Here is a 72089-nt window from a genome sequence, read left to right on the forward strand (position 1 = left end):
CCGACGATCTTTTTGTAGTCAGGACCTTTCTTATTGCCTAAAAATTTCTCTACAACCTCTTTAAATGCAATCCACCTTTCTTTTTGAGAATCCGTCATGGTATTGACAAACTCTTGATCAGCTATAAGCCTTCTACTGTTTGGTCTGAAAAAACACACCTTCCTTCAATTTTGCCTCCAAGAGGCCTGGAAACTTGGTGACCAAATATTTGAAGCATTCTCCATCTCTTGGAAGTGATTTCACGAATTGCTTCATCAATCCCAATTTTATATGGAGAGGTGGTAGAAAAACTTTATGTGGAGGTACCAAAGTTCCTCGGAGGACATTTTTTTGACCGACTGTGAGCACCCTCGACTGCAAACTATTCTTGGTCCACTGATTTTGTCAGTCTCGACTGTCCCATAGACACAGAAAACAAGGTTATTTGGTATATCCAGCTTGTTGCCTGAGCAGCATGCACAAGACCTTTAAATCCCCACACACTTGCCAACCGTGGTCTTCATATTTAAGTTTACAAAGAACGAATTCCAAGTTCTTGTAGGTTTCCTTCAAGTGTATGGAATGAACTACAGGGATATAAGCATAAAAACTGCTGCTGTGGAGACAAAACTGCTTTGAGACTTCTTTTTGAAGAATCTATGAAATTATGCCATTGAGTTGCATCATATTGGATTTTGAATTGAACCTTCGACATCGATGCAATAAACCAACTTGTCTTTCTGGGCAAAGTGAGGAACAAACTCTTTTTCACGATGTCTGAACCATGAAAAACACACTCCTGGCAATAATAAATTCCTGCTTTTGAGCCTTGAACCAAGTAACTCAGCAGCATCTTTGGGAAGATTCAACTCTCTTACCAAATCATTCATCTCCTCATGGAAAAAAAAATTTGGTCTTGTATCATCTTCAAAGTGAGAACTTGATTCGTCATCTGGTTCAGGTATGACTCCACCTTCATCAGAGCTAGGTATCTCTTCCAAGGTAGCAGGGGGCTTGGGTACTCTTATATCTGTGCCATGGGGGATGGAATGAATTGCTGAGTGAAGATTGGGGTATGAAATGGAATGCTTCCATTTGGAATTATACCCTTTCACATCACATGAACAAAAATAACAGTCGTCACTATGGTTCTTTTGCTCCTGTCATACCATAGGAATCCCATATGGCAAACATTTTTCTTACCCTTGAACCAATTTTGGAGGTCCTCAACACACCGTTTGCACACTTTATGAGGCGCCCAAACTTTATCTTGGTCTCCAAGGTTTAGTCCGAAGTATGTGAAGTATACTTTTTTGAGCGATCATCACTCTGTGTAAATGGGCCTTTAGTGGGGTATTTGCAGCTACATTCCTTCAGGTATCCAATTACACAACTTTCATCAGCTACAGTATGGAAGACGGTATCACATAGAAGAGGATTAGGTACATAACTCAGCAGACTGTATGTATCTACGTTTTATACAAGAGGAAGGTAAGTTAATAAGGTTCAAATTAATATGCAATAGGTTACATTTCATTTGGCAGATACATATGTAGTAAACAGAACAATATATAATATGCTTCAGCCTTTGGGCTGATAACAGAGAAACAATAGCATATAAGTCCTCGTACCACGCTACTAGATCAGGGGGCTTTTCAAAGAGCGCTGAGACCACAACCTCCCCCAATTTGGTTTGTTTCTTGCTCTAGACTTGATGTGTGGTAGAAGAGGTGTAGTACTAGTCTGTGTACAGGTATATTTGTAATCAGTACATATAATTGGGAGAGACTTCCAATATTTAAGACCAGAGAGGAAGTCATGGTGTTACTTTTAGAATGGTTACCTGAATCCTGCTGCAACATACAATGCCCTCCCATAAACCTGTGGTCCTTTAATGATATACAGAAATAACATTTTGGAATTGGTTAAAATCAAGAATACAGACAATGGTAGTGAATGAAAAGGAATAATAGATCTAAGGCCTAATCAAGGGTTGTGGGGGTCGCTTCTCCATAACAACAGCTTTTAATGTATGGATATATTAATCGGTCCATACTGATTCGATAAATGTGTTTCCAATACAGGACAACAGCAATCATCTATTGCCAATTATTTATTTTATCTCATCCAGTATAATGAAGACTCCATCATAACATTAAAATGGGAATATTGTCTAATTCTCTATCATTACAATTAAAATGCTGCACTTATCAAGTCTCTAAGAAAATATAGCCAGTTAACTAATCCTATCCTGAATTATAAGATGTAAAATGATTATGCAAGTCTGCAAAATCTAGATCTCGCTGTATCTACCACGGGAGTTGATATTTTTTGTGTGGTACTGTGCATATATAACAATGGTTTTAGACATTTTGATTTTTTCCAACATATATTCTTGAATGCAAATTTTTCCAATGCACTATTGCATTCCAATGCAGTCTTATATCGAATGTTTGCCTACAGGCCAAGCCGTAAAGTGGTTGTTCACTTTTGAACTATTCATGAACTTTCCTCAAGATTAGTCATCAATAGTGTATCAGTTATCTCTCCGCTGCCCTGGACCTCTGCCAATCAGCTGTTTACTGGACCGCTGTGTTAGTGTACAGACCCCAACAAGAAATAATGATGAAACAAAACACTATGGAGGAAGCACTTAAAAACTTCAAAACTCTCTGAATGCACCAATAACACTGCAGCAAGTAACGGAGAGACTCAACTCCCATCCATAAGGCCTCATGTCCACTGGACAAATAGAATTAGGAAATCCGCGCGGGTGTCCCGCACGCGTTTTCCACGGCCATAGGAACGCATTGGACACCCGCAGGTAAGTACATACCTGCGGATGTTAATTTTCCCAGCCGCGCGGATCATACGTGCAGGAAAACATCCGCAGCATGCTCCATTTTCCATTTAGAAGCCTATGAAGGCTGTTCGTATCCACAGCACACTCGCAGATGAATTTCTGCTATCCGGCATGGGATTGCAGGAAAGCAGAAGTTAAAAAAAAAAAGAGCGCACGGCGCATGCGCGTGGCACGCTTCCGGCGTGCCAAGCACATCCGCCAGCCCGAAGAAAGAAGATCCGGCCGCGACGGAGGGAAGATCCGCAGCGTCCGGACAGGTAGGAGAAATCAATTTTTAGGCCTCATATCCGCGGGAAAGGAGTGACCCGCTGCGGGATTCTGCATGGAGAATCCACGCGAGCCCGAATTTCCTAGTGGACATGAGGCCTAAGATGCAAAACAGCTGATGGCCCAGATGGTATCCAACCCGAAATGATCAAATACAGCCTGACAGAAGTACAAGCTGCAAAAACCAAACTGTTCAACATCATGCTCAGTGCTGACTATTTCCCCCAAATCTGGAACCAAGACCTCATAACCCCCACATACAAGAATGAGGACAGGTATGACCCAGCTAACTCCTGAGGAATATGTGTCAGCAGCAACCTGAGGAAACTGTTCAACAACAACCTTGAAGAAGAGGATGCTCCGCTTCATCACCCAGCACAAGATCCTCAACATAAGCCAAGCAGGGTTCATGCCAAATCACCACACCACGGACCACATCTACATCTTTACAGCCTCATCAAAACCATGTCCACAACACAAAGCAGATGCCTATCTTGTGGATTGTTTAAAAAGCTTTTGATTTCATATGACACTTAGGCCTGTTCCTGAAGCTATAAGTGGAATAGAGGGGAAGCTCCTATACTGAGAAAAGATGTAGCATGAAGGTGAATGGGAAGAGAATGGCTTATTTCCAGAAAACAGGGGTGCAACCTGAGCGCAACACTCTTCAACATCTATATCAAAGAGTGGTCCACAGGCCTGGAGTCCTCCACTGCACTGGGTATTACCCCCACAACACTGAGGTGAAATTCTTGCTTTATGCAGATTTTGGCAAGCAAGAAAGGACTCCAGGGCAACCTTCAAATTTTGGAAAGACCCATCATCACATGGGCACTGCCCATCAACCCAAAGACCAACATCATGGTGTTCTGGAGTTGAAACTCAAAACCAGCCAGGCAGCCTACCTTCATGCTGGACAAATGCCCACGTACAGTAACTGGCAAGTAAACCTTGTCATCTGACAGTAATTACTATTTAACATTAGTAATTGTTATACTGAACTTATATCATCTATAACTGAATTTTAGGTAGTTGTCATCAGGAATGGGGAGCTCCATGTGATTTGGTTTGCAGTCTTTTGTAAGGTAGGGTCTTTCTGTTGTCTTTTTATGTTTTATATCTATCTATTTACCCCATGACGTCATACAAGACCTCTGGGGGACATTTACATGTTTTTTTGCTTTTTTTATTTGATGCTTTCCCACTGTAGCTGGAGCCCCAGTTGCAGGAGAAAACTTCCCCTGTAGTGACAATAGTCAATGGCAGAGCTGATCAGGGTCTACTACGACCCTGCAGCTCTTCTGTAGCAAGGAATCCCAGCGGTCACGAGACCCCTGAGCTCGCGTAGTGGAAGAAATACTTCCACTTTCACTTAAGTACATAGCGCTCATTGTGCGATGTGTACTAAAGAAAGGAGGAGGCAAAAAGGGTTAAAACCCACTTCTCCCTCCTCCTCTGGGTTATAACTGTGGCTAACAGCTGACAACCCATCCTGCTTCTGATTGATTACGGAAACAGGAGGCTTTAATTCCCGCCGTAATTTTACATGCGGCTGGGCTTTAGGCCCAGGACCAAGAGCCGTATATTTACAGTGCTTGGTCCTTAATGGGTTAATCTGCTGTACGGATCATGTGTTATCAGTGATGGAGGTGCCCCCTCACTTCACTCAATGAAACAGATCAGTAGCACATTCTTCTTCCTCCACTTCTCTAGCCTGATGGCCATCAGTAAACTGGAACAATTGCCAAACCTGCACTAACTGCCTCAAGGTACTTATTTGGCAGCACCCTACAATAATTAGCCTTTTCACAGCATTCAACTGTAATACAGTCTCCAACCCTAAATGTAATTGCCTTGAAACAAGATCTCATAGTTCTATATCTATATCAAGATCTCATAGTTCTATATCTATATCTATCCACCAGAGGTCACTCTTGTCCCCCAAGTCCCTTATGCAATAACAGGGCCTATTTCAGTGGTGTAGAACATCTCACTTATAGCTTGCATTGTTTTTTGACCACTTCAACTTTTATGTATAGTTAACCCTTTCAGAAGTGCCTTTGTTCGTGGAGCTGACTTTTTAAAGAAATGCAACATGCCAGTGACTGACATGCCAATGACCCTCAACAATATCTGCTACATGTGCACTTTACTTGCACTTCACTGGGTGACCGCATTCAAGTCATATCTTGGTGCCCAAACAACACCAAGTGCCTGGGCTAAAACAGAAATATGAGTAAGCTTCTCCATTCAACTAAAGCGCAGATCTTTCTCTTGGGCTAATACCTCAACCAATCTCAAGAGAACTCCTGAGGTTTACTGATTCATAGGGTCACATTACTCTCCCTTGAAACACCCAACAGCAAGCAAGAGGTGATATACAGCAATTAGAACGCTATATTTGGGTATTCTACACCATAATTCTCTGGATTATCTCCCTCGTGCCTCCCAAAGACCTACTGATATGCATAAGTCTGACCATTGTCTATGTGTATAGCATCCCTCACTCCTCACCTAGCCATACCGTGCACATCGCCAGCCCCTTTACCTTCTGTATCACCTCATTATCTGTAGTATGTAAGCTCGTTGAAGCAGGACCTTCACCCCTACTGTTTCTATCAATTAATTACTATATGTAACACTGGTTCTTGTATCTTTTTTTTGTATTTGTTCTCCCCTGTTTTGTAAGCGCTGCAGAATTTATTGGTGCTATATAAATAAAGATTATTATTATAGTGAACTCTTCTATAAATGTGACCAGAAAATCAAAATGGTATAAACAGACAAATCCCCAATTACCAGGAAACAAGCCTTAAAAAAAAGAAGCAGATACCAAAATTTCCTAGTTCATGTCTATCTTCATTTCATCCCAATGAAAATATGGAAATGTTCTCAAATTTACCCCCATCTTCCTCATGTAGCATGAGTCCTGCCCCGGAGAACTCTAGCTTTCTTGCAACATCTGTGGCCCAAAAGTTCACAAGAATGACCATACCACTGCTGGATAAGAGACAGTTTCTTGTGATATATTCTAGTAGTAATCGTGTACTTCTGATTTCTGTGTATATTCTACATTGGTATCCTGTAAGACAAATCACTTAAGAACAGTCAAAATAGGTTGAGTGCATTCTAGTAATAGTAATCTGATATTTGTGCTGGCAGCACAATCTATGTGAAGTTGTTTTGGACTTCCGATGCCTCACAGTGGTTCCCAGGAGAACATGACTATTATACCACAGATATGCAGAAGGAAGGGGACAATGCTAGAGACAGGAGTATAGAGTGGCTTCGATACTGAAAACCTCTGGCATTGTAATAGAATCCATTTCTCTGGCTCTTTATAGGGGTAATATTAGAACTGTGACATATTTCTTGTTGATGGTGCTCTGCAACTTGACAACGAACACTCCATGTGCATGAGATAGTGTGCCTACAACATGAAGCCATTTTGTGAGGGAATTCTGGGAGTGTGCATAGTCCAGTTTAATTAAAGCTAATTTAGTGGTTATTGGTTTGGGCAAGAAAAACATTTTGCAGGTATCAGGATTTGAACCTGGGAACTCCCATGCTCCAGGTAACATCTCTGCCTAGTGAGCTATATTGCAGGTGTCAAGATTTGAACCTGGGAACTCACGTGCTCCAAGTGACATCTCCCCCTAGTGAGCTATCCAGCCTGCTGATCAGCTTCCCTCCCTAACTTTGCCCAGTTTCTTGCTACTACAACTCAGCTCCTGATTAGCTCCACCTCACACTGATTAGACATTCTATACAAACCTGTCCCTCCCTCAGTGTGTGATTATTGTGCTACTAGCCAGTAGTCAAGCTCTCTCACCTGCCTCTGCTGCAGACTGCTACTTGACATATCTACCTGCGTATCGATCTCTGGCTTCCTGAGTATCCTATCTACCTGCTCCTCTGTACCTCAAACTAATACCTACCTGTGTACCGACCTCTGAATTCCCTGACTATGCTACCCACCTGCTGCTCTACTCATCAACTTCTCATCAACTGGGACTTAAGGACCATTATCTTCCCCTCTGTGTACTGCAAAGAAAGATGCCCGATGTCACTACCCATCCTCAAACATACCCAAACCTCTGAGGATAGCCAGCAGAATTCTAATAAGTTGCCACCTCAGTATCAGGAATTCAATAATGCTTGCAGCAAGAAGAAATTTAACCAGCTTCCCTCTCATTGGCCATAAGCTTGTCACATCAAATTGCTTCCTGGAACAACCATCTCTTTTGAGTGAATTTACAATCTTTATGAACCAGAGTTAAAGCTACTCAGGGAATACCTGGATGAAAATCTAAGGAAAGGCTCTAATAGACCTTTTTCATCCCCAGCTGGTCTGTTCTCTGTAGAAAAGAAGACCCAACTTTGTGGCCATGCAGTGATTACAGGGAACTAAATAAAGTTACTGTCAAAAATCTTTACCCTCTTCCGTTAATCCCAGAATTGCTGCAAAGACTCTGTTCTGCCAAGATCTTTATCAAACTAGATCTGAGAGGGGGCCTATAACCTTATACGGATCCACTCAGGGGATGAATGGAAGACCGCTTTTAGAACTTAATATGGACATTTTGAATATCTAGTTGTCTTCTGGCCTTTGCAATGCCCCTGCTACCTTTCAGCATTTTATTAATGACCTGTTTCAAGATTTTTTGGATTCATTTCTGGTTGCCTACATCGATGACATTCTTATACTTTCATATAGCTAGGAAGAATATCACAGGGCAGCTTGGAGAAACATCACAGGCATGTCTAGCTAGTCTTGGAACACATTCAAAGGAATCATCTTTATATCAAACTGGAAAAATGTGAGTTTGAACAAACCAGGATTCTTGGATAGATCATCTCCTTGGATGGTCTGGGTATGGACCTTCACAAAATTAAACCTTTAGTTGATTGGCCCACTCTGAGAAATCGAACAGACATGCAACACTTTATAGGGTTTGCAAATTTCTACTGAAGATTCAAAAAACACTTTTTTCAAAAATCATCTTACTAATCACTCTCAAAGAAAACCAAAACATATTCATGGTCTTCAGAGGCACAGGGCACTTTTGAAAAACGTAAAACTCTATTCCTTTCTGTACCAGTGCTGGTCCATCCACATCTGGAACCTTTTGTTGCGGAAGTAGACGCCTCCGATTCTGCTGTGGGAGCTGCCTTGTCTTAACGAATAGTAGACTAAATGTAACTGCATCCGTGTGCATTTCTGTCTCATATAATGTCACCTGCAGAAAGAAACTATGACAAGTTGCCCTCTCCAAATGGAGACATCTTTTGGAAGGTGCCAATCATCCTGTAATAGTCCTTACTGACCACAAAAATCTAGGAATTTCCCATGCAGCTAAAAGACCGTCGGCAAGACAAGCACATTGGGCCTTGTTTTTCTCCAGATTTAATTTTATCATTTCTTATTGGCCTGATTTAAGAAATGGCACGTCTGAGGCCTTGTCCTGGATCTTTGCTGAACCACAGGAGGGGTTTAATACAGACTGTATAATTTTATCCCCCTAAAATTTCCTGGGAAAACTTGACTCAAAAGTATTCTTAACAAAGATCAAAGTGGGTACCAAAATGATCCCTTTCTCAATCATTCTTCTAAGGATGTGAACCTCTCTTTTAAGAAGGAGTTTTACTGTGGGCCTCCCCCCTTCAAAAGAAATGACTCCCATCCTTGTTGCGGTGGACTGACTCACAAAAATGGCCCATTTCATTCCCACCAAAGAGATTCCCACTGCTGAACAAACACATTGCTGATTAAGAAGCTATTTAGACTGCACGGCATTCCTGATAATGTAGCTTCTGATAGAGGTGTTCAGTTTACCTCCAAGACTTTGGAAAAGCTTATGTACTGCCTTAGGGATTACTATTAATTTGTCTTCCACAGTCCAATGGCCAGACTGCAAGGATCAATCAGACTCTTGAGCAATACTTCCGCTGTTTAATTTCACACCTCCAGGATGATTGGGTGGATTGCTTGTCAGTAGCAGAATTTGACTACAATAACTCTAAACATAATTCTATGTCTCAAAGTCCCTTTTTTGCCAACTTTGGTCTACATCCGATGTTCTTTCTTTTCTCCAGCTGAGTACTATAACTCCTACTGTGACTCACAGGCTAACTATGCTGTGGGAAACCCAACCCAAGACTAACTGAGGTGCTACAAGAAGCCCAAGACAAATGAAAGAAGAAAGCGGATAAACACCACAAAGCTCCTCCTTCCTTTCAGGTGTTTGACAAGGTTTGGTTGTCTACGAAGAATCTAAAAATGCAGGTACCCTCTCCAAAGTTGGGTCAAAAATTTATCAAACTGTTTCAGAATACTGCAAGAGTTAGCCAAGTGGCTTTCTGTTTAAATCTCCCTAAAAGACTGAAGATTCATCCTGTATTTCATGTGTCACTGTTTAAACCAGTAGAGGATAACACTTTTCTAGGAAAAAAATCATCCACCGCCTCCACCCATAAACGTCCAAGGTGAAGAGGAATACATCGTGGGCAAGATTCTGAATTCCAGAATTTTTAGAGGAAGCTTGCAATTCCTGGTGCAGTGGAGAGGATACAGGCCTGAGGAGAACTCCTCAGAGAGTCCTTCATATCTGTAATTTTTTATAGGTAACATTCTGGTGGACCAAATTGTATTAGATAAGTGCAGACACCAACGTTCCCCAGAACTGAAAGGTAAGTGTACATTACATACACATACACATAACATGGAGCTTAAACACAGGGTTGACTTATTTCCAACTCGCTAATTCTGCACTTGTTGGAACGTGGAGCATAAGTCACACCCCAAAAATACTCACTGCCATCACTGACTGTTTTCCTGCAAGGCAGCTCAGCCACCTGCATTCTAGTCTGCTACTGCCTACGGACCCTTCTGTCTCACCAGCTGTTTGAGTTACCACACTTATCAGGGTCTATGCATTGTTTATAGAGAGACAAGGACTGACTTAATAAAGGTTAAAACTTGACTGCATATAAATAGCAGTGCTTATAAAAGTATATAAAAATATATACTATACAAAGGAACACACACCAAACTTTGGTATTGCTCCAAACTTTGAATACACCTTTCCAACTAACCATTAGTCTGAGGATATGCAGAGGAAAAGGAGAATGGAATTCCGAACCAGGTATACATAAACCATCAGAATTTATAAACTAATTGTACTTCCTGGTTGGAGACGATGTTAGCCGGTAACCCATTTCACCGCATGAGAAATAAATAATTTTGCCAAAGTCTTAGCATTAAGTAGACTGCACAGTGCCACGAAATGGCACATTTTACTAAATTGATCGACCACAACCCAGATGACGGGGTTTCCTCCTCCTTTCCCCAACAGATCCTTTTGTCATAAGATAAAAACTAGAGATGAGCGAACACCAAAATGTTCGGGTGTTCGTTATTCGTAACGAACTTCCCGTGATGCTCGAGGGTTCGTTTCGAACAACGAACCCCATTGAAGTCAATGGGCGACCAGAACATTTTTGTATTTCGCCGATGCTCGCTAAGGTTTTCATGTGTGAAAATCTGGGCAATTCAGGAAAGTGATGGGAATGACACAGTGACGGATAGGGCAGGCGAGGGGCTACATGTTGGGCTGCATCTCAAGTTCCCAGGTCCCACTATTAAGCCACAATACCGGCAAGAGTGGGCCCCCCCCCCCTCCCAACAACTTTTACTTCTGAAAAGCCCTCATTAGCATGGCATACCTTTGCTAAGCACCACACTACCTCCAACAAAGCACAATCACTGCCTGCATGACACTCCACTGACACTTCTCCTGGGTTACATGCTGCCCAACCGCCCCCCCTCCCCCCCACAGCGCACACCAAAGTGTCCCTGCGCAGCCTTCAGCTGCCCTCATGCCACACCACGCTCATGTCTATTTAGAATTGCGTCTGCCATGACGAGGGACCGCAGGCACACACTGCAGAGGTTGGCACGGCTAGGCAGCGACCCTCTTTAAAAGGGGCGGGGCGATAGCCCACAATGCTGTACAGAAGCAATGAGAAATAGAATCCTGTGCCACCGCCATCAGGAGCTGCACACGTGGGCATAGCAATGGGGAACCTATGTGCCACACACTATTCATTCTGTCAAGGTGTCTGCATGCCCCAGTCAGACCGGGCTTTTTAATTCATAGACACAGGCAGGTACAACTCCCTATTGTGAAGTCCCTGTCGACCCACAGCATGGGTGGCTCCCTGGAACCCACCGGCGGTACACAGAAATATCCCATTGCATTGCCCAACACAGCTGAGGTAGTAATGTCGTGCTTAATGCAGGTGGGCTTCGGCCCACACTGCATGCCCCAGTCTGACTGGGGTTCTTTATAAGTGTACAGATGTAGTAAAAACTCCGTGTGCACCTACAGCATGGGTGGGTGCCAGGAAGCCACCGGCGGTACATAGAAATATCCCATTGCATTGCCCAACACAGCTGAGGTAACGTCAGCTGTAATGCAGGTGGGCTAAAAATTAATTTGATTACACTGTAGGCGAGGGCCCACAAAAATTGCTGTATCAACAGTACTAATGTACATCCCAAAAATTGGCCATGGCCAGCCAAGAGGGCAGGTGAAACCCATTAATCGCTTTGGTTAATGTGGCTTAAGTGGTAACTAGGCCTGGAGGCAGCCCAGTGTAACGAAAAATTGGTTCAAGTTAAAGTTCCAATGCTTTTAAGCGCATTGAAACTTATAAAAATTGTTCTGAAAAATTATTTGAGTGAGCCTTGTGGCCCTAAGAAAAATTGCCCGTTCAGCGTGATTACGTGAGGTTTCAGGAGGAGGAGCAGGAGGAGGAGGAGGAGGAATATTAGACACAGATTGATGAAGCAGAAATGTCCCCGTTTTGGATGGTGAGAGAGAACGTAGCTTCCATCCGCGGGTGCAGCCTACGTATTGCTTACGTATCGCTGCTGTCCGCTGGTGGAGAACAGAAGTCTGGGGAAATCCAGCCTTTGTTCATCTTGATGAGTGTTAGCCTGTCGGCACTGTCGGTTGACAAGCGGCTACGCTTATCTGTGATGATTCCCCCAGCCGCACTAAACACCCTCTCCGACAACACGCTAGCCGCAGGACAAGCAAGCACCTCAAGGGCATACAGGGCTAGTTCAGGCCACGTGTCCAGCTTCGACACCCAGTAGTTGTAGGGGGCAGAGGCGTCACCAAGGATGGTCGTGCGATCCGCTACGTACTCCCTCACCATCCTTTTGCAGTGCTCCCGCCGACTCAGCCGTGACTGGGGAGCGGTGACACAGTCTTGGTGGGGAGCCATAAAGCTGGCCAGGCCCTTAAAGACTGTTGCACTGCCTGGGATGTACATGCTGCTCGATCTACGCACATCCCCTGCAACATGGCCCTCGGAACTGCGCCTTCTGCCACTAGCGCTGTCGGCTGGGAATTTTACCATCAGCTTGTCCGCAAGGGTCCTGTGGTATAGCAACACTCTCGAACCCCTTTCCTCTTCGGGAATCAGAGTGGGCAGGTTCTCCTTATACCGTGGATCGAGCAGTGTGTACACCCAGTAATCCGTAGTGGCCAGAATGCGTGCAACGCGAGGGTCACGAGAAAGGCATCCTAACATGAAGTCAGCCATGTGTGCCAGGGTACCTGTACGCAACACATGGCTGTCTTCACTAGGAAGATCACTTTCAGGATCCTCCTCCTCCTCCTCCTCCTCCTCCTCCTCCTCAGGCCATACACGCTGAAAGGATGACAGGCAATCAGCCGGTGTACCGTCAGCAGCGGGCCAAGCTGTCTCTTCCCCCTCCTCCTCATCCTCCTCATGCTCCTCCTCCTCCTCCTGTACGCGCTGAGAAATAGACAGGAGGGTGCCCTGACTATCCAGCGGCATACTGTCTTCCCCCGCCCCCGTTTCCGAGCGCAAAGCAGCTGCCTTTATGGTTTGCAGGGAATTTCTCAAGATGCATAGCAGAGGAATGGTGACGCTAATGATTGTAGCATCGCCGCTCACCACCTGGGTAGACTCCTCAAAATTACCAAGGACATGGCAGATGTCTGCCAACCAGGCCCACTCTTCTGAAAGGAATTGAGGAGGCTGACTCCCACTGCGCCGCCCATGTTGGAGTTGGTATTCGACTATAGCTCTACGCTGTTCATAGAGCCTGGCCAACATGTGGAGCGTAGAGTTCCACCGTGTGGGCACGTCGCACAGCAGTCGGTGCACTGGCAGCTTAAAGTGATGTTGCAGGGTGCGCAGGGTGGCAGCGTCCGTGTGGGACTTGCGGAAATGTGCGCAGAGCCGGCGCGCCTTTACGAGCAGGTCTGACAAGCGTGGGTAGCTTTTCAGAAAGCGCTGAACCACCAAATTAAAGACGTGGGCCAGGCATGGCACGTGCGTGAGGCTGCCGAGCTGCAGAGCCGCCACCAGGTTACGGCCGTTGTCACACACGACCATGCCCGGTTGGAGGCTCAGCGGCGCAAGCCAGCGGTCGGTCTGCTGTGTCAGACCCTGCAGCAGTTCGTGGGCCGTGTGCCTCTTATCGCCTAAGCTGAGTAGTTTCAGCACGGCCTGCTGACGCTTGCCCACCGCTGTGCTGCCACACCGCGCGACACCGACTGCTGGCGACATGCTGCTGCTAACACATCTTGATTGTGAGACAGAGGAGGAGGAGGAGGAGGAGGGTGCTTTAGTGGAGGAAGCATACACCTCCGCAGATACCAGCACCGAGCTGGGGCCCGCAATTCTGGGGGTGGGTAGGACGTGAGCGGTCCCAGGCTCTGACTCTGTCCCAGCCTCCACTAAATTCACCCAATGTGCCGTCAGGGAGATGTAGTGGCCCTGCCCGCCTGTGCTTGTCCACGTGTCCGTAGTTAAGTGGACCGTGGCAGTAACCGCGTTGGTGAGGGCGCGCACAATGTTGCGGGAGACGTGGTCGTGCAGGGCTGGGACGGCACATCGGGAAAAGTAGTGGCGACTGGGAACTGAGTAGCGCGGGGCCGCCGCCTCCATGATACTTTTGAAGGACTCCGTTTCCACAACCCTATACGGCAGCATCTCAAGGCTGATGAATTTTGCGATGCGGACGGTTAACGTTTGAGCGTGCGGGTGCGTGGCGGCGTACTTGCGCTTGCGCTCGAACACTTGCGCAAGCGACGGCTGAACGGTGCGCTGAACTACACTGCTGGATGGGGCCGAGGACAGCGGAGATGAGGGTGTGGGTGCAGGCCATGAGGCGGTAGTGCCTGTGTCCTGAGAGGGGGGTTGCATCTCAGTGGCAGGTTGGGGCACAGGGGGAGAGGCAGGGGTGCAAACCGGAGGCGGTGAACGGCCTTTGTCCCACCTTGCGGGGTGCTTGGCCATCATATGTCTGCGCATGGTGGTGGTGGTGAGGCTGTTGGTGTTGGCTCCCCGGCTGAGCTTTGCGCGACAAAGGTTGCACACCACTGTTCGTCGGTCGTCAGGCGTCTCTGTGAAAAACTGCCAGACCTTAGAGCACCTCGGCCTCCGCAGGGTGGCATGGCGCGAGGGGGCGCTTTGGGAAACACTTGGTGGATTATTCGGTCTGGCCCTGCCTCTACCCCTGGCCCTGGACACCGCACTGCCTCTTGCAACCTGCCCTGCTGATGCCCTTGACTCCCCCTCTGAAGACCTGTCCTCCTGAGTAAGCGTTGCACACCAGGTGGGGTCAGTCACCTCATCGTCCTGCTGCTCTTCCTCCGAATCCTCTGTGCGCTGCTCCCTGGGACTTACTGCCCTTACTACTACCTCACTGCAAGACAACTGTGTCTGATCGTCATCGTCCTCCTGACCCACAGAAAGTTGTTGAGACAGTTGGCGGAAGTCCCCAGCCTCTTCCCCCGGACCCCGGGAACTTTCGAAAGGTTGGGCATCAGTGACGATAAACTCCTCTGGTGGGAGAGGAACCGCTGCTGCCCAATCTAAGCAGGGGCCCGAGAACAGTTCCTGGGAGTGCTCCCGCTCCTGAGCAGGTGTTATTGTAGTGGAGTGAGGAGGCTGGGAGGAAGGAGGAGCAGCAGACAGAGGATTCGGATTGGCAGCAGTGGACGGCGCAGAACTGCGGGTAGACGATAGGTTGCTCGAAGCACTTTCTGCCATCCAGGACAGGACCTGCTCACACTGCTCATTTTCTAATAACCGTCTCCCGCGTGGACCCATTAATTGGGCGATGAATGTGGGGACGCCAGAAACGTGCCTCTCTCCTAATCGCGCAGTAGTCGGCTGCGACACACCTGGATCAGGAGCTTGGCCTGTGCCCACACCCTGACTTGGCCCTCCGCGTCCTCGGCCGCGTCCACGTCCTCTAGGCCTACCCCTACCCCTCAGCATGCTGTATTACCAGTGATTTGATTTCACAGGCAGGAAATAAATTGGCGCAAGACTGCAGGCCAAATATAATTTTTGCCCTTTTTGGAAAACGAAAGGCCCCACTGCCTCTAGTGAATGAATTATCTAAGTTTAATAACTGTGCTGTGTCCCTGCTTATGTGTCACAGAACGTGAGGGTAGCAGAGTTATTATAACTCTGGCAGAGCAGGTATTTTTTTCCCAATTAAGGAAAGCAAATGGCGAAGCCAGCAGTAAAGCGTAGCTGGGTGCGTATGATTTAGCAATGTTTTTCACGCAGCTCACACGTCTCCACAGGCGTAAGGACGGACAGAGGCTGGACAAATAGATTTGTTTTCAGTTTTTTCCCACCAACAGGCAGCACTGCGTATATTCAATGAACATGAGAAGTTTAATAACTGTGCTGTGTCCCTGCTTATGTGTCACAGAACGTGAGGGTAGCAGAGTTATTATAACTCTGGCAGAGCAGGTATTTTTTTCCCAATTAAGGAAAGCAAATGGCGAAGCCAGCAGTAAAGCGTAGCTGGGTGCGTATGATTTAGCAATGTTTTTCACGCAGCTCACACGTCTCCACAGGCGTAAGGACGGACAGAGGCTGGACAAATAGATTTGTTTTCAGTTTTTTCCCACCAACAGGCAGCACTGCGTATATTCAATGAACATGAGAAGTTTAATAACTGTGCTGTGTCCCTGCTTATGTGTCACAGAACGTGAGGGTAGCAGAGTTATTATAACTCTTGGAGAGCAGGTATTTTTTTCCCAATTAAGGAAAGCAAATGGCGAAGCCAGCAGTAAAGCGTAGCTGGGTGCGTATGATTTAGCAATGTTTTTCACGCAGCTCACACGTCTCCACAGGCGTAAGGACGGACAGAGGCTGGACAAATAGATTTGTTTTCAGTTTTTTCCCACCAACAGGCAGCACTGCGTATATTCAATGAACATGAGAAGTTTAATAACTGTGCTGTGTCCCTGCTTATGTGTCACAGAACGTGAGGGTAGCAGAGTTATTATAACTCTGGCAGAGCAGGTATTTTTTTCCCAATTAAGGAAAGCAAATGGCGAAGCCAGCAGTAAAGCGTAGCTGGGTGCGTATGATTTAGCAATGTTTTTCACGCAGCTCACACGTCTCCACAGGCGTAAGGACGGACAGAGGCTGGACAAATAGATTTGTTTTCAGTTTTTTCCCACCAACAGGCAGCACTGCGTATATTCAATGAACATGAGAAGTTTAATAACTGTGCTGTGTCCCTGCTTATGTGTCACAGAACGTGAGGGTAGCAGAGTTATTATAACTCTTGGAGAGCAGGTATTTTTTTCCCAATTAAGGAAAGCAAATGGCGAAGCCAGCAGTAAAGCGTAGCTGGGTGCGTATGATTTAGCAATGTTTTTCACGCAGCTCACACGTCTCCACAGGCGTAAGGACGGACAGAGGCTGGACAAATAGATTTGTTTTCAGTTTTTTCCCACCAACAGGCAGCACTGCGTATATTCAATGAACATGAGAAGTTTAATAACTGTGCTGTGTCCCTGCTTATGTGTCACAGAACGTGAGGGTAGCAGAGTTATTATAACTCTGGCAGAGCAGGTATTTTTTTCCCAATTAAGGAAAGCAAATGGCGAAGCCAGCAGTAAAGCGTAGCTGGGTGCGTATGATTTAGCAATGTTTTTCACGCAGCTCACACGTCTCCACAGGCGTAAGGACGGACAGAGGCTGGACAAATAGATTTGTTTTCAGTTTTTTCCCACCAACAGGCAGCACTGCGTATATTCAATGAACATGAGAAGTTTAATAACTGTGCTGTGTCCCTGCTTATGTGTCACAGAACGTGAGGGTAGCAGAGTTATTATAACTCTGGCAGAGCAGGTATTTTTTTCCCAATTAAGGAAAGCAAATGGCGAAGCCAGCAGTAAAGCGTAGCTGGGTGCGTATGATTTAGCAATGTTTTTCACGCAGCTCACACGTCTCCACAGGCGTAAGGACGGACAGAGGCTGGACAAATAGATTTGTTTTCAGTTTTTTCCCACCAACAGGCAGCACTGCGTATATTCAATGAACATGAGAAGTTTAATAACTGTGCTGTGTCCCTGCTTATGTGTCACAGAACGTGAGGGTAGCAGAGTTATTATAACTCTGGCAGAGCAGGTATTTTTTTCCCAATTAAGGAAAGCAAATGGCGAAGCCAGCAGTAAAGCGTAGCTGGGTGCGTATGATTTAGCAATGTTTTTCACGCAGCTCACACGTGTCCACAGGCGTTAGGACGGACAGAGGCTGGACAAATAGATTTGTTTTCAGTTTTTTCCCACCAACAGGCAGCACTGCGTATATTCTATGAATAATAACTGTGTTGTGGCCCTGCCTATACAATTCTTTCCCTGCAGTATCAATGGAGGGTGGAATGCTCTGCAGAGGCGATTTTGAGAAGCCCAAAAAAAATGCAGCACAGCTAACAGCAGCCTGGACAGTACTGCACACGGATAAATATGGCCCTAGAAAGGACCGTTGAGGTTCTTGAAGGCTACACTCACTCCTAACACTCTCCCTGCCTATGCAGCACTTCTGTCCCTAATGCCAGGTGCAACGGTCTGCAGAGGCGATTTTGAGAAAAAAAAAAATCCCACTGCTAACAGCAGCCAACACACAGCTATCAGTGGCCCTAATAAGGACCTTTGGGGGGTCTTGAAGCCTACACTAACTACCAATTCTTTCCCTACAGCAGCTCCGGTATAAACAGCACTGTCCCTCATCTAACTCACACCGCATCTGTGGCGAGCCGCGGGAGGGGCCGACTTTTATATTAGGCGAACACCTGATCTCGCCAGCCACTCACAGCAGGGGGGTGGTATAGGGCTTAAACGTTGCAGGGGGAAGTTGTAATGCCTTCCCTGTCTTTCAATTGGCCAGAAAAGCGCGCTAACGTCTCAGGGAAGGAAGTGAAAGTAACCAGAACACCGCATGGTGTTCGTTACGAATAACGAACATCCCGAACACCCTAATATTCGCACGAATATCAAGCTCGGACGAACGCGTTCGCTCATCTCTAATAAAAACCTTCAAGTGGTACGATTAAGTTTCTAGTTTCTGTTTCATAATTGATATCTAGTACTCAAGTGATGCACTGCATTAATCTGCAAACTATTTTCTCTTCTTTTGTAAGAAGGCACATTAGTCTCATTACTATTCAACAATGCATTGCATGTTTAAAATATGTATGTCACAGTACAAATATTGCATTCTAATACAACAAATATGTCCACTTTCTTTTATTCTCTGTTTATTATAAAACCCAATTATTCAAAAGAAAAAAAAAGCCGTTTTCCATTCACCCCCCTTCTTGACCCAAATTAAATTAAAAGCATGACGTAAATCCAATTTAGTAAACCAACTGGCACCACATAACTGACTAAAGAGATCTTAGATGAGTGGCAATGAGTACAGGTCTCGCTTTGTAATTTTATTTAACTCCCTGAAATCCAAACAAGGCTACAACAGTGCGCTCTCACTGTTCTCAATAGGATTGCACACACACTAACTGAAGAAAAGACTAATCCTGACTGTCCAAGCACCAACTTCCACCAGAGTCAGTGTCATCCTTGGACTCCTCTTTCTCTCTTCTATAGGCACCATAACTTAATTTCTGATGCTTATAGGATGTGACAGATTGCCTTTAAACTTATGATACATGGATTGCTTATATACAACTCAACAATACTTCTGTGTTGCAGTGTATAATTCATGTCAGTATGACATTGATAGGCAGCCTATTCAACCTTGACTCTGGCAGGGCCTAATAGACTTCTCTAGATGTCAGACTTAAAGGCTATTGTTATGCCCCAAGCTGCCATAGCAATCCATCAGCACCCCGCAATCAGATAGCATGGGTGATGGGGTACATATGGAGCCCCTTGCACTGTTAACTACATAGAAGCTTTGGTTGCTATCATTACCACAGGAGTTCACAGTCATAGTGGGGCTCCCATGGTGATCACACAGGCACAGCTCATGTCTGTGCATTCACCTTCAAGTGCATGTCTGGAATTTTGTGGGGAGGCCTTTACAGTGGGTGAATTAGGCAAGGGTCAAACCAGGAGACAGTCAGAATACAACAGCACCTTTGCAGGACTATATGTAACTAATTGCTTAGACGCCTAGTAGTGGGGGGAAGGTGCCTTACATAGCAAAGAAATTGACTGGATTAAACAGGAATGGAAAAGCTTGGTGAGTGCACTGGCTATTTAAAAGGTGGCCCAAGTGCGCACCCTAGGGGTGGTAGTGACAGGAGTACTTTCATGAAGGATGGTTTATTGTCTGCATCTGACAGCTGGGGGAGGTCGGGGACCACGACTGCTGGATGAGGAAGGTAGGATTTATATTATTCTAGGGTGCTAAAGGGGCTGTGATAACATACTGTACCTGGTAGTTGAGAATAATGGATGGTTAATGATGACTTTCTTTATATTCTAGGGTAGCAAAGTATTAAATGGAGACCTCTTTGTTCTAGGACATTAAAGGGGGTTAAAGGGGTATTCCGGGACTTTAAAAAAATTGCTATAGATAATTGAATTCAATAGAAGCTGTACCTGCAATACCAACCCCAGCACAGCACTATGGTCAGTGCATTCTGCTTCCTACGCTGAACGAAGTGAGAGCGGCCCTGGCAATCAGCTGATTGGAGGGGATCTGAGCAGCGGGTCCTCACCAATCATCTACTGATAATCTGTTGGTAATTAATAGAGAAGAATGAAAAAAAAAGTCCCAGAATATCTCTTTAATGATCACACATATTTGTCTAGAATAGTGGAGATGGTTAAAGGGGTTTTCCAGGCACAAATACTATTGATGACCAATCCTCAAGATAGGTCAGCAATAGTTGAACAGACAGGGTCTGCTATTCAGAAACCCAGACAATCAACTGAGCGGTCACATTCTGTCAGCACCAATATACACAGTGGTTGGAAGGGAGCGAAGCACTCGTAACTGCACTTTTCTCTATGGTAAAAAAGTTTTGACAGGCAGCACTCACTCACATTCCACAATGGCAGGGCTGTAGAAATAATGCAACGCCAAGAAATTCGAAACACGGATCTTGGTTCCGAAAGAAGATCACTGAGTAGAAAATAGAGTCCAAGGCAGCATACAGGGATGCAGTAAAATGAATGCTTTATTTCTCCATATAAATAGCCGCAAAGTTTCGACCTGAAACCGGGTCTTTGTCTACTAGTTCCAGACGATAGTTCCAGAACTATATTTTCTGGCTGATATAAAGACATCGGGAATACGCCCATCTGATCTGATGCATTGGAAACCATTAGATGGGTAGTTTATATCATCCGTCCGTGAACACGCGGCCGATATACACTCGTGTGAAAGAGCCCTTATACAGATGGGCATATGTGCAACTACGCTCACTGATACAGAGCGTAGTTGTGCATAATACAAGAGTTTTTTGTTCCAGACAACGAATTACAATAAGCAGAAGAGACATGTCATGATAGATAGATAGATAGATAGATAGATAGATAGATAGATAGATAGATAGATAGATAGATAGATAGATAGATAGATATTGGATATACTGTGTCTAAATCACAAAACTCATTTATATGGCTAAGGTTTTTTTTCTAGTAGCAGGTACAATGTGGAACACTATTAAATCGTTAGGTAAAGAGATCATGAATACATATACTTACTGGTTGTGTAACTGTCATCAATTGATATTTTATTGACACTGTATTAGCTTCCAGGGATAAAACAAATCCTTTTTATAGCTCTGGATTTTCCTAATTCTTACATTTATAGCGTGCATACAAATCCTCAACAAAAATCAATGTGACAGAGATAACAGGGGATGAATTTTTTCATTGTATTGTCCGCAGTGTTCAGAAGATGCAACAGATGCTAAAATATTAAATAGCCATTAGGACTTTCTGTATTCCAGTTATTTGTAAATATAGTCTTTTATGTGTGCATTATCTTAATCTAGAATTGTTAGAGCATAGAAACACAGAGACAGCTGTGCCCATAACAAAGAATTAACCTGAGCAAGGTGCATCCGGCTTGTGCTGCTTGTTAGCAGCTGACATACTACTAGAATTCAAGTTGACCAAGCACTAAACTGAATTCACATCCAGACAGAGGAGCATGAACCGCAGACATGGCACTATGTGGACTGTCCATCACTATTGGGATATTGATCAGTGGAATACACTGCTGTCTGATTCCTGATGATTTCATAGGTGCTAGAGCCCACGGTGATATTATTGTTGGTGGTCTGTTTGCCGTGCATGGTAAAATGGTCAACTCTGCTAAGGGATATCCCCATAAACCGGCTATCCAGAACTGTGAAGGGTGAGTATTATTGTCAACTATAAATATGGTAATTCAGAATGCACAAATACATTTAAAAAAGTACATATGTCTATATACTCGTTTTCATATCTCCTTGTTGAATAGATTAAGTTTAGGTTGATAGAACAGAAACATGGATTTTAATTGCAATCAAATATACATCATTAAACGTCTTAATGGGCTGTTATATTATTGTCCAAGCCTACTAGTGCCCAACCATATATAACTTTAACAAATATAACAAATTATCTTTCATAGTCCGCCCAAGGAATTTTTTGTATGCTTTGGCTTTTTTTTTCTTTCACTGGGCTCATTGCACTTATTGAGCATCCTATTCCAAGAATAGAAATCTAATGATTTCAGGGGCCGGCTACTGGCATATGTTCAGCCGTGAAACGCACACTTCTTATTTGTCCAAAAAGCGGATGAAAAACTAGCATTTCACATATCCATAGGCTATAATGGTTTAATATGTGTAACATACTAAGTTTTTCTGTCCCACAAAAAAAGAATGAAAATGTATACTTTTTAAAAAATATTGCTGTCAATGAAAAACACATAGAAATGTTTGACTGTATATTATTACCAAACGCTTATGGCCTCATGCACATGGCCGAGTCGGATCCCGCTCTGAGAATTCTCGCACCAGGATGCGACCCGTGCCCCGGCATTCACTTTATATTCACCTGTCCAGCGTCTTCTCTCTCTGCACGGCGATGTGCGTGGCTGTCTGCATAGGATTGCATTATCTAATGCAATCCTATGGCAGCGTGCACAGATGGAAATTTCATATGATTTCATATGATTTCAAAAACGTAAATGCTTTTATTCACACTTTTTCTTGTATGTTACTTGCACACATGAAACGTACATGAAATCAACAGTGTGAGCGGGCCCTCATTTGTATTTTAATATTGTTACATCTTACAATTAGTGCTTCTATCATCTCATAAACATTTCCCCTTTAATTATTTATACCAGCTGGAGACTGGCATTTATTAAATAGGAAGCTGACATAAAAGGAGGCAGGTATGTCATTGCTCTGGATTACTACCAAATGCTAATTCCAGGGTTTGCGTTTCCAAGAGGTTATATTGGTGCTGTACCCAAATGATCTTAACAATGTACTTGATGACAATATGATACCTTCATTATTCAGGGATGGTCCATACAATTTCAGTGCATTTTCTCTTGGCGGTATTGCGATTTTGTGTCGCTACAAAATCACACATGGTGCTACAAAGTTGTGCAATTTTATAACCCCACGTGCGAGGATTTTTGGGGGTGACTTGAAATATTAGCCCTACCCTCAAAATAAGCCCTAGCTGCATTAAAAAAACTAAGAAAAACCCATATACATCACTTAAGAAGCGCTGTCAGCTCCACTGTGTCTTCTTCCTGGTCCCTGGTAGCTGTCTTTAGGCATCACTTCTGGTCAGGGATTTGAAAATCCCCGCCTCCAGTAAGCGCTGCTTCTGATTGGCTGAGCACCACGGCGCTCAGCCAATCAGAACTAGCGCTCGATGAACCAATCACAGCTATTCATTCATTCATCACCTGAGAACCAATCACAGCTAGCCCTTCCTGGAGGTGGGGATTTTGATCCTCCAATCCAGGAAGGGCTGGCAGAAGACAAAAGACAAGTCTCAGAGATGAAGTGGAGACGCCCGCTGGAGATGACAGCGCCTCTTAGGTGATGTATATTTTGGGGGTTTTGATGCAGCTATGGCTAAGTTTAGGGCTTTGATAGTAGGATTTCCTACTGTGAAGGTTGCATCACACTGCCCGAAAACCACAGTTTCATGCGATGAGATAGAAAGGAAGGCTGCATAGGGAAACATGGGCTACAAAAAAATCACTGCTGTATAGAGCATGCCGCGATTTTGTAGTCTCACAGTGTAGCAGACTACAAAATATCGCTTGTGTAGAAGAACCCATAGGAAAGCATGGGCTCCACATACATGCGATTTGTAGCAGTGTCACATCGCGACAAAATTGCACGATAAAGTCGCCTGTGTGCAAGCGCTCTAAGTGATACTTGTGAGGTTTATTTAGCTACTAGAAAAATGTTACCTATATAGAATGTGCTATTATTTTTGCATGTAACCTTGTCAGCTCAATTACTGTAATACTGTTTTCTTGCATACCAGAATAACTTTGTTTGCCAATTTCAATAATACAATCAGAAAATGGCAAATATTTGTTTTTAAAGTTGGCAACTAATTAGGCCATCATAAATGGGATCCACTAATATTTTAATATCTCTGAGGACTGCTAGACCTCCTCAACAGGCCATCCAAAAAAATATCCTTTATTTCCTTCCAATTCTAATGTTCCCCATGGGTACATTCTGCCTCTATTGGACCCAATGATTACATGACCACTGGGTGCCCCCTGCATGAAAGAGCTGCTAGATCTTAGCAAACCCAGATTAGCTCTGCCAATAACCAGTATCACCGCTAAAGGTAGTTTTTTCCTGTAAATTGGGGGTCCTATAATTTCCAAATGTATTGTACCAGATCCATACTTCAGTGCGTTCCTAGAAGATGCATAGATTACTGTTCCAAAGTGGTAAATATATGTATGATATTTAAATTTTTGATTTAACCAAGTTGTGACCTCTATATATTACTTTATGTTGCAAAAGACTACGTAATAAATGTAATAATATAGGAACATGCAGGGTTCACAATCATAACATATTCCCAGAGGAACAGTACAATAAAATTTCTATGGACCCCAAATTGTGTTTAATAATGGAGGCTCTTTTCTAGAGCTCATAATGAGGCCATTATCATCCATTTGTAGCCCCAACAGTATCTCTCAAAGCCAGTTTTATTCAGCTGTAAGCCACATTTCCTATACCTGTTCAGGGATCACATTAATTAAGATTAATATAAATTTTCACTATTTTTGCAGATTTGAAATGCAAGGATTCTTACAGATTTTGGCCATGGTTCATGCTATAGAGATGGTAAACAATTCATCATTCATACCTGGAATAAAACTTGGATATGAAATTTATGACACTTGTTCGGAAGCCACACTGGCTATATCAGCAGCATTACGTTTCCTATCTAAATACAACACATCTATGGAACTGCTGGCATTCAAATGTAATTATTCTGGTTATACACCCAAGATTAAAGCTGTCATTGGAGATAGTTATTCTGAAGTTTCTATTGCTGTAGCAAGGTTGCTGAATACTCAACTCATCCCACAGGTAGATAAATCTTTAAACGTTATTTCTTATATTTGATACTTTTGTCTGTCACAAGGTTTTCAATAAATTCTGGACTTCATGATGGACTTGCTGATGGATAACAAACTGCTAGCTGCCAAGCCCATTGATGCGGTGGTCCAGAAGAGTCAGTTCTTTCCACTTGAGACAAGGGGCTTAAACACACAGGTGTATGGGGACTGGGTACTATGCATGTATTTTTCAACTCCCATAGCCTATAATGCACATATTACACAGAGAATACGATCCAAAATAGGATATGCTGCGTTTTTCACATGCATAAGACACCCATGAAGAAAAAGCATGTCTTAATGGCCTAATATAAATAAATGGGCTTTTAGGAATGCGCATTACACGCATGAAAAATATGTGCTTAATACGCAGCCTCTATTCACCCGTCTGAGTGAGCCCTTAGTTGCAAACAGTGCTTAGGAGATAAGCTGCCAACAAGGGTGTAGGTAGCAGGTAGCTTATTCCTTTCTCCCCATTCAGAATGTAGTGGAAACCCAATATATCTATATTTTGGGCCTATACTGTGGGCCTTTGGTAGTGGACATTTGTGAATTTGACATTCTGTATAACCAAATGTCATGTTTGCCTTCTGTTCTTACATTTACGCAATATGCAATACTTCCTTTAATGAAACTTCTGTTCTCAAAACGCTGACAAGATAATATATAGTATAAACACGTTACATTTTCCATCTGTTTTGCAACTTTGGAAGATAGTATAACAGACATAGATAACCGCAGTCTGAAACAGCTACCGCAATAATTACCCAAGCAATTTTACTGGAAACGTATGCAATTTATAGTTCATGATGTAACATCCAATCATATCGAAGGAACCGCACGTGGGTCCAAGACAACCCACTCATTTCATCCACCACCTGATGGCCAATCACAGATGACCGGAGGATGGAAGAATTGCAAGATGCTTATCCAATAATTAAATAATATATTGTATCTATGTAATCTTTGACCTGCCCAGATGGGCGGATATGTTAAACTCTTTTAAAAGAGGCTACGCGCCCAACAATAAAGCAGAATTGAGGAAGCTTATACATGCTGAACGTGTGTCAGTGTGAAAACTTCTTATGCACATCATCAATTCAGAATTAATATGGAAGGGTGTAAACATTCCAAATTGAGTAAGCCGTGGTTCCACAAAGGAATTCCACGACAAGAACACATACCCCATGCCGATCGTTAATCGATGTCAACCAATGACATGTATGGCCGGTGTTACATTATATTTTGATCACACTGCATTTTGCGGTATCTGTCGGAGGTACACATTGGAAAGATTTCCTGGTGGTTATGTTTACAGCATTCATGATGCAGCGAGAATGACATGTCTTTATTCTGTGGATCAGTAAAATTACAACAATAATAAATTTGTATAGTTTTTTTGATCCTGTACTACTTAAAAAATAAAATACCCTTAAAAATGAATTGTAACCATATTTGGACTTCCATAACTTTTTATTTTTCTGTAGACGGGGCTATGTGAAGGCTATTTTTTGTGGGGCAACCTGTAGTTTCTATCGGTACCAAATTGGGGAACATACCAGTTTTTGATTGCATTTTATTCAATTTTTTACTTAATAAGGTGATAAAATTTAAAGGGGTTGTCCCGCGGCAGCAAGTGGGGTTATGCACTTCTGTATGGCCATATTAATGCACTTTGTAATATACATCGTGCATTAAATATGAGCCATACAGAAGTTATTCACTTACCTGCTCCGTTGCTAGCGTCCCCGTCGCCATGGTGCCGTGTAACTTCAGCGTCTAATCGCCCGATTAGACGCGCTTGCGCAGATGGGTCTTTTCCCTTCGGCTCGGCTCGGCAGCAGCGGCGTTCTGGCTCCGCCCTTTTGTACGCGTCATCGCGTAGCTCTGCCCCCGTCACGTGTGCCGATTCCAGCCAATCAGGAGGCTGGAATCGGCACACGTGACGGGGCGGAGCTACGCAATGGCACGTAGAAGGGGGCGGAGCCAGAACGCCGCTCGTGCCGGACCGAACAGAAGCCAGAAGACCCTTCTGCACAAGCGCGTCTAATCGGGAGATTAGACGCTGAAATTAGACGGAGCCATGGAGACGGGGACGCCAGCGCAGGTAAGGTAAGTGAATAACTTCTGTATGGCTCATATTTAATGCACGATGTATATTACAAAGTGCATTAATATGGCCATACAGAAGTGTATAACCCCACTTACTTTCGCGAGACAACCCCTTTAAGGCCTCGGTCAGACGGGCGCTTTTTCGCGCGATTTGCGCATGCGCATGCGATCTGTGCATATATAGAACCATTGCTTCGCAATGGGATCGGTCACATGGCCGCTTTTTATGCGGATGTCCGATAAATTATAGGACACGAGGAATCGCAGATCGCGCCTATCTGCGATCTGCGATTCCTTGTGTTCTATATATGCGCTCAATGGGGCCGGCGGCAGTAGCGCCGACCCCATTGAGAACATATACTACAAATATCATTCTCCTGTGCCACAGCTGTAACAGCTGTGCCAGAGAAGAACGATGTTCGCCCATTGCATTCAATGGAGCTGGCTGTATTGCCGGCTTCATTGAATTCAATGGACGAACATCGTTCACATCATTGCTGGCTGCATTGAGATAAGCTGATGAGATTTGGACGGTGTGAGGGAGAGTGGTGAGAAGCTGCAGAAGAGTCTGTTTTTTCCTTTCCTTTTTGTAAATACATTTTTTGGGGGGATGGGGATATTATGATTTGAAATATAGTTATGATTGAGTGTATTGTTTGGGTGCAATCAAGTTATCTTCTATGTATATTGTGCTTATGCATGTAGAAATGTGTAGAAATTAAGGATAATTGTATTCAAGAGTATAACTTCAATTAAAATGATCTAATTAAATTTAAAAAAAAGAACTGACAATGTTTTTTTAATGGTTAAAGGGGTTGTCCGGCCATAAACATTAGGTCTCATTACTTCTGTTTGCCAATTTCCATGCACTTTGTAATATACATTGTGCATGGAAAATGAAGCAAACAGAAGTTTTGGACTTACCTGAAGGGATGCCCCCCCCTGTGTTGCTCCTCCGTCGTCCCTGGTTACCACAAGAATCTTCTCTTCTTGTCGGGCCGCAGCAGCTCTTGTCAGCGCGGGAACGAGCCCCTTCTCATCCGCGCATGCGCAGTTCTTCTCTCTGCAGCCGGGACCGATATACGATCTTCTTGTGTGCAGGGGGGGAGGATGGAATAGCCTCAGAGCAGGAACTGAGCTCCCGCCCCCTCTCTGCCTCCTTTCCGCCCCTCTGCACTATTTTCAATGAAGAGAGGCGGGACGGGGGCGGGGCTAAGGTCCAAGAATTAGCCCCGCCCCCGTCTCGGCTCTCCCCATTGCAAATAGTACAGAGGGGCGGAGAGGAGGCAGAGAGGGGGTGGAAGCTCAGTTCCTGCTCTGAGGCTATTCCATCCTCCCCCCCCCCCTGCACACAAGAAGATCGTATATCGGTCCCGGCTGCAGAGAGAAGAACTGCGCATGCGCGGATGAGAAGGAGCTCGTTCCCGCGCCGACAAGAGCTGGGCCGACAAGAAGAGAAGATTCTTGTGGTAACCAGGGACGACGGAGGAGCAACACAGGGGGGGGGGGGGCATCCCTTCAGGTAAGTCCAAAACTTCTGTTTGCTTCATTTTCCATGCACAATGTATATTACAAAGTGCATGGAAATGGGCAAACAGAAGTAATGAGACCTAATGTTTATGGCCGGACAACCCCTTTAAAGCCGCGATCAGTGTTCTCACTGACCGCAGCTGTTGCAGGTGGATGTTGGCTGTAAAAACTGCTGATACCCACTATGTATTGAGCAGATTCAGCTCCCAAAGCCACTCTATACACAGCATATGCTGTGGACAGTGATAAATGTCCTAACTGCACAGGATATGTACTGTTAGGACCAGAGGCGTACCTTGAAGCTCCTGGGCCCCAATGCAAAACCTGGAATGGGGCCCCCAACTATAATGGTTTATTCATAGTACTGGGCTCCCTATATGGAGGGGAGAGGCCTTATGGGCCCCCAAGGCTCCTGGGCCCGGGTGCAACCGCATCCCCTGCATCCTCTATAGCTACGCCCTTGGTTAGGATGTTTATAGCTGTATGTGTAACACAAAGGGGTTGAACAAAGACTGTTTCATGCTGAGATCTCACGAGACCGCATCTTCACATTTGAAGAAAACATTGCATTGTGTGACGTCGAGCCTCCCAGTAGATGAGACAGCAAGAATATCTCCGCTTGTATTGAAGTTTCTGAATGTATATCATCAAAATATAAATAAATATACTACTCCTAAAAAACCCTTCATCTCCAAACTACTAGAACGCCTGGTTTACTCCCGCCTTGTAAACTATCTATCAGAGCACTCTCTCTTAGACCCCCTACAGCACATGTGTCAAACACAAGGCCCGCGCGCCGAATCCGGCCCGCTGCCTTGTTTTATGTGGCCCGAAGCATGCAGACCCCGCTCACCACTGAAGCGATTACCAGCTGGGGTGCCGCAGCCCCCCGCTGGTAATCATGCTGCTAGCGCTGATCCCGATGCACACTGACATCAGTGTGCAACCAGCATCCACCCACCCCCCACCCCCGAGTCCCCTGCTCTTCAGTTCTGCAGGAGAGGACTCGGGGAGGAAGCGTGCCTGGCTACACACTGACGTCAGTGTGCACCCGGGGATCAGCGCGAGCAGAGGGGGAGCGTCGCTGACAGGAAGGAAGAGGTAAGTATATGGGTTGTGGGGGTGGCTGCTTATTACTGAAGGGGGCTGTTTATTACTGGGGGGGAGGGGCTGCTTATTACTGGGGAGGGGGTATTATTGGGTGGGGGACTGCTTATTACTGGGGGGGCTGCCTATTACGGGGGTCTGCTTATTACTGTGGTGGGCTGCTTATTACTGTTGGGGGGCTGTTTATTACTGGGGAGGGGGTATTATTGGGTGGGGGGCTGCTTATTACTGGGGGGCGGCTCCTTATTACTGGGAGGTGGCTTCTTATTACTGAAGGGGGGGCTGCTTATTACTGTGGGGCGGCTGCTTATTACTGTGAGGGGGCTGCTTATTACTGTGGGGGGGGCTGTTTATTACTGGGGAGGGGGTATTATTGAGTGGGGGGCTGCTTATTACTGGGGGGGCTGCTTATTACTGTGGGGGCGGCTGCTTATTACTGTGGGGGGGCTGTTTATTACTGGGGAGGGGGTATTATTAGGTGGGGGGCTGCTTATTACTGTGGGGGCGGCTGCTTATTACTGTGGGGGGGCTGCTTATTACTGGGGAGGGGGTATTATTGGGTGGGGGACTGCTTATTACGGGGGGTCTGCTTATTACTGTGGGGGCTGCTTATTACTGTTGGGGGGCTGTTTAATACTGGGGAGGGGGTATTATTGGGTGGGGGGCTGCTTATTACTGGGGGGCGGCTCCTTATTACTGGGAGGTGGCTTCTTATTACTGGGGGGCGGCTGCTTATTACTGGGGAGGAGGTATTATTGGGTGGGAGGCTGCTTATTACTGTGGGGCGGCTGCTTATTACTGTGAGGGGGCTGCTTATTACTGTGGGGGGGCTGTTTATTACTGGGGGGAGGGGCTGCTTATTACTGGGGAGGGGGTATTATTGGGTGGGGGGCTGCTTATTACGGGGAAGGGCTGCTTATTACTGTGGGGGGGATTCTTATTACTGGGGGGCGGCTGCTTATTACTGGGGAGGAGGTATTATTGGGTGGGAGGCTGCTTATTACTGTGGGGCGGCTGCTTATTACTGTGAGGGGGCTGCTTATTACTGTGGGGGGGCTGTTTATTACTGGGGAGGGGGTATTATTGAGTGGGGGGCTGCTTATTACTGGGGGGGCTGCTTATTACTGTGGGGGCGGCTGCTTATTACTGTGTGGGGGCTGCTTATTACTGGGGAGGGGTATTATTAGGTGGGGGGGCTGCTTATTACTGTGGGGGCGGCTGCTTATTACTGGGGAGGGGGTATTATTGGGTGGGGGACTGCTTATTACTGGGGGAGCTGCCTATTACGGGGGTCTGCTTATTACTGTGGGGGGCTGCTTATTACTGTTGGGGGGGCTGTTTATTACTGGGGAGGGGGTATTATTGAGTGGGGGGCTGCTTATTACTGTGTGGGGGCTGCTTATTACTGGGGAGGGGTATTATTAGGTGGGGGGGCTGCTTATTACTGTGGGGGCGGCTGCTTATTACTGGGGAGGGGGTATTATTGGGTGGGGGACTGCTTATTACTGGGGGAGCTGCCTATTACGGGGGTCTGCTTATTACTGTGGGGGGCTGCTTATTACTGTTGGGGGGCTGTTTATTACTGGGGAGGGGGTATTATTGGGTGGGGGGCTGCTTATTACTGGGGGGCGGCTCCTTATTACTGGGAGGTGGCTTCTTATTACTGAAGGGGGGGCTGCTTATTACTGTGGGGCGGCTGCTTATTACTGTGGGGGGGCTGTTTATTACTGGGGAGGGGGTATTATTGAGTGGGGGGCTGCTTATTACTGGGGGGGCTGCTTATTACTGTGGGGGCGGCTGCTTATTACTGTGGGGGGGCTGCTTATTACTGGGGAGGGGGTATTATTAGGTGGGGGGCTGCTTATTACTGTGGGGGCGGCTGCTTATTACTGGGGAGGGGGTATTATTGGGTGGGGGACTGCTTATTACTGGGGGGGCTGCCTATTACGGGGGTCTGCTTATTACTGTGGGGGGCTGCTTATTACTGTTGGGGGGCTGTTTATTACTGGGGAGGGGGTATTATTGGGTGGGGGGCTGCTTATTACTGGGGGGCGGCTCCTTATTACTGGGAGGTGGCTTCTTATTACTGAAGGGGGGGCTGCTTATTACTGTGGGGCGGCTGCTTATTACTGTGAGGGGGCTGCTTATTACTGTGGGGGGGCTGTTTATTACTGGGGAGGGGGTATTATTGAGTGGGGGGCTGTTTATTACTGGGGGGGCTGCTTATTACTGTGGGGGCGGCTGCTTATTACTGTGGGGGGGCTGTTTATTACTGGGGAGGGGGTATTATTAGGTGGGGGGGCTGCTTATTACTGTGGGGGCGGCTGCTTATTACTGTGGGGGGCTGCCTATTACTGGGGAGGGGGTATTATTGGGTGGGGGACTGCTTATTACGGGGGGTCTGCTTATTACTGTGGGGGCTGCTTATTACTGTTGGGGGGCTGTTTATTACTGGGGAGGGGGTATTATTGGGTGGGGGCTGCTTATTACTGGGGGGCGGCTCCTTATTACTGGGAGGTGGCTTCTTATTACTGGGGAGGAGGTATTATTGGGTGGGAGGCTGCTTATTACTGTGGGGCGGCTGCTTATTACTGTGAGGGGGCTGCTTATTACTGTGGGGGGGCTGTTTATTACTGGGGAGGGGGTATTATTGGGTGGGGGGCTGCTTATTACTGGGGGGCTGCTTATTACTGTGGGGGCGGCTGCTTATTACTGTGGTGGGGCTGTTTATTACTGGTGAGGGGGTATTATTGGGTGGGGGGGCTGCTTATTACTGTGTGGGCGGCTGCTTATTACTGTCGGGGGGCAGCTTATTACTGGGGAGGGGGTATTATTGGGTGGGGGACTGCTTATTACTGGGGGGGGCTGCTTATTACGGGGGTCTGCTTATTACTGTGGGGGGCTGCTTATTACTGTTGGGGGGCTGTTTATTACTGGGGAGGGGGTATTATTGGGTGGGGGGCTGCTTATTACTGGGGGGCGGCTCCTTATTACTGGGAGGTGGCTGCTTATTACTGGGGGGCTGATTATTACTGTGGGGGGGCTGCTTATTACTGGGGGGGAGGCTGCTTATTACTGGGGGGGCTGCTTATTTCTGGGGAGGGGCTGCTTATTATTATTACTGAGGTGGGGGCTTATTACTGAGGGGGCTTATTCTTATTATTACTGAGGGGGCTTATAGTAATAACGTTGCTATGGGGGTTAATATTATTAATTGGGCCACTTTGGGAGTTGTTATTTTTACTGGGGCCACTATAGGGGTCACTATTAGGGCTCGTTCACACGGGTGTAATTGTATTTCGGTCGCACAAATACGCTGCGTATTTGTGCAATCGAACATCACTTATGCCTGTATAGCTGCGTACGCAAAAAGGAACGCAGGTGGGCCGATTGAAATGATGCGCAAATATGCAGTGAATACATAGGTTTCCTGCGCATTCACCAGGTATTTGCGCGGCCCATTCCCTCCAATGGCCTATCGGGGTGTGTAGTACACAACAAAATAGGTCATGCTGTGTGAAAATATACATCATTTGAATGAACTCATTGAAATCAATGGCTTCTATTTACTGCTTATTATGTACGCAAATACACTTGTGTGAACAGGCCCTTACTGTACTGTCTTAGGCCCCCTGCACACAGGCGGAAATTCCGCGGCGGAATTTCCCACAGAATTTCCGCCCGTGGAAGCTGCCATAGGATTGCGTTAGAAAACGCAATCCTATGCAGACGGCTGCGATTTGTCTGCGCGAAATCTCGTACAGAAAAAAAATCGTGGCATGCTCTATTTCTGTGCGGGGCAGCTGGCACATCACAGAGTCGGAGCCGCAGGAGCAGGTGAGTGCCGCGCTGATTCCTGCAGGGGCTCGGGGCATCTGCAGGCGGCCTTACAATCGGCCCTTTGAAGGTCACCATAAGCCTGATGTGGCCCTCGGTGAAAATGAGTTTGACACCCCTGCCCTACAGTCTGGCTTACAACCTCAACACTCGACAGAAACTGCCCTTACAAGAGTATCCAATGACCTACTGACAGCCAAATCGAGGGGCGATTACTCGCTACTGATCCTCCTCGACCTCTCTGCACCATTTGACACTGTTGACCACAAACTCCTCCTCAGTATGCTTCACTCTATCGGCCTGAAGGACACTGCCCTCTCCTGGTTCTCCTCCTACCTATCTGACCGCTCTTTCAGTGTCTCCTTTGCTGGCTCTACCTCCCCTCCTCTTCCCCTTGCTGTTGGGGTCCCCCAGGGCTCGGTCCTTGGCCCCCTCTTTTTCTCTATCTACACAGCCCCTATTGGACAAACCATCAGGTGATTTGGCCTCCAATACCACCTGTATGCTGACGACACCCAGCTATACACCTCTTCCCGTGACATCTCTGCACCTTTCCTCCAAAACATCACCGACTGTCTGTCCGCTGTCTCTAACACTATGTCCTCTCTCTACCTAATACTAAACCTCTCTAAAACTGCCTTATTGGTATTTCCCCCCTCCACTAACCGACCTCATCCTGACATCTCCATCTCAGTGTGTGGTGCCACCATAACTCCTAGACAACATGCCCGCTGCCTTGGGGTCATATTCGACTCTGATCTCTCTTTTACCCCCTACATCCAATCTTTTGCCCGAACATGTCAGCTGCACCTCAAGAACATCGCAAGAATCCGCTCTTTTCTCACTGTCGACACGCTAAAAATGCTTAGCGTTGCCCTCATCCACTCTCGGCTCGATTATTGTAACTCCTTGCTGATCGGCCCCCCCCTGCACCAGACTCTAAATTCTCCAATCCACCCTGAATGCGGCAGCCAGGCTCATCTTTCTGTCCAGCCGCTACTCAGATGCCTCTGCCCTGTGCCGGTCACTGCACTGGCTGCCCGTTAAATACAGAATTCAATTTAAACTCCATACCTTCATCCACAAAGCCCCCCATAGCGCAGCGCCCCCCCCCCCCCCCCATATTGCCTCCCTCATCTCAATCCATCACCCAGCCCAGGCTCTCCGCTCTGCTAACGAAACCAGACTGCGCGCCCCTTTAATTCGAACTTCTCATTCCTGCCTCCAAGACTTCTCCAGAGCAGCACCGGTCCTCTGGAACGCACTACCAAAGGCTACCCGAGCAACCCAGGACTCGCAGAACTTCAGGCGTGCTCTAAAAACGCAACTCTTCAGGGAGGCATACCGCATTCTCTAAACAAACCCCTATGTACCTGATAACATGTTCCCTGACCTATTGACTGCAATCCCCGCTAGCCATCATAAACCGCTCCTGCAGTCATACCGATTCTGCCGTTACACGGCCAAATGTCTGACCATTGTCTATGTGTATAGAATCCCTCACTGTCCACCTCGCTATACCGTGCACATCTCTTTCCTTCTGTATCACCCGATTACCCGTAGTATGTAAGTTCGTTAGAGCAGGACCCTCACCCCTATTGTTTCCATCAACTGATTACTATGTAACCGTGGTTCTGTAATTTTTGTATTTTGTCTTACTGTATTCCCCTGTCTATGTAAGCGCTGTGGAATATGTTGGCGCTATACAAATAAAGTTTATTATTTTTATTACTCCTGAAATGTGAGTAGTGAAAATCTCTTTTGAAGTAATACCTGTGACATTAGCTGATGTATTGAATGAAGTGTCTGTTAATAGTAAGTGTAGTGACGAGTGAACCTTGAACACAGGCATAGGTAAGTATTATCAGACGAAGCAAGGGCTAGGTGCACTGATTTTATTGCCTTACCACTGTATAGGCTTTGGTCAGCCATGTTTATTGCATTAAATATAAATTATTTTTTAGTAGATGGAATAGCATACAACATAGAAGAGGGTCTATGTATATGTTTGACAAATTCCTAGCATCTTTTCTTGCAAACACAGTATAAAATTAGCTTTAGAGATGTCAAACAATAAACAACAAACACCTGGGTGAATAATATGGGCAAATATTATCTGACAGCAATCTATGTGCAGCTCCGCCAGAATTAATTTGGTAAATGTGCATTGTTCAAATCAATGTTGTAAGGCAATAACTGAACATTTATGCGTAAATTAAATATTTGAATGAAAAGGGCCAACTTTAACAAGATTGTCTGTAGACAGGAGTTTGCATAGTTGCCCACTTACTACAACGGTCTGACCATGCTACCTCTGGAGAAAGCCAAGTAGATTCTACAGGCTATGAAGAGACATGGAGCTTTCCCATTGCCATATCATTCTTAAAATCAGTGGGGCCACACTAATCAAACACTGACAGCATCTTGGCAAATGTCCTGAGAAAACCCCAATTTTAGTTTAGCCTTATGGATAGGCCAAGTCATTGCTATATAGGGTATGTGGATAAGAGGTTCATCCCATGCTCTAAATCAATGTACGGCTATGAGAAGGAATCTGAACCAAGATATATAATCATTCAAAGTGTAATATTCCTACAAAAGAATGTAGCTGGGTTGTCTTAATTGTCTGGAAAATTCAGCAGCAGGGAAAAATAGTCACAAAATGTTATTCTGGAAGCAGCTCTGATTTTAATCCCAGTAGTAATATAAAAGTAAATCAGGTACAGCTGAGAAGGCTAGAAGTAAAGTAACATTCTGGAAGTTGAGTTTTACTTTGTATTATCTGAATGATAAATATTTACACTGTGCAACAAATTTTTTAAAAATTTTCCTAACAGAAGGTAATTGTTATGTTTCTGTAAAATTATAACATGCCGATTCCACTGGTAAAACTGAATAACAACTAGGACGTTTCTTTTTCAAGTTATTTAACCCCTTAGTGACCAAGCATTTTTTTTGTTTTAAAAAATCGTAACTCCTTTATTAATCCATCAAAGTCGCTGTATGAGGGCTTGTTTTTTGCGGGATGAGTTGTATTTTTCAATGGTACCATATAATGTACTGAAGAACTGTGGAGTAAAATAAAAAAAAAACTAAATTCCATCGTCTTTCGGTGCATCTTGTTTCTATGGCCCACAAACTGCAATAAAAATGACCCGATAACTTTTTTCTATGGGTCAGTATGATTACTACGATACCAAACCTATTTAGTTGTGTTTTTCTTCAAGGACATTTAATACTTTTAAAATTATTTTCTGCCGCCATCATCTGCGTGCAATAACTTTTTAATTTTTTGTCCACATGGTTGTACAAGGGCTCATTTCTTGCAGGATGTCCTGTAGTTTGCGTTAGTACCATCTTGGAATACATAAAATTTTCTAATAATTTTTTCAGCATTTTTTCTAAAAGACAGAATGACCATTTCTGGCGTTCTTGATTTTTTTTGTAGGATGTTCACCGTGCGGAGTAAATAATGCATTACTTTGATAGATCACACTTTTATGCACGCAGCAATACCAAACATGTATTTTTGTTTTGTGATTTTGATTCTTTTACTTAGTCTAAGGAATGACCTTAAAAAACACATTATTACAAGTAATTACAACTTACTGGTGGATGATGCGCAGTGTTTACGCCACATGGAAACATACCCTATATGTTACATAAACCTACCTTTATAGTTTTCAGTTAGCACGCAATGTGTAACAGTGATTGTGAAATAGTTGCGCAATTACTGTTGTTTTTCTTTTTATTAAGCAAGGTTAATGGCGAGCCTGCTGGATTAATTGTTAGCATATTTCCAAAAAATACAGTACAACGGCGATTGGAATACATTATTCCCCATAATTGAAAAACCTTACGTGGCAGAAAAAAACATATCATATTTGAATTCAGCGCTCTAAACTTACTATAAGCCGTCTATCTGCTTATGGGTTACAAAAATTGTGTTGCACAGTGTTATATCTCTAGGAATCCTGAGAAGACAGAGCATTTGATTAGCTTTTCTTAAAACTACATACAAATGTGACATATTATATGATGGTTTGGAAAAAAGAAATTGTGTATGGAGATGAAAAGAATGGTTTACAAAAGCAATACCTTCATGAAGCACTATGCAATTTTGAAGAAAATAACTAAATATTTCTTTCCACAGATTAGCCATTCATCATCTGCTGAAATACTGAGTGATAAATTTCGCTTTCCTGCCTTCCTGAGGACAATACCAAATGACTCCTACCAAACAAGGGCCATGGCAGAACTCATTAATTTCTCTGGCTGGAATTGGATTGGACTGATAGTTATGGATGATGACTATGGGCGATCAGCTCTAGAGAGCTTTGGCATCCAAGCTGATAAAATCAATGTCTGCATTGCTTTTAAAGAAATCATCCCTGCTCACTTATCTGACAGCACAATACAAACCCGCATAGATGAGACCATCGACAAAATACTAAGTGAAACTAGAGTAAATGTCATTGTTGTCTTTATGAAACCTTCACTTTTATTAAAACTTTTTAAAAAGGTAATGGAAAAGAAAATACAAAAGACATGGATAGCTAGTGACTGCTGGTCTGTAGCCAATGGGATCAGTAGCATACCAGACATTCAGAAGATTGGACAAGTTATTGGATTTACATTTAAGAGTGGAGATACTACATCCTTCCAGGAATACATAAAAAATCTAAATCAGCAAAAATTTGAGATGAACCGTTTCTTGGACCAGTATACAGTACTTTTATCTGACTGTCCTGAGCTAAAATACAATGAACTGTATGGCTGCGTTACCAATTATTCCAAGGAAGCAATGTTCAATTCAACCATGGTGAAAACCAAGTCTCTCAGAGTTGACTTTCTTTCAGCCACAGTACAACCAGGATTGGTCTACAGTACTCAGCTGGCAGTGACCGCTATAGCACATGCAATTCGAAAGCTATGTTTGAATCGGAACTGCAAAAATCCAAATGCTTTTGCACCATGGGAGGTACAGTCATGTGGCAAGATGTGTAGAAGTCCAAATTCCATGACTATCCAAAGCCATAATTATTTGATTGGGTCTTAGCATTGGGCTGTATTTACAAGGACGAGCATGATATCAGTCCGAGAAATTTGGACCTACTGTATATCAGGCTTTTTCTCAGAGTAAGATGTGTTTTGCAAATAAAAACACAATGTATCACATGCGAGTTTCATGTGCATTTTTCATGAACGTGAAAGAAATTTCATGTTGCTCCAGACCTTCAAAAACTGCAATGTTATTTTTGCATACAATAGGAAATAATGGGTGATATGGCCCCACCATAATAGATCTTGTTACAATTTTTCAATTGCGCAGCATTGTTGCAACAGAAAATCAGACATATAAATGCATCCATTGCAAATAGTGGGTTTTACCTTTGTGCAAGTTTTGTGCATCTTGCAATGCCTTATGAGCACAGAGTAGAAAAAAGGGTCACTGGTTCTTCCTAAGAAGAGTGGCCCACATTTATCAATGTATTTGCGCCTTTTTTCTGGTGTATTTTACTCCAAAATAATGTATAATCTCCTGTGCTACATATTTATTAAACATTTGAGTCAGAAATTAGAGCCATTTTTACAATGCAAATACATTTTTTTAAAAGGTGGAGGAAAAATGGCCCCAACTTGCTGCTTGGCCAGAAAGTAGAGACATTATGACATGTGACAGTAGGTAAATGGCATAAAAAGGGACTGTGTCTTTAGGCTTATTTAAAGATGCAATACGTTTATCAAAATTGTGTAATACTTTTACAAGATACTTTGATAAATTTGTCACAAATAATGACAAATGTTACCTCCAGCAAAGCCGACTTCAAGAAAGGCATGGTATTCAGGAAGGCATGGTGGTGCACCAAGACCTGACACTGAACCAACATTTGTCATGATAATGTCCATTAATTTGCAATGCTAGATTTCTTTTTATTATTTCAAAATGTAAATTTTTTTTTTACTTTATTGACATTTTATAGTTTTGTTTCACATGAATTTAATAAATTTTTTGTATAGAATAATGTTACATACAAAAATGATTAAACATAGCAGTCAATATTAGGAGAGCCTTTGGTATGAAATATAACAAGATACTGACCCTAAGGGTGAAGCCACACGAACGTATATCGGCTCGGTTTTCACGCCGAGCTGATATACGTTGTCCTCGTGTGCAGGGGGGGGGGAGGATGGAAGAGCCAAGTGCAGGAACTGAGCTCCCGCCCCCCTCTCTGCCTCCTCTCCGCCCCTCTGCACTATTTGCAATGGGGAGAGGCGGGACGGGGCTAATTCTCGGAACTTAGCCCCCCCCCCCCCCACATCTCATTAAAATTAATACATCTCATGTATACATCTCATTAAAATTAACTTGGAAAGATGTTAGTACAAAATACCGCGTAAGACGACTGGGCGTATAAGATGACCCCCCCAACTGTCGACTTATACGCCGGCAATACGGTGTAGGAAAAAAAATCAATACTCACCTCCTGCGGCGCTGCTGCAGGCTGTGGCTCCCTCCTCCTCACCGACAGAGCATTGCTTTCTGGATGCAGGGCTTGAATGCCTTGCCTCCAGAAAGCTAATGCTCTGATTGGCTAACTCAGCGCGGCGTCAGCCAATGAAAGCCGGCGCTGCATTAGCCAATCACAGCCATTCAATTACATCATTGAATGTGTTAGTTATGTTAGAAGCACTGAAATTTACTTCTGGGAATGGAATAATAAAAATTGCTATTGTAAAGAGTACATTTTAGCTGATTCAATGAACAGAATGATAGTCAGTGTGTTTATACTGATTTCACATGGTCTCTTCTGAATATTAAGATTAATGTTTGTTTTTTTCCCCCCATGTCTTACTATCTACTCCTCTGCTTCTTATAGCTTCTACAGTCACTGAAGACTGTAAATTTCAACTATATGGGAAGAAGTATTCGGTTTGACGCTAGAGGAGATGCCAATACTGGATATGATGTTTTGATCTGGAAAGTAGGCACTGATGGAAAGATTAAATTCACTTTATTTGGTGAATATGATACCCAAAAAGACAAGTTCATATTTAATAGCCAAGATGAAGAGAATGAGTTCAACGATTTAAAGGTACTGAGAAAATGCCATTTTTGAGTTAGATTTCAATGTTGCAGAATTCAGTCTTAGGCTACCTTAACACAGGCGAGTGCGATATCGGTTGAAGAAGCCAAGCCCATTATCATGCATTTTACCTGTGGATGTCAGGCTTTTTTTATGCAAAAACACCTCGAATCACTTTTGTAAAATTGTGATTGATTTCAATGGAAAACATGACATCACACTCGGATACACATCAAACGGCATGTGATGTCTTTGAGTGTCCCATTGAAAACAATGGGCAATGTGTTCCAAGAAAGAAAAAATAAAATATGCAACGATTTTTTAACCCATAGCATCAATGTGAGGGAAAACATTGCTCATGTATATGACTCCATTCACAAGAATGGAGTTCATATATGCACAAGTTTTGTGCATCTCGCAAAGCGTGAGATTCGCGCTCATGTGAATGCAGCCTTACACTGTGCTGCAAACAGATGTGAGTTATAAATGCTTTGCCATCTACTTCCTGACACAGAAAATAAGAATGTATGACCATAAACATTAAACCAACTGATATCAACCCAGACTTCCTCAAGTTAGACTCACAGCTCTTTCCTTTTTGTCTATTGGGAGAGAGCTGTCAGTCTATATGCTGTGGGCAGAGATAAGCTGGAGTAGCCCACCTACAGGACTGGGAACTCTGTTACACAGTCAAAATTCAAAGTGTGTTTATTCTAAAACTTTACAGCATTTCTGAATAAAATATCCACAGGAGCACTGTGCGTATCTATCCCGGGTTCATGGTGACCGTGATTCTGCCCGAATGAACCCGATGACAGCTTCCCTTTAAATGAACCTCCCATTAGGATGTAACTCTTTACTACCCAGGACAGCAGGGCCTGATACTTGTTTGACATTCTACGCCCTTTGAAATGACCCTTTGTTCAATTCTTTACCTCCTTATTTGTTAACAAAGTAGTTCAGCTGTGGATAAGAGGTCCTGCATATGTTCTTGCTACCCAGTAGCAAAGACGTTGGTGCAATCAGAGCTTGCCCCCCCCCCCCTCCTTCCTTTATCTAAACACCCATTTAGACCCAACGATTCTCGCTCAAAAAATGGCTCAAAGCCGTCTTTTGAGTGAAAACCGCTAGGTCTAACTGCACGAACATCCTGCAGTTTTTGTTAACGAGTCGTTCGTTGTTTTTCAGCAGGCTGAGAACGAAAGATAATGAAGAGCCTTATCAGTGCCGCTCGCTGAGTTCTTAGCAGCATACCGCCGATACTATTGTTTCAGCTGGTAGCCCGCTTGGAGAACACAGCCAGAGTATGCAGAAGACAAGCAGTCTAGCTGTGTTCTGCATACCCGGTTCGGAGTGCTCAGCTGTATACCAGCTGTGTGTTCCAGGAAACAGGAGGAGTATGCAGGAGACAGCGCTGCAGCTGTGTTCTGTATACCCCGCTCGGAGCACTCAGCTGTATACTACCTGAGCGTTTCGAGAGGACAACAGCTGTATGCGGTCCCGCTTGTCTTTTGCATACAGCATGAGCCTTCATTTACACACTTATGCAAAGTGAACGCTCAAAACTATCACTCAAGCTGCTGTTTGAGCGAATTTTGAGCGATCATCTTGGCGTGTAAACGCCTACAACGATTATCACGCAAAAGATGTCTATTGAGCGATAAGCGTTGTGTCTAAATGGCTCTTAAGGGCTTTATAGCAGTCGCATGGTCTGCTTCTATGGCAAAATTGTCATCTTTAGACTATTTTCACATTGAGCAGTTTGGTGCAGTTTTTAATTTGTTTTTACTTTAGATAAAGCCAGCACGGGATCCAAAAGTGAAGAACTGTAAAGATTTATATATTACTTATCTGTTTTGTATTCACTCCTTCAAAAACTATTTTGTGTGCCCCCGGTCTTAATCCTGAACCAGCTGTTACCCTGATGATTTTGATTTATCATTATTAGTAAACATAACGTAAAACTGATAAACAAATTTTTTCTGGTATTGTAGATGATCCGATCTCGATGTTCAGATGAATGTAAACCTGGACAAATGAAGAAAACATCAGCAAGTCAGCATACATGTTGTTATGAATGTGTTGCATGCCCTGAAAATCACTACACCAGCATTTCTGGTACAGTATAAAACATAAATCTGCAATTAGTAAAGCGATACATTATTAATTTCAATAATTTAGTACAATATAAGGGCTCAGTCACACGGGCGCATCGGCGCCCGTGCTACTGCAGGAAGGAGACGGCCATACCTCAAGACGGACGTCTCTCTGCAGCGCCGGGACAAAGAACATGTGAGCGGCTTCATTGCCGGTCATGTGTTCTTTCTTCAGCGCTGCAGAGAGACGTCCGTCTTCAGGTACGACCATCTTCTTCCTGCAGTGAGGGCTCAGTCACACAGGCGCATCGGGGCCTGTGTACGGGTGCCGATGCGTCGGTGTGACTGAGCCCTAATACAAACCATTAAAAACTGCAATTTTTTATACACTATGCCCTGACACTTTTAAAGTTATTATAGCATGGAACTACAAATATGGGATAAAAATACACTTGTCTGAAAGCGGCCTAAAAGAAAATGGTGATGCTAAATTCACTGTGTTTCTTCTCTTTTTGTTGGCTTCAAGTTCATCCCAGCAATAACAGGAAGCAGAGTTATCACAATTAGTTCCAGTCCTTACAAGGTCTAACTGCAACCTGGAGTAAATAGAACCACACATTACATAGCAAAAATATAGTGACATCCGAATGTATGAATGAGCCTAACTCATAATTAGCATGGCAAGGACGCAAATGATAACCCTCAAGTAGCTCCACAGTGTAGATGGACATATATAAACATAGTATGTAAGTCTGAAAAAATACATATGACCATTCAGTTCAGCTTATTACCCCCTAATGTTGATCCAGAGGAAGGCAAAAAAAAAAACCGATGAGGTAGAAGATAATTTTCCCCATTTAAGAAAAATAAATTCTTTCCTGATTCCAATCTGGTAATCCAAATAATTCCGGGATCAAAAACCCCTTTGAAGTTATTAATGATTATAACATATATTTTGTCGCTCAAGAAAGGCATCCAGGCCCCTCTTAAACACTTTTATTGAATTTACTATCACCAAATCCCTAGTCAGAAAGGTTCCATAGTCTCACTGCTCTTACAGTAAAGAACCCCCCTCTAGACGTAGAGGTTGCTCCCTATGGTCGCAGTTCTGGGTATGAATAGAGAGATGGGAGAGATCTCTGTACTGACCCCTGATGTATTTATACATAGTTATTGGGTCGCCCTCAGATGTTTTTTATCTAAACTAAATTATCCCAATTTTGATAACCTCTCTGAGTATTGTAGTCCACTCATTGCGTTTATTACTTTATTTGCTACTAAAGTAATACTCAAGCTCTGATATGTCTTTCTTGAGTACCGGTGCCCAAAACTGTACACCATATTCCATTTGTGGTCTAACCAGTGACTTGTAAAGAGTCATTTTACATGGGCACAATAAAGATTTGTCTACATCGGAAGATGTAAGTGAAATCTCATCTTTAAAGTAACCCTGGTTGTTGCTCCACCACGTAGGGACTGCTAGTAAAAGAGGAAGGACAATGTTCTCGTCATGTGCCCTGAGACCTCTTTTGATGCACCCCATGATCCTATTTGCCTTGGCAGCAGCTGCCTGACACTGGTTGCTCCAGTTAAGTTTACAGTTAATACTTATGGACATCAAAGTTCTCAGTATTTTTGTTTTAATTATTGTTTGCGTCACAGTAACAAATGTTTTACACCTACAAAGTGGTCACCATGTACATTCATTTTCAAAGAAAAAAGTCAAGCACCTAGAAGTAGTTATTGGAAGGAAAGAAGCTTTACGTATGTGATTGTAACACTGATATAAGTAAGTGATTACAATATCCGAGAAAAAGGATAATTTATTGCGGAAAACTGAACACTTGAAGGGAGGCTCTAGTACTCTGTTGTACCGCCTCTAGCTTGGATACACGATGTGATAGGGGCAGACGTGGAGGCATACAGGTTCCATATAGCATCCTGCAGTTAACATTTCCTGTAACTGAGTTTCTAGATTCTGCAAACGCGTAGGCTGCCGAAGTTGGTGTCCCAGATGGTTCCTTACATGTTCTGCTGGTAATAAATCTGATGACCAAGCAGACCAGAGAAGTGTGGCAATGTTGTGGAGGCATTCTTGTGATATCCTTGCTGTGGAAAATGCCTCTTCTAAGCTATTCCATGAGATACAACACATGTGGCTGCAGGATGTTGTGAACAAATCACTGAGCTGTCATTGTCCCTCGAAACCCATACTAGGGGTGACCGACCGTCGTTCCACATCAAAGGCAGGATTGTGGCGCTTACCCCTAGGCCTTCAGTCATGAACATAGCCGTCATCAGTGCACAAGCTAAACTTGATAGCAGTCTATTTTTGCCATTCACACACCACTGCAAACAGAGGTGATGGTGAGTGGGAATCAAAGGCAGTCAGCTCAGAACAGCCTAGGTCTTGGGCAATTTGTTGATTCGACCATGCAGCTTCTCACATTCCAACAATACGCTCTCAGATTTTGTTAACTGGGGAAATCTCTTTGATTGCATTGTAGAGGCATCTAGTGGTCAACAAGCTGTATACAAGTGGAAAAAGAGGTCCACTACACACAAGTAGCCTCTGAGAGCCTTTTTGTAGGCCAAGGGTGGAACCACTTTTATGGCCTAAGGTGGCAAGATCATTAATGTAATTGTGTCACAACTCTAATCATTTGCATATCTGCCCGAGATGTATCTGAAATACAGAGTTTTGCAACAAAACGCCAACTCCTAGGGGCTGAATTTTTTTTTGACAAAGTGTAAATCCAATAGAATAAAACCTCAAAAAATCCATTTTAATTCCAGGTTGTAATGCAACAAAACAAGAAAAACACCAAGAAGGGTGAATACTTTTGCATGACACTGTATGTGCATGAAGCCTACAGTAGTGCATTACAAAGTCATAGAGGCACTCCATGTACAGATATATCATAACACTGTATGGTGTCATGTACTCCTCTAGAAACAAATCAAAAAAGGAAAAGAATACAAAACTAGTTATATTCAGTGAAAACTGTAATAAATATGTACTTATTAACACCTTAGGCCTCATCCCACAGCCGGATAAGATTCCGACTGCGAGATTCACGCAACAGGATACAACCCGTGCCCCGGCATTGACCTCCCGCTTACCTGTCCGGCATCTTCTCTCTCTGCACTGTGATGTACTGGCTGGCACGCAGCCGTGCACGTGCAGAGCACAGCTGGAGCATCCGAAGTGATGTTTCTGTGCATGCCTCTGCGAGGCCAGTGACTTTCTGACAACAAAGGTGATCAATGAGTGGAACAGGTTACCACGAGAGGTGGTGAATTCTTCTTCAATTGACTTGTTTAAACAGAGGCTGGACAGATATCTGTCTGGGATGATTTAGTGAATCCTGCACTGAGCAGGGGATTGGACCAGATGACCCTAGAGGTCCCTGCCAACTCTATCATTCTATGATTTTCTCCTTTTTCTTCTCTGGAGAAGAACCATCTCCTTGCTGCACTGGGGTCCTACGTTCAAATTTAACCAAAGACAACATTTGCATGGTCTTTGTATGTTTTCATTTCTTGTTCTACTCCTCAAGAGAAGAAAGAATGAAGAACAAGCATGGTGGCTTGTAGTGCTGGGGTTGTAGTTTTAAATCTGATCAATGGTGACGTTTGTATTGTGTTTTTATGTTGGTTTTGCATTTATTCTTCTTGCTATTCTCTTTATCTGGCAAAAAAAGAACAGTGTGGTGGCTCAGTTGCTAGCACTGCTGCCTTGAAGGTTCAAATCTGACCAACAGTGATGGCTGTATGGAGTTTTTCAAAGTCGATGTTGCCCTTGATGAGATCTGGATCTAGAACCACAGCATTATAAGGCAACAGTGCTAACCACTGAGCTACAATTATTGAAGAGCCACCATTGCTGCCACCATCTTCGATTTCCATATGCCTCTCATTGGGTACAGTGCAATACAAAAATGGATCCATCTGTAATCTATTTCTGAAACTAAAAACAACAGTGCAGCAATCTGCTCTTTTGATTTAGTATAAAACATGGAATGGAAATGGAAACTACAAAAGCGGATTTAAACTGAAGACCTTCCACTTCAATACGTTTCTATGGGCTTGAGAACGGAAACATTTTCTTTCTATTCCGCTGTTCCCATGACAGAACAGCAAAACAGAAATGAAAACGCTAGTGTGAACTTGACCTTAAACAATCCAAAAATTCTGTTCTGGTAGGGAAAAGCTTGACTTGAGCCATAACTTTTTAACTTTTGCGTTAACATACCTGCATAACGACTTTTTTTTTTTTTATTTCATTTTGACAGTGTTTAGCCTGCAGAATAAATAATGTTGTTACATTGTTCTCTTGACCAGAAAATTAATGGAAATACCAAGTTTAGGGCTCAGTCACACGGGCGCATCGGCACCCGTACACAGGCGCCGATGCGCCCGTGTGACTGAGCCCCTACTGCAGGAAAAAGACAGCCGTACCTCAAGACGGACGTCTCTCTGCAGCGCTGAAGAAAGAACACATGACCGGCAATAAGCCGGTCACATGTTCTTTCTCCCGGCGCTGCAGAGAGATGTTTGTCTTGAGTTACGGCCGTCTCCTTCCTGCAGTAACACGGGCGCCGATGTGACTGAGCCCTTATACAGTTTTTTTTACTTTTGCTATTTTTGTACACTAAAAACTTTTAAAATAAAATTTATCTTTTGTTTCACTGCATTCCAAGAGCCATAACATATTTATTTTTCAATCGAATGAGCTATTTGATGGCTTTCGTTTCGTGGAATGAAGACTGGTCCCATTTTTGGGAACATAAAACATTATATAGTTTTTTTTTTTTCATGTTTTGGTACATAAAAAGATCTATGCAGCAAAATAAGGCCCATTCGTGACAGTTGTAAAATGGCATATTAGCAGTCACTAAGGGGCTAAAGATGTCACACATCGCCATTCAAAAAAATGATTAGGCAACTACATTGGAGCAGCTGATGGCAACTTTTTTACATTATTAAATTTTGTTGAACTGAGTTTAGCTATTTTTGTCCCTAAAATGGTTACATAATGCTTTGGAATATATAATATTACAAAATATTTTTGCTTATTCTTGTAACATTTTTATGGCCTAATAGGCAGATGCTCATGGTAGATTTGGAGGCCTTTTTAAAAAAAAATCACTGAGATGAGAGGGAAAACAAAAGCATATCTCACTGGAAAAGACCAAAAAATGCAGTACCTGATAAGGTGCAGAGCAAGCACAATCGCCGCTGAGCAGGCACAATCGCCATAAGGCTGGCACAATCACCGTAGGGTAGGCACAATGGCTGTAGACCCTTACAAAATGCAGCAAACCAGACTATAAACTGGAGGAGCTAAATTGTTCACTGCAGACTTATTTGCAGCCACCCACTCAACCCAGCCCAAATTGGGGAGGAGTGACTGCAGTCTGGCTTGCTGCATTTCGGTAGGGTCTACAGCCACTGTGCTTACTCTATGTTGATTGTGCTGGCCTTATGGAGATTGTGCCTGTTCTGCACCTTATCAGGTACTGTATTTTTGGCTCATTTTCAGTGGAAGTCATTTACAGGTCTACAGCTCCCATCAGCACCCAGCAAACACTTTGCAGATCCCTGATGGCCTGACAGGGGGAGCCTCCATCGCATGTCAAATTCCTGAGATGTTGTAGTTGTTAGCAACAGCATTTAAGGTGTTACACAGGTGGGACGGAAGGCAACTTTGATTCTGGCTATTGCAGTGGGATGTCAGCTGTATACTACAGTAGACATCCACTGCTGATGGCACAGGCACAGCTCTAGTACCCATGCAATCCACTGAACGTATAATTACTTTCTATTGCAGAAAGGACGCCACCATTAGGATGTATTGGTGATACCATTTCTTGGAAAGGGTTTTCTGAATTTTAAGAATAGACATTCAGGTACATAAGTGACAGCATAACAAAGCCCATACTAACCTTTAAAATTCCCAGACACTCCAGCACCCCCTATTTATGCTACTCTGTAAGTTATTTTTTACATTGCTTAGGGCTCACTCACACGGGTGTATGTGGCCAGCATATTACGCACCACCCAGCAAAGAAATATGCAACATGAGTATCTGTTGAGTATGCTAAATTCCCATAGCCTATATTGATGCACATTGAACAAGTAATATTCACCAAAATAGGACATACTGTTTTTATTTTTAAACGAAAGAGGTCCAATAGAAATGAATGGGCTTTTAGCACTTGTGTAAGGCACAGTGACAATTTGCCCACCTGAGTGATCCCTAAGGCAGTGATGTGCCATGCAGTACTTGCAAGTGACCTCCCCAGCCAATTGCTAGCCACAGAATTGATGCCAGTTTGTATAGCACATAACTTGCACCTAGTGAATAGACAGAGGGGTGATATGTTGAAACGGCATATCACAGGTTCAGCAATGTTAACACAGACTGGCAAGGGATCATGGGTTTCCAGAGCTGCAGCAGAGGTGGGTTTCCAGGACTCAAGTATTGATAATCCTTAAGCTAGGTCCTCAATATCCAATCAGTGGGCATCCGCCACTCAGGACCCATGCCAATCATCTGTTTGAAGAGACCGCAGTGCTTGGATGAGCACGCAGCCTCTTCTCAGGCCAGTAATATCATGTTCATCACATGACCTGAGAGCAGCTCAGTCCCATTCAAGTGTATGGAGTTGAGCTACTATACCAGGCACCACTACTATGAAAAGTGCAGTGCTGTACCTGCTATGGAATAAAGTGGCTGCAGCACTTATGCAATGATAGTCCATCAATATTGGAATCTCAGAAAACCCTTTAAAAACGAGAATGGACTATATTCATTATAATATTGTATATTCAGCCAAAAAACGTAAAGTACTTAAGCTTCAACGAAAATAACTTCTTTAATTGTGGTTTAATTCTTATATTTTTCCACTTTGTCTTCTTTCTAGATATGGACTATTGTATCCAATGCAATAACAAGACTCACTGGTCTCCGGTAAACAGCTCTGTATGTTTCTTGAAGAAAACAGAATTTCTTCGCTGGGATGATGGTTTGGCAATTGTCCTCCTTATCATTGCTTTGGTTGGACTTTTATCCATTTTTGCTATAGCAGTCCTGTTTGCTAAGAACTTTGATACACCAGTTGTGAAGGCATCTGGAGGCATCCTTTGCTATATTATTCTCACCTCTATTCTTTTAAGTTTTGTGAGTGCAGTCTTATTTATTGGTGAGCCAGTTGAGTTCAAGTGCAAAGTAAGACAAACTATGTTCGGTATGAGTTTTACAATAGTAGTGGCATGCATTTTACTTAAGTCAGTCAAGATATTGTTGGCTTTCACATTTGAGCCAAGAGTTCACAGCATTTTAAAGTTCCTCTACAGACCATTTACATTGGTATTCATCTGTACTGGGGTTCAGATGATTATTTGCACCACATGGTTGGTATTTTGGTCTCCTTATGTCAAAGAAAATTTCTCTCTTCCAAAAACAATCATATTGGAGTGTGATGAAGGCTCTACAGTGGCATTTGGTATAATGCTAGGATATATTGCTGTCTTGGCATTTGCATGTTTCATTTTTGCATTTAGAGGAAGGAAACTGCCAGAAAATTACAATGAAGCCAAATTTATAACATTTGGTATGCTGATTTATTTCATTGCATGGATAACTTTTATTCCAATATATGCTACTACCTTTGGTATATACTTACCAGCTGTTGAAATGATAGTAATACTAATATCAAACTATGGCATTTTGTCATGTACGTTTTTACCAAAGTGCTACATTATCTTATATAAACAAGACACCAATACAAAGTCTGCTTTCCTCAAAATGATCTACAAATATTCTTCCAAAAGTGCCAGCACTCTTACCGTGGGTCAGGTTTCCTCCAGCTCTCTTGTATTACCTGAGAGCAGTGGTCCTATACAAGACATACCAAGCAAACCAGGTCAATTATGTGTGAGTTGTATAAGTAATAGCTTTTCTTTTCACAATATGCTTGTGACAACAGATAAACCTCTCACAAGAAACAGAAACCTCACAAGAAAAAGGTTGTCAAGTATTTAATGGACTAGTAGTAGAAGAATGCTTATGGATAAGACTATTTTCTTTACAAGAGATACATTTTTAAGGATCAGTACAGCTTTCTAAACTAAGTGATCAGAGCAATGTGGGACTTTTTTTTTTTGGTTAGCCAACAAGGATATCACCTCTATAATATTTTGGTCTTTTTTATACAAAAGAATTGAAGATTGTTGAGATTTTTCTGGCTAATATGGCATCACACTTTTTTGTGTTCTACATAAGGATAGCTTCACACACAGCATTTTTTGGAAAAAGCACTCACAGTTTTTGAGGCAGTTTTTGAGCCAAAGCCAGAAGTAGCTCCAGTAGAAAAGAGAAGTAAAAGTACTTCCTTTATAGTTCTCTTCTTTTGTATCCACTTCTGGCTTTGGCTCAAAAAATGCATCAAAAACTGAAAGTGCGTTTTCCAAAAAATGCTGTGTGTGAAGCTATTCTTACAGTTTTACTACCTCCAGGTTTACTAAAGTATCAAAAATTGTCAAAGAGCCTTTAGTTTGGAATCTCTATGTCTGAAGGCTATTTTTAATGTCTATCTGCAAAAAATAAGCTGGGGCTTTATTAGTCATAAAGAAAAGAGGCTAACAGATAGGCTTTATGCACATGGGCAAGTTGCCTCTGAGAATTTTGGGCGCAGCTGGCACTGAACAGTACCTGGACAAACATCCGTGTGCTGTCTGACCTGCACAGACTATGTCCACTGCATGTCCTATTCTCATTTGTGAATAGAAAATGCAGCGATTTCTTTCACACAGACCATCAGCTTATATGAAAGCTCACTTACGTGTATAGCCTTGTATTTTATAACGGGGCTATGTGCTGTCTTTAAAATACAAGGACAGTACAGGGATAGAAAATATACCCTTGTGATTAAGCCCTTACTGCTAAACCCAACCCATCCATATATTACATGGCTAGCCATTCATCGAAATGCATGGCATTTAATACTACATTTCCTTTCCAGTGGCTGTGGCAAGTAAAATGTATTACCAGCCAAATTCTAAAGGTAGGCCATGGGGCAATCAGCCAATTTCAAGGCCAGTTTGAGTTCAAGAAGGGGTTATGTAGTCACATTTTATCAACTTGCCTCATTCATTGGGTTGTGCGATGGCAAGTAAGAATATGTATCTCGGAAAGTGCACCAGCATCCTCTCCTTCCCAACATGCATGAAGATCCATTAATGTTAAATAAAGCCCATATTTGGTTGGTATTTAGTTTGCTTTCACCAGATATTAGAGGCCCGTTTACACACAACGATTATTGCTCAAAATTCGTTGAACCAAGCGAAAGTGAGCATAATTGTTCAGTGTGAAAGTCAGCTTAAAAACCCTTGTTGACTAGCTGGCATCTTGTCCTGTGTAAATGCTCCCCACTCAGCGTTTTCCATAGGAGGAGATGCGCCGAGCAAGAAGCAGACAAGAAGCGAGCGAGACAGTGTCAAGTCGTTCAATTTAAATGCTCTGCATGAACGCTGATGACCTTGGTGGTGACGTCAGCGTTCATGCAGTCGTCCAAGCGACTGTCGGCCCGTGTAAAAGGGCCTCACGACAAACTTTTATAGATAAGAAATGACAGTAATCTAGTTAGATCAAAAAACAACAACCTAGGAGATGCAAGCTGTAGCTATTTTCCAGAAGTACCGAACCACAAGGATCATTCTCAGGTAGTAATGAAAATACTTTATGATGATGTTTACTTTTTTGGTGCTAATATATATCTATATATATATATATATATATATATATATATATATATATCTTATTATAGGATTTTTGTAGCATACGCTTTTTGTATAATACATTCTCTCGGAGGACATTAGAAGTGACAGAATCATTGTGGATGACAAGTTGACAATCATAATCATGTTCAAATTACTGTTGATTAGAGGTTTGGCCTCCGTACCAGGTCCAAATGGGCAGAAACAACTATTAGGGTATGTTCAAATGTTGTGAAAATACTGTGTATTTTTCAGATGGCATTGGCTACGGAAAAAACAAAGCATTTTGCAGTACAGGCATTTTGTAGATGACATTTCAAGAAATCTTATCCACATAAGTCTCATGTGAAAATAGGGCTTATTCACATGACCGCACTGAGTATTTCAGTTCATGAAAATGCAGTGTATTTCAAGACCAAAAAACACTGATTTCTGGCGTGTTTCTGCCTATTAGCAGTTTTTTTCTTTACATGCGTGGATGTGCAGCGTATTTACATGCATAAAAAACTACACAAAATCCCATTACATAGTTGCATAATATGAAATGTTGATCCAGAGGAAGGCAAAAAAAAAAACATAAAAACAATGAGGTAGAAAGCAATTTTCCTTATTTAGGGGAAAAAATTCCTTACTTAATCAAATCCGCCAATCGATATAATCCCTGGATCAACAACCCTTCTGAAGTCATTAATGATTATAACATATAATATTGTATCACCCCTTTTATCGAATTCACCATCATCACATCAGGCAGAGAGTTCCATAGTCTCACTGCTCTTACAGTAAAGAACCCCCTTCTAGGTTGATGTAGAAACCTTCTTTCCTCTGGATGCAGAGGATGCATCCTTGTTACAGTCACAGTCCTGGGTATAAACAGATCCTGGGAGGGATCTCTGTATTGTCCCCTAATATATTTATACATAATTATTAGGTCGCACCTCAGCAGTGTTTTTTCTAAATTAAATATTCCCAATTTTGATAAAATCTGGGTATTGTAGTCCACCTCTTCCGTTTATTTCTTGCGTAAATATGCAGTTAATGTATATTTATGCATGTCCGTTGATTTCAATGGGCTATTTTGATGCGTGGTACACACCTACATTGGACATGCTGCAGGGTTTTTTTTGCAGGACCAAAAGTTGTGTGAAAAATAGACAGCTGTGAATGAACCCATTGAAATTAATGGACTGTATTCACTGTGTTTTATCCGCATAACATGGAGTGTATTTCCTTTTGTATGACTGAGCCCTTGGGCTTTCAAAAATGTATAGACTGATTTGCTGCAGATTTAAGTACAAATCTGTAGTAGATTTCGCCTTTTCAATTGAATTAAAATTGAAGATATAAAATCTGCTGCAGATCTGCGCACAAAATCCACAGTAAATCAGCTATGTGAGAGCGCACCCTACTACACATTTTTAATGACACAATTAAAAAAGTATCTTGTACCTGGTAGTCGGAGGTATATATTTATTGAACTAATTCTAATTTTTCTTACTAGCACTATAGTGAAACTAATATCAGAACTCATCCCACAGTTTTTCATGTGACAGTTAAGTGAATCTGGCACACCAGTTTAGATGCCATGTGCATTCTTTTGCTGTACAGAAAAATGCACCAAAATGACATGAGTTGTGTCCAGATCCGGCATGGAAACACTGGTCTCACACGAATGATGAATGGGAAGCTAGCTGTGGAATATATACTGTATTTCTTGATGACAACAACTGAAAAGATAAGTTATAGTCCTAGTTCTGCAGTGTAATATTTAACCTCTTGATGATAATGATTATACGTTCAGTCGCAACCGACTTTCGGTCACCTTATGGATCAATGTTCTCCATGCATTCCTGTCTTTCACGGCTTCTTTCAGTTTGGCGATTTGTCATGGTGGTGGCCCTGATTGTATCTAGCCATCTTGTTCTTTGTCGTCCTGATCTTCTCTTTCCACTGACCTTGTCCAGCATCAGTACTGTTTCCAGTGAGTTAGTGCGCATCACTTGGCCAAAAAAAAAAAATAGCCCCTGTTTGATGATTTTGCCTTCTAGTGAAGTGATATTTTCAGTTTGACGCAATCTAACACTATCTTGTTCGTTGTCATGGTAGTTCTTTGTGACTTTTGCAATCATACGTCATTATGGGAAAGACAATTGCATTGACTAGTCTGGTTTTTGTTGCAATGCTGATATTCTTGCTTTTCCAGATTTTTTCCATTCCTTGCATTGCAATCCTACCAAGTGCAATCCGTCTCGGGTCAAGATCTATTTTGGATCCAAGAAAGATGAAATCTTTGACCGACTAGACTTCTTTGTTGTTAATTTTTATGTTCATTGTACCATTGCCTACCGTGGTCATGACTTTCTTTTTCTTTTTGTTTTGAGGTACAGTCCCATGCATTCGCTTTCCTTTTGCACTCATCAGAGGAAAACAAATGCATGGGACTGTTGGGGAGGTAATGTTAACTTTTCTGAAGTCTACTTGTTTATCTTTCATCTGGTAACACCAAAATGTCTGTGAACTGTATGGTAGTGGTGTGAACAAGGAAATGTTTTATTCCTGGAGTTACCCGGCCTTTCATAGCTAGACCCCATCATTTGTAGCTTGTAATAGAGAGTCATAAGAAAGAATTGCAATAATGCTAGTGAATTACATAGGGCCAAGGCTAGCAGAGCACTTTAAAAATGATATTACAAATAACATCTGTGCAGTTGTTTGCCTTTTTGCAGTGTGTTTTATGTCAAAATTGTAATTTGGTTTTCCATTTAGTAACACAGTATCACTGCACCAGAATGATGGGAAAATGAAGTGTTACATAGGGTGTACATTCTGTAACTTTATTTGTTTATACATAGCTATTTCCGCATCTTTGATTTTTTTATATCACAGAACATCAGTCCAAAGTGCATATAAATGAGAAAACGCAGAAGACAGTATATTGTGTCTGCTGAAGACATGCATGATGTGAACCACATATACTAAGAAACTAGATGTTCAAAATATAAAAAAAATATATGTATAATTCAAATGATGGGCCATTGGGAGCTCCACACATACCATAAAGTCACCAAAATCACACAGGCCCCTTGGACCAATCCTCAGGAGCCCTAACACACTAGTGCCTCAGCTTCATGCTCCATCTGTTTTGGTAATACATTTAAATAATATTACATTGTCTCTGCTATCTCCCCCCCCCCCCCCCCTTTTATTAGCCTCGCCACTACACAAAAGAAAACAAAAAAAGTCAATCAATAAAGCGGAGAATTTTGTTTTCTTCTTCCATTATCTATGCGGTGCGCTCACTTTAAATTGCTTTAAACTAAACCAGGGTCTGTGTTCACCACACGCAGCCTTGTTTTAATGCATATAGGAGCTGTACAGCAAGGACTCCCTTCAATACAAATGCCTAAGAGGGCAAGCAAATCCTCTATTCTAATGCCCCATTTAGAAAGGACATGCCCTTGTTGATCCAGTAGCAGAAGCCAATTTAGCCCATTTGAAGGGAAAAACTCCTTACTGACTCCATAATGGCAGTCAGAATAATCTGTGGTTTGATATTTAAAAATTTCTACCTGACTCCAAGACCCGGATCAACAACCCTGTAATATCATAACACTCTAAAAAGATGTCTAGTCCCCTCTTAAACTCCTCTATCAATTTTGTCATCACCACGTCCTCAGGCACAGAGTTCCACAGTCTGACTGCTCTTACAGTAAAAAAAACCCTTCTGTGTTGGTGATGAAACCTTCTTTCCTCTAAATGTAGAGGATGCCCTCTTGCTTGTCACCACTCATGTCACGGTTGGTCACATATAGCCCAGTGACCATCATCCTTTGACTGGACAGGTGAGTCTACAAAGGAATCAGACTATTCCTTGCCTGAAGTACTCTGCACTGCTAGGGGTGCTGCTCCAACTAACTTTCTGTCTGACCTCCAATGTGATCAGCTCCCTCCTCTCCTGACCTTCTCTGTGCTGCTGGTGGCCCCTCCCTCTCTGTACCTCACAGGAGCGAGTATTGCTGGCATCGCTCACAGCACTGCCAGGATGGAGGTGGAGCGGGCCGAGGAGCATTCTCCCTCCACATGCCTCTATTCACAGTAAGCAGGCAGTCATATAGAATTGAATGACTACAGTTTCCACTGAACAATACGTGGTTGAGTTTCCTCAACATTTGAACAATTCTCGTTCAGTCTCTGCATGCATTTACATGCGATGATTTGTTCAAATTCCTGGGGGGGGGGGGTGAATTTGATTGATTCTAAACTATAGTCATCCCATGTAAATAGGACATAACTCAACTATTCATGTAAGGTATGCAGCAGAAATTTAGCGAAAAACCAGTGCATATTTTAAGAGCTGAATATATTGAACAGGAGACATTATCTACTTAATGTTCATTTTAATTAGATAGGAAATGCACTTTAAAACTAGAGATTATAATACATCCACAGAAAGGAACTAGTATGGTTGTCACAATGACCGCGATTGTTATGAAAACAGATTACTATGTTGACATAAACTTTATGCAAACTCTAATGTTCGCGAACTTAAATATGGTCACATTAAACAGGGCTTTGTTTTGTCAACAAAATAAATCTCAAGTACTTCTAGATTGGGGCGATTACTGTACCTTCCTTCCAGTTAATGTTCATCTGAATGAGGAACTAATTTAAAAATCTTTGAAATAATTGGCAAACTATATATCTGTTCTATTTGCACATGATTTGGGCTTTCAAAGGGTGAGAAATTGTTAAAGTGGAAGTGTTCAATAATCTGTACTGATTCATATTTTCATTTCTTCAGAGAGGTCGGAGCTGTTTTTCCTTGGACAGAGCTCCTAATCTCCTGCACAGACACATTCAGATATAAAAACTGTGACTGCATACAGCTAGCTACCCCTCCAGAGCACAGCTGCATATTAGATTGTTCAATTCAATCCTTAAAGGGAATCTGTCACCTTCTGGGAGCCCCATAAACAAAAAGAGTAGAAGGAGCACAGAGTTTCCACATGTAATTTTTATACTAGCAGTACTCCCCTTTCCGCCCGTTCCCTACTTACTGCCTTGGGCAGACAACTGAGAGCACACACGTAATAAGGAGGGCTAGTATGTAATAAGCTCCTAAATTCCCCTCAGTGGCGGCTGAAGGCAGCCAGAGCTTCAGAATTTCCCCATCTCATTCTATAACGTTGCAGGGATTCGGAACTTTGCACCATAATGGAGCTCTGATTTGCCAACTTGTTTTAAAGTGTTTCAGAAAGTGTACACGGTGAGCACGAAAACAGTCCTTCATATCCAACATATATAGGCTGGAATAAAGGACTGTTTTTGCTCACTCTGTATATTCTTTCTAGACTGCCTTTTTTCTATAATATACTACACTTATTTATATTTACTGCTCTTAAGTTATAACAGTTATTTGTTATACTGCTTTGTAAATTGCATTGTACATATACTATACCTGTATTTGCTGTGAAATAAAATATCACATGCTAATCATTTTTTAGTGCTGTATATCTTTAAAATAACATAATCACGCTGGACCTTATTTATCAAAACTACCTAAGGCTGGTTTCTTATCTGCGTTGAAAGCTCTGGCCAGAGGTTCCATCGCAGATTCGTTTAGAACTACTTGAAGAAAAACTGCTGCATTCTGCACTTTTTCTTCTGTCCAGAAGTTGGGTCAGCTGAGTGGAAAGCGGGTGGATCCCATTTTAGTCAATGGGGTCCGTCCGTGGCTGTTTGGTTCATCTAGAGATGTAACTGTTTGGGCACTGGGATTGCCCTTTCCTGCTCCCCTATCGGACCCCGAGTGCAGATGTGAAACCCCATTAAGGGGCTGTTCACATCACATTTTAACCATCCATTTTGTATATACAATTTAACTATGTTTGTTTATTTATTTTTGTATTGAAACATATTGCTTGATATACCCATAGACTACTTACGTTTGCGTTTTTTGTTAACGCGATTGTCAATGGGACTTTCTAATGTTAAAAACGCAACGCAGTGCAACTTGCGTTTTTGGTCTATTGCGTTGCATTTTTAACATTAGAAAGTCCCATTGACAATTGCGTTACCAAAAAACAGAAACGCAAGTGTGTGGTAGCCCTTAGTCTAGGATAGTTAAAAAGAATAGAGATAAGCGAGCACCCAAATGCTCGGGTCCACGTTATTTGAGTCGAGCTTTTCGTAAAATTGACAATGGGAGCATTTTTTGTATGTGGGACGCCGGGTGCCGAGCTTTTTTTGTTTTTTTCTTGGTTCATGTTCTAGTTCTCTCTCTCTCTCGGCTCGGCGAGGGGCCAAAACAGGCACTTCGCAGCGGGGAGGTGCCAAAAACTGGGGCGGGGTCGAACACAGCTTGATGCTCGTTCGAGTACCGAGCACCATCGAGTACGCTAATACTCGAACAAGCATCAAGCTCGGCAGAGTACGTTCGCTCAACTCTACAAAAGACCATACTTTTGATCTTCATTATATTTATGTATGCTTTTTTGTGCTAGAATAGTGTAGGATACCACACTTTTCTTCAAAAAAATCATGTGCTCCACATATAGTTTTTACTGTCGATATAGAGATGTGTGGAAATGTAAAGCTTTACATCGTCATATGTTTAACATATATGTTTTTGTTAAACAAAAATGGAAGTGATGAACTGCAAAACTTTATTTGAAAGAAGGACTTTACAATACAATGTACTGTATGTGATGCAAAAACAGACACACATGTATGAAAACATATTGTTATGATTTCAATCTCTTAACGCCACAGGATGTAAGTTTACGTCCTGGGCGGCTGGTACTTAGCACTACAAGACATTAACTTATACCCAGGGGCATAACTATAGGGGCTGCAGGGGGATGCGGTTGCCCAGGAGCCTTAGGGGGCCCTAAGGCCTCTCTTCTCCATATAGAGAGCCTAGTAGTATGAATTAAGCATTATAGTTGAGGGGCCCTGTTAGAGGTTTTGCATTGGGGCCCTACATCTTCAAGTTACGCCTCTGGGTATGAGTACAGATAGACAGGGGCCCAGCTGAACTTCTGCACCCGGGCCCCTGAGCCTTTAGTTATGCCCCTGCTTACATCCTATGTTTAAAGTGTTACAACAGTGGCAACTGCAGCGACATAGTTAGCAGCCTATCAGTACTTGCTGCCTGGGGACCAATCGCAGCGTTCTGTTACAGCAATCAATGTGATTTGTCAGTCGGTGTTGACTGACCCAAGTTTGTGCTGTTTGCAGTGCTCTCTCTCTCTCTGACCACCGCAGTGTGTTATCAGTGGTTGGACAGAGAGATCTGAGGAAAGGCTTGTATGCAAAGAAAAAAATTATAGCGATTGTCGTTAGTGTAGTGTGATCAGTATATTAAGGCTCATTTAGACACAACGATTAATGCTCAAAATTGCCTTTGAGCAATAATTGTTGTGTGCATTTTACATGGCAAGACGATCACTCAAAATTTGCTCAATCAGCAGTTTGAGTGACAGTTTTGAGCGTTCACTTTGCATAAGCTCTTACGTAGGTAATTAGCTGCTTGAGAGTTTATTGGTATGTAAATGAAGGCTCCCATTGTATACAGAAGACAGCTAGAGCACTGTCTTCTGCATACAGCTGCTGTGTTCTCAGAGAGCTCAGCTGGTATCCCGCTAAGTGCTCTAAGCGGGGTATGCAGAACACAGCTGGAGCGCTGTCCTCTGTATACAGCTGCTGTATTCATGGAGACTCAGCTGGAGTACAGCTGAGTGCTCCGAGCGGGGTATACAGAAGACTGGACTATTGTCTTCTGCATACTTCTGCTGTGTTCACAGAGTGCTCAGCTGGTATTTCGCTTATAGGGAAAACAAATAGAGGAAAATAAGCACAAAAGAGTTTTCATGGGTAATTTTTTATTAACGTTTTTTTTACATTCTTCTTTTTTTTAATTTACATTTTTTATGTTCCTGTAGGGGACTTGAATCATAACAGCTATGATCACTATAATAATACATTGCAAGAAATCTGTGCTGTAGAGATGAGCGAGTATACTCGCTAAAGGCAACTGCTCGAGCGAGCATTCCCTTTAGCGAGTACCTGCCCGCTCGAGACTGAAGGTTCGGGTGCCGGCGCGGGGGAGCGGTGAGTAGCGGTTGTCAGCAGGAGGGAGCGGGGGGAGAGAGAGATCTCCCCTCCATTGCTCCCCGCTCTCCCCCACAGCTCCCTGCCCGCCACCGGCACCCGAACCTTCAGTCTCGAGCGGGCAGGTACTCGCTAAAGGCAATGCTCGCTCGAGCAATTGCCTTTAGTGAGTATACTCGCTCATCTCTACTGTGCTGCAATGCCTTATCGCTTACAATAGCGATCAAAGGCCATGGAAAGCCGGACACCAGTATCTGGCGTCCAGTTGCCATGACAACACACCAATGACAGCACGAGAGGGGTTCCCTCTTTGAAAGCCAATACATGCCGCAATTATACAGATAATATGTCAACCCCAGTTGTAGGGAATACTAGTAATTATTAGGAAATTATAGTACCAGTCTTTCTGGCAATGCGCCACTCAGCTTTGCTACATGCACATCGCACACACACACACAACTGTGCTACATGCTATTCGCCTGACAGACACAGCTTTGATACATGACATGTGCCTGAGAGACATGACATGCACATGGTACAAACACAGCTCTGCTACATTATATGCAGGTGACAGACACTGCAGTGCCACAGTACATACACATGATACAAACTCAGCTCTGCTACATGACATGGGCATCACAGACACAGCTGTGCTACATGACGTACTCCCACGCTGACTACACACATTACACGCACAGCACATTAGACAAACAGCCACTCGCAGCGCTACTACACTTATGCTGACTACACACCTGACACACACAGCTCTTGGATACAGTGACGAGCCCCTGGTCATGTGATCCGTGACTCCACCAACACATGTGATCACATGATGGTGACATCATCACAGATCCTGAACTTTCTATCAGCTTATTTAGTATACAGTACTACCAAATTCCAGAATGGATCCTCCTTCAGCTCGTCGGATCTCTGTGGTGACGGTAGGTCAGTGTCTCCTGTCAGGACCACTGAGTTGTGTTTGACATAATAACGGCTTAGTTATATTCCCAGTGTGTTAGAACCTGCCATAACGGTGCCAGGGGGCGAGGCTATGACGTTGCCAGGAAGCCGAGCTATGAGACTCACATGCACACACATACTTACATACATACAAACAGACAAGTGGTCATTAGTAGTTTCCTAAAGAGAACACCACCACAAACTGTAACACTAGCCCTGCCCAAACAACCCGAAATTATACATTTTATATATCAAAATGACTGCATGGGGAAAAAAAAACACAAGGAAAGGAAAAAAATCTATTAGAAACAGTATGGTGTTTAAAACCCCATCGATCACAGGAAAAAGACTAGTTTACATAACTCCAAAACAGAACAACTGCTTGGCAATAGCCATAGGGAAAGACCTTTGTAAGGAAGTGGCTATAAAGGTATACATCCGTCATGGCGGGGATGTCTTCTGTATGGACCAGTCACTATTCGTCACTCTGAATGGCTGGCATTGGGAGCCTGATACAGCGTCCACTGGCCATCACCAGAGGATTTTAAAGGTAGACTCACAGCTAGGCTAGCATAAATTCAAACACGGTTTGTCTTGATGAGACAGCTTTTTCTAGAGTAGGATCCTATGCAGCCTTTGGCCACATCACAGATACATCTTAGGCTCACAGTGCCGATGTCGCAAATGCTGTGTGGAACCCTACCCTGAAGAACATCACTAGGATCATTAATGATAATCTGTTACATGCGCGAGCACGTTTTGGGGCTGTGAATTCTGCCCCCATGTCGCGCTCCCCATCATGTGAAAGCTCACTGGATGCAAGGCGTTTTCATGTCAAAACAGCCTTGTGTCACTTTGGGGATGCGGGGATCCTCTGATGTGGCTGTCAGCCTCAGGTGGAAAATCGTGGAGCTTCTCCCATTGTTTTCAATGGGAGACCTTGCATCGCATATACCTAGCATGTGGTGTGATGACACTGACCCCATTGAAAACAATGGGCGGTACGATGCTCTCAGGTAGACAGAACATTCTGTGATTTGTTTCCTGAATAGCATCGCATCGCGATGCCATTCAGGAAAACGTCGCTCATGTGTATGACCCTATTCAAAAGAATGGAGTTCATATTTGTTCGTCTCGCAACACACAAATCTCGCGCAATTTCAGCACCCAGGTGAAAGCAGCCTTAGGGCTCGTTCAGACGAGTGTTTTTTGTGCACACAAATAGCCGCATTAAAAGAACGCGTCTAATAGAACCACAAGGATGGGATGCATTAAAAAACACTATCAAATGCTGTAACGTGTTCAAAAATGCAGCTTGAACTGGCTGTAAAATGCCGCAGTATTGCATGCGGCATTTTGTGAACGCATGTGTGAGAGCGTCCTAAGTCCATGGCTCCATTAAAGACATCACAATTGTACTCAGCCTTGAAGTGTAACGAACTGCCATGTCCACCACAGGAACATTTGTAGTTATGACATTCTCAGGATAAGTAGTGTTGTGAAAACATATCTTCTCTGATTTGTACAATACAATTGTTTTTAATCTGATAGGGGATGAGATTTCAATGTACCTGCCTAGGTATGCTGCAAAATCGAGCACTGACCGTATATTCCAAGTGACATTGAGATTGCTGGACATGTGTGCATACAAAAGTATGGAAAACTGGAAGGTTCATTTGCAATACTGATCCACTGGAAAATTATTTGCCACATCTAAATCTTGCAATATATTTAGATCAGTGGTGGTTCACTTGCTACGATTTGGGGGCTTCAGACATGATCCCTTATGGTATCTAATGACTGCACATTCCGTTCACAAACAAACACCTCAGCACTCATATACATGTATAGCAGCAATATGAATAATAAAGCAGCTGGAGACTGGGGGGGGGGGCGGTTTAGAAAAAAAAGAATTGGGCGACTGTAAGTTAGAGGGATTGAGGGATGAGTTAGGCAAAGAAAGGGAGAGGAGGAGCGCGGCAGTCGTGGATCAAGGAGAAGAAAGAAGAGGACACAGGAGTACAACGTGAAGAAGACAGAAGACAAAGCTTTTATACCAGATCCGTGAAGCGGTTACCAGCGAGGGCCATCAAAGGCTGGAGAGGGTCCTGGAAGAGGTGTAGACCCCAGCGGTCGCAGCAGAGGAAGAGGAGTTCAGCCTGCAGAGGTAGGCGGTAAGGTGCGGGGTAGGCCACAGTGGCATCGCCCCCACCCCCCCATACGGCTGAGTTTCAGCCTGGCGGCGAAGCGAGGAGGGAGAAGGCCGAGGAGTGGCAGCAGGCAGCCAAAGAGGAGAGCCGGATAGAAGGTAGGCAGTGGAACAAAGGTGCTGGCATCGGGTGCGTGGTGAGACGTCCAGCAGTGTGGTGTGCATTGCACAGGCAGCAGGAGGCAGTACAGCAGTGGCAGAAGGTGCGTCCACCATGGGGGGACTCCCCACGTGGCTGTCCAACATAGTGGTGCAGCGGCGGTGGTGTGTGCTTCACGTGGCTCTGGGGAAGAGGCAGGTGAGCAGCGTAGTTCCAGCGGTAGGCCGGCAGAAGCATCTCCAGGCAATGGAGGTTACGGGAGCATGTCCCTTTTTAGCTCAAACACTTGGTGTGCTCACTTCATGTATGTTTTACGATCCACTACTTGCTCAAGTGGGTTCACCTGCCCCCGGTCCAAGCTTTAGCAATAAGAAATTCCATGCAAGGAAAAAGTGCAATCCACGCTTGAAGAGTAAAACTGATAATCTTCCTTTATTTAATCATATTAAAATTGCCAGGAATACATATCTCTAACCAGACGTGCACCTGCTGCACAGAGCCTTAGCTCAGTGGCTGGGAGGGGGAAAGTGCAAGAGCAGTAGGTTCCGTGAGATTTTGGAGGAGGGGATAGTAACTAGGCGGGGCAGATATGATAGGCTGGGGGGGCCGTAGCAAAAAGGGGTATATTAGACACGGTGGGCCACTGGTGCGAGAAAGGATGAGGCACAGTGTTAGAACAGAGGTTTAGGTGAAAGGCAGACAGAGGGGAGAAGGCAGGGCCAAGATAGGGAGGAGTTATGGGGCGACAGTAGCAGAGTCGGGGGGTTGGTGGTGCAGCAGAGGGAGGTTTAAGCAGCAGGTCAAGGGCGCTGAACGCCCAGCACAGGGACTCTTGATCCTCTTTATCTGTTTCAGCAGAGAATGACAGGCGCCATTGGGTGGAAGAGCAGTGAAGGAGGAGAGAACAGCGAGAAGCTGGTTACGGCAGTGCCCATCGCAGGAATCAAGGAAAGCCATCCGGCACTTGGCACAATCAGTCGCCGTCACCATGGTCGTCAGAATCATCAAGAGACTGTCAGGATTTTCATTGTAGAGGCGGAGAAGAACTGGGGCCTTTGGCCCATTGGCTTGACGGACGAAGGAGAGACAGGTACCAAGGTGCTTCATACAATCGGAACATGGAACAGCACTTAGTAAATCATCAGGACAGTCATCGGCATCCAGGCGGCTTCTACCCTTGGTGGAGCCGAAGAACAGAAGGGCTGGGGAGTCGATGTGCCATAATGTTTGGGAAAGTGTGATGTCAGTTGATGATTTTCGTGATGGTGAATTTATGGTAGTGCTGAAGGCGCTGGTAAATCGGTTTGAGCATTAAAAAGGACTTCCAGTGTCCTGTACGCATATTTCTGTTTTCAGACGCACTTAAGCAGCGCTGCTGATTAGAGCCACCTGATTGGCTCTTCGGCACCACGTGACTACACAGCGTGCACGCGGATTGCCTTCAGCAGCCGTGTGCACTACACACTACACTTAAGCAGCACGGGGTTAGGTTTAGGGTTAACTAAACCTAACCCCAACCCTAAACCTAACCCTAAACAGTAACCCTAACCCTAAACCCTAACCCCAACCCTAAACCTAACCCTAAACACTAACCCTAACCCTATACCTAACCCTAAACCCTAACCCCGTGCTGCTTAAGTGTAGTGTGTAGTGCACGTCCGCTTAATTGTAGTGTGTAGTGCACACGGCTGCTGAAGGCAATCCGCGTGCACGCTGTGTAGTCATGTGGTGCCGAAGAGCCAATCAGGTGGCTCTAATCAGCAGCGCTGCTTAAGTGCGGCTGAAAACAGAAATATGCGTCCTGTACTTATCCAGGGGGTGTGGGGCTGCCCAAGAAAAAAGGTGTTTCTCATGCATCCAGTGACTCACCAAAAGTGGCGAGCTCGCAGGGTGATGAGTCAGTTATTAAAGGTTTAAAGTATGCTGATTCAATGTTTTGTGGTGCCGCCCCCCCCCCCCCCCACACACACACACACACTTCCACCCACCTGGTGTTCGGCTGGCAGAAGATACAATTGAGGAAATAAAAAATGACTTGTACATGGATATCTGGTCTTTGTTGGTGGTCAATCATGTTCTGGTGGACAAAGAGTGTTTTTCGAAACGGGGAGAGGATAAAGAGCCGTGGGTAGCCAAAACATTTGGCAATTTGTTGCATGCCTCTTTGGTTCTGGCTCATATTTGCATGCCAGCATCAACCACAAAAAGGTCCAGAGCTTATGGTATACCTCAATACCATCTACAATGCATACAAAAATTATACGACGGATCGGCATGGTGGCGTTATGATGAAGATTTCAAGCGACGAGTGTCGGGTGCTAGGTCAATGAGCTGGGCGACAAATGTCTGAATCCAATTAATTCTTCTGCCCTGGCTGACCCTCACTACACAGGCAAATGGGATCTCATTATTAACCCTTTTTGGGACCCATCAATTTCTTGTATATTGTAAACACCAGTCAAACTGATGAAGGGGCTATCCCTGAAACGCGTTTTCATAAGCTCAACACATACTTTATTAAATAAAAGGAGAAGTTTTCCACACCTCTGGTCACTTCCTACTCGCTATAATCTGGAGTGTTGCTGCCAGTTTTTAGTCCTATTCTCGAACCTACTTAGACAGGGCTTCGCTAAGGGTTTTGTTAACCCATACGTTGTGAAAACATTGTTGTTATTAAGCGTAAATTTAAAGTCGGCTTTAGATAATATTGGTTTGCTTAAAGAAAAGTTGTTGAAGGAAGTTGAGTTCGGACGTATGGCGGGCCCCTCTTCAGGAGCCACCTTACACAAATTTGCAAGTTTTCCCTTTGGGCTTGGTACCGAAGAAGGAACAGGATAAATTTCGATTGATACAACACTTATCTTTCCCGCGGGTGAATCTGTGAATGACGGCATTTCAAAACAGCAAGCAGCGGTTTCATATACCTCTTTTGATCGTTCAGTATTTTTGGTTCAGCGGGAGGGCGTGGGAGCTCATTTGGCGAAGGCAGACATCAAGTCGGCTTTCCGTTTATTGCCTGTGCACCCTGATTGTTTCTATTTGTTGGGATGCAGGTTGGAAGGGCAGTTTTTCGTAGACATGTGTTTACCAATGGGGTGCTCCATCTCGTGTTATTATTTTGAGTTTTTCAATTTCTTTTTGGAGTTGATGTTTACATACGAGACAGGCATCACGTCGGTCATCCACTATTTGGCCAATTTTTTGTTTGTTGGGCCGGAGCATTCGCCAGTCTGCGACTTTTTGTTATCATCTTTTCTGGTTCTAATAAAAAAAGTTGGGGGCCCATTGAAGGAAACAAAAAGAGGTAGGTCCATTGTGCTGTTGGGTCTTTTTGGGCATAGAGATAGATTCGGTAAACATGGTTTTTAGGTTACCGGTCAAGAAAATAGTCTGGTTACGGCAAACGGTTGAGACAATTGGCAGTTCCTGTAAGGCGACGCTGAACCAAATTCGGGTTTTACTGGGCCTGCTGAATTTTGCATGTAAAGTTATACCCATGGGCCGGGCTTTCTCGAGGCATTTATCGTTGGCAATCAAAAGGGCGAGAGAGCTGCATCACTTTATAAGAATAACAAGCGCTATATGGGCAGATTTGCTTATGTTGAATGTTTTTCTCCAAACATTCAATGGGCAAGTGATATGCCAAAAGAAGGAGGAGTGTCTAGTGACGATCTTTGTTTGTTTTTGGATGCAGCGGGAGCCATGGGTTTCAGAGTTATTTTTGGAGATTATTGGTGCAGGGCTCCCTGGCCAAGGTCATGGTTCGAAAAGCAGTGGGTCAAAAACATTGCATTACTGGATATTGGTGGCAATAACGGACAGGAGCATATGTTTTTGGTCGGACAATGAGACAGTGGTTCGGGTGATTAACAAGCAGCTGGCCTCTTTGCCCTTGGTCCTCGCTATGTTGCGGCACCTGGTGTTGCGGTGTCTGCAGTACAACATAAAATTTTGGTGTAAGCATGTTCCAGGTTGTCAAAAAGAAGTGGCTGATGCTGTTTCTTGTTTTCAGATGAGGTCACTCAGGGAGCTACACCCGACAGTGGATGTCGAAGGGGTATGTTGCCCCTCGCCCTTCTTCCTTATGGGAAATAGTAAAAGAGAGCTCCTGAGTTTAGTACAAGCATCAGTGGCTGAGTCTACTTGGAGGAGTTACAACACTATTCGGTTGACTCTGTTGTCTTTTTCCCCGCGGCGTTTTTCCGGAAGGGGAACAGGCACGGTCAGTGACTCTAGATTTAATGTAGGGATTATGCAGAAAAGGGGTTTCGGTGGGCATGGCTAGAGATTTTTTTTTTACTGCAATGAAGATGTGTGCATAGACAAAATGGAGACATTGCTTTTTTGCAACGGGTTTTTTGCGGCTCTTAGAGTGGGTGGGCTGGTATCGGCTAGTAAGTTTAGGCTGGAAGGGTTAAGATTCAAGGATGTCTTGGTCAAGGATGGCGTAGCAAGGGCATGCGTGAGGAAATCCAAGATGGATATATATGGCAGGGGCAAATAGTTGAGCATAAAGGCCCTGAAGTCAAAGCTGTTGCTTACTTTTTTAGCATTCGAGGGAGGGCCAATTGTTGGTCCATGTATCGGGATCTCCAGTTATCAGCTATCAGTTTTCAGCAGTCATGCGGTCTTGCGTTAAGAAATCGGGTTTGGACCCTAAGGTGTTTGCACTCTTTTAGGATCGGAGCAACGACAACGGCATATTTGTGTGGTTTGAATGCGGAGGAAGTGAAACATTTGGGTAGATGTAAATCGGACGCGTATCGGTCGTATGTGCGCCAAGATTTGAGGGTTGTTTAATTTTTCAAGGCCTAGCCAGGAATGGGTGGTGTTTGGTTTCATTATGGGAGATGGTTTTTTGCCCGTTTTTGTTTTTTATTACAGCCAGTGTGCATTGGAACCTGTGGCTGATCGTGCATTCGTTCATTTACTGGGCGGAGAAAAGAGCGGCCCATCAGGAAGAATTTAGGCTTGAAGAATGCAGTAGTACAGTGGCATGGTTTCAGAGGTCTACAGTGGTGCAGACTACTTCAAGAAGTTTTAAGGATCAGCAGATGGAGCCCAAGGAATAGAATTCTTCTTATTCATGCCAGCGGAAATGATCTAGAAAAGGTGAAAGTGGGTGAACTCTCAGCCCTGATAAAAGAGGATATAGTACATTTTAAAGAGTTTTTCAATAGCGAGATTATAGTTTGGTCGGATATAATGGCAAGGAGGGTGTGGGAGAGGGATGACAGATTCAGAGGCACTAGACAGGGCTAGAAGGGTGGTTAATTTTAAGATGTCCAAGTTTGTACAGTTGGTAGGGGGTTAGCAGTACACCATTGGGAGATGGAGAGCAGAGATTGGAGTACACTTAGGGAAAACAGGGTTCATCTAAATGAGATAGGGTTGGACATTTTCTTATCTGGGTTGCAGGATGGGTTGGAGGCGGCGTTAGTGCTGGCAGGTGGGGTGTGGCGGAGTGCGGCGTAGGCTTTACATCGCATCCTTCGAGGTGGGAAGTATGCTTTTCATCCCAGCAATGGTCAGAAGAAGGCGATTTTTCAAGCTCAGTAAGCAAGGAGGCTTTCTTATGCCTTGTTTTCGGACTCAAAGAAAAGTTAGTCTTGTTGGTGAAGCATGGAAAGGATTGTTTTGAAAGTTTAAAGTAATTGAATGTTAAGAATACATTAATTATTAAAGTTGGGGCCTATCCCACTGTAAAAGCCAGATTTGGTGTACAGTTCTATTACTGGGAGGAAGTGGGTTTTATTAAGGAAAGGGAGTACCCCCAGTCCTTAATATCTGCATAAAAATGCATAACTGTTGTTTATACTAACAATATAAGAATGCAACACACTATTTAATCAAATTTGGGTGAGCTAATCCACCACCCCTAGGTGACCATGCTGAAGCACTTCACACTTATTTGTTGGATGTGCAGATTTTTGTTTTTGTAAGCACATTATGTTCAGTCAGCACTAGGACAGGGCTAGAAAAAGTTCAAGGTTTTTTTAAAAATTTTCTTTCACCACAAGGCCGAAGTCGGACGAGCGTTTTTTTGTGCGCACCTATGTGCACAAAAAAAGTGCGTCTGATAGAGCCATTGGTTCCCTATGATGTGTTCACATGTCCGTCTTTTACAGGCGCAAAATACTCGCACCCACAAAAGATAGGGCATGCGTGCACCGGCAAGGTCTGTGCTGCCTATAAAGATTCCCCGCGGGGAGTCCCCTCTTAACTGAACATTGTGACAGCACTGTCACAGTGTTCAGTGATGATGGGACTCCCCGCGGGGACGAAAGAATTCCCTGCCACAGCTGTGGCAAAAGATTGTGATCCTCCCCCATTGCTTTCAATGGCGTCAGTGTTGCAGTCGCCCCATTAAAAGCAATGGGATCCAGGCAATCTCTGCAGTGATTTTCAGGGAAGGGCTTGAAATATAAACCCTTCCCTGAAAATCATCCCTAGCTGCTGTAAAAAAATAAACTATATATACATAACCTTCCGTCGCTGTCGGTGCTCTGGCGTGTTTTCTTACTGTCTCTCCAGCACTGCTCTGAAGCACATTCTGCTGGCCAATCACAGGAAGCATAAGGGTATATGTTGAATATCACTTTTTCATAGAAAAATACTGCATTGATCAATCTTATCCAGCTTGAAACAAAGGGAGCTTCCATCTCATTGCAATTGCAAGCTTCAAATGATGTTCAGTTTGAAATACCACAGTGTATAAGACATACATGGGCATACTGTACATACCTGTCCTGGGTTGGGCAGCAAAAACTGGTGACATGTTCCCTTTAAAATGCGGAACTGCGGCAGCCATAACCAGTACTTATAAAAGGACAAACATTCTTAGATACAGGAAAAAGGTTATGCCAGGTAATTGGTAATAAGTGAATTTAGTAATGATATGACAAACAAATTAAAAGAGGTCATTAAGCATGTCAAAAACTGCATTGTTTGCAGACTTTTGGGTCTATAGCAAAATGCCTGCTATCAACTATATACTGTATATGTCACAGCAGAAGTGGATGATTAGTGAAACAGTAAGACCAGCTCCTCTTTAAACTATGTTATTATATCTATCATAAATACATATACATATATATATAGTGAGATACTGAGGGCCGTGATAGTGGATGGTCGTTATGTTGCCCCTAGGTTCCACAATTATGCCTAGTGGGGTTGGGGGAAGTTCATGTCCCACTGTTTGGGACATGAAGGTTCAGGATTGCAATGTATTCTTCAGCAAGTAATTGCTTGAGATGTTTTCTTCAAAAGTCTTTGGTCCTGGATTTTTCGAATGGATGGCAGGTTGGTAGTGGGGCCATCCATTCCACTTTCTCCACTCGGGGTTGAGGGGCAAGGTTCATCAGCACAGGTGCTGAGGGTGGGCCAGGGAGAGGTGTATATAAGTGGCAGTTTTTACAGACACAAGGAAGGCTGGATGGCTGCTGGACCCAGGCAGTCTGTTATACCGACTGTAGGTAAAAGACTGGTTGTTTTGTGCTCCTGCAGCAAGTGACCTGTACAGGCAGGAATTGACTCTGTGAAATTGATGCTGGAGAAGCTGCACTATTTTTTTTCATGCCAGTAGCCAAGGCTCTATTTTCTTTTATTTATTGGACTGAAAAAAAACCACATGTACTTGGCCTGTACTCGGACTTTAACCCCTTAGTGATGAAGCTTGTTTGCGCCTTAGTGATGGAGCCAAATTTTGGAAATCTGACATGTGTCGTTCAACATAGCATAACTCCGTAAAGGTTTTGCATATCCAAGTGATTGTGACATTGTTTTTTCGCCACATGTTGTACTTCATTTAGGTTGTAAAAATAGACCAATAGAACCTGCGTATATTTAATAAAAGTGGCAATATTGGGGAAATTTTGAAAAAAGTGTTATTTTTTAACTGTAATATCTCAAATATGTGCAAACATACTGTACAAATTTTTGATAGTATATATATTTCCATCTGTTTACTTTATTCTGAATGCACGTTTGAAAAACTTTTGTGTTTTTTTAACCATTTCGATAATGTACAAATTTAACATTACTTTTCAGCATTTTGAGGAACACTTTGTTTTCTTACAGCAAGCCAAGTTTGCAAAGGCTC

At 43.6% G+C, this 72089-nt stretch overlaps 1 protein-coding gene across 1 annotated transcript; it reads left to right on the plus strand.

The window, feature by feature from the left end:
- The first annotated feature begins 21596 nt into the window (after window positions 1-21596).
- On the plus strand, window positions 21597-51094 carry GPRC6A (G protein-coupled receptor class C group 6 member A). Its single transcript, XM_066591245.1, has 6 exons — window positions 21597-21802; window positions 24722-25025; window positions 37794-38621; window positions 40522-40737; window positions 42723-42846; window positions 49754-51094. Exons 1-6 carry the CDS (start codon window positions 21609-21611, stop codon window positions 50872-50874), a joined length of 2787 nt encoding a protein of 928 aa, XP_066447342.1. The 5' UTR covers window positions 21597-21608; the 3' UTR covers window positions 50875-51094.
- The last annotated feature ends 20995 nt before the right edge of the window (window positions 51095-72089 follow it).

The sequence above is a fragment of the Eleutherodactylus coqui genome, chromosome 1 (genome assembly GCF_035609145.1).
Source record: "Eleutherodactylus coqui strain aEleCoq1 chromosome 1, aEleCoq1.hap1, whole genome shotgun sequence".
Classification (NCBI taxonomy): domain Eukaryota; kingdom Metazoa; phylum Chordata; class Amphibia; order Anura; family Eleutherodactylidae; genus Eleutherodactylus; species Eleutherodactylus coqui.

Coding starts and splice junctions, on each gene's coding strand:
- GPRC6A (XM_066591245.1), top strand. CDS start 21,609: ATGGCACTATGTGGACTGTCCATCACTATTGGGATATTGATCAGTGGA. Junction 38,622..40,521: donor ATGCTTTTGCACCATGGGAG/GTACAGTCATGT, acceptor TGCTTCTTATAG/CTTCTACAGTCACTGAAGAC. Junction 42,847..49,753: donor TCACTACACCAGCATTTCTG/GTACAGTATAAA, acceptor TCTTCTTTCTAG/ATATGGACTATTGTATCCAA.